Consider the following 72,089-nt stretch of genomic DNA (forward strand, 5'->3'; position numbering starts at 1 on the left):
TTTTTAATATAGTCCCAATGAGTTAATCTCTTAAGGTTCTCATATTCTATCCATTTTTTAAAAACAGACAATTTATGAGCTGGTGAGGCAATCATTCAAAAACATACATCTCTGAAGCTAAATCATTTTATAATGTGCTGTGTAGCAAACAACTACAGCCAGTCTTCCATGAGGACAGTCCTTCAAATGCAGTATCTACCATTAAAGCCGCTTATGGCTATTTCGAATAACGGGAACTGTCCAGTCTGCGGTGTGTTCTGACCTTTCCACTTCTGTGGATTAGTTGTGCTAACAGTTGACTTGAAAATGAGCTGTGCACTACAAATTCAGCAGTGAGCGATGGGAAAGAGTGAGCATATAATATTTATATGTCATTTCCCCCAAAATAGAATGTATTAAGCACAATAGTAAATTTGATTTCTTTTCAAAGCAGCATATTACATCCTCACAAGATTCTGTGGTAAAGCTTATGTGCTGCCCATTGAAAAGAACTGACCAGGGCTGGGGAGGTGGTCGGTGTGGCAGCATACCTCCTGAGCTCGAACAAATACTGGATCCCAAGGCAACACAAAAAATAAAAACATAAAAAAACTCACTAAAAAGGTTTAAATCCCAAACTATTCTGTAAATTTGTCTATGTTTTTCAAATAAAAAATAATATGAAATTGGAAAAAAAGTCTTCACAAAGCTACAATCCCCTACATCATGTCCTCTAGAGATATTGTTCTAGAGACCCACTGTGTCACAGGGGTTATCTCATTATAAGTCATTGAGCTTTTCTGATTTCTATTTTCCTTCTAAAACTGGAAATACCAATATCTATTGTGCAAGTTTTGTCGATATAATCTGAATGTTTATGTTCCCCTAAACTTGTATGATGAACCCAATCCCCAATTCCAGCAAGAATGATGAGGTCATGAGTCTGAAACTCCTACATGGGACTAGTGTCCTTTGAGAGACTAAGAGATTTGGGGATTTTCTCCTTCAGTCAAGTGGGGGCACAGCGAGAAAGCACCACTCCACAACCAGAAAGGGAACACTTACAAAAGACCTCGTCTGCCAGAGACTTAGTCTCGGATGTCCCAGCCTCTAGCACTGTAAGTCTCTGTTGGATAGACCACCCAGACTTGGTACATTGCTACAAGAGCCTGGTCATAAGTGGTGTAGAAGAAAAGGAGCAGTGGTTTTGCCACTTAGAAGGCCCACCATTGATTCTGTTCCATCCTGAGGCAGACAATTAATGTCTATGCATACTGGCAAAACTTCAAAGTTTCTCTGACTTCCAATTCATTTAAAATATGTAATGTCTTCTGCTCTTTTGAGGGACAGTGCTGAAACCTAGTCTGTGCAGTACCCTGAGGAAACCAGTTGAAATTACACACCAGTCATGCATAGAAATATCTGGTTCAATAATGCATCCTTAATTTGCTTCCTGGAATCATCTCACATAAAAGACTTCATTCAGATGTTTATCCATGAGTGAAAAACAATCAAAGATGTTACATAAAGTGTTTTTCACTGTGCCCATAACAAAAATTCTTGGTAGTTCCCTGTTCTACATCTCTTTAGATAAGGCTGTCTTCCTTACTGATGAATCAGTGTTGAATCCTTAACAATGACTCATATTGGGCAAAAGGATGTGCTATACAGAGTTGCCACATGTGGCTACTGAGGACTTGAAACACATTATTCCAAACTGAAAAGGGATGATAGTTTAAGCTGCCAAATATATTTTTAAAATGTAGAATAAAAAAATTAAGGTAACTCTGAATAATTATTGTGCTGATTAGATGAGATAATATATTGGTACAGAAAATGAACAAACAGCCACAGCCTACAGACTGGCAACTACATCCATGTAAAACCTGAGAGAGTTTAGAAAGGAACTCTAGACACAAAAGAACAGAGTTTAGTGCAGATTCTTGGTAGTCACTTTTTTTTTAAAAAATGAACTCCGTTTGCTGACAGGAAGCAGAGACACAATTCATTTAATAGAGGACTTCCTGACTCAGTTGTAGAAGAAAAAACTGCATGGCTACTAGAAAAAGGCTTCCTGGTTCAGGCTAGTTGCACAAACAGCTCTGGCTCTTTCATTTGAATGAGTAGAGTGCTACAACTGGCTTAATGACAATGTAACTCCTATGTGTGCCTGGAAATAGGGTTGTGAGTATGGCTCGCAGAGCTGGCACTGAACAGACCTCCACCATGTTGGACTGGGCAGAGCCAAAAAGCAAAGCAGCCTTACTCCTAGCCATGCCACTTAGCATTTTAAGAAGTGTACCTGGTCAGAAAAGGATTACAGATATGCAATAGGACAGATTCAGACACAAAGGACCCCTAAACAAGACACAGTGTGTTCAAAAAGTATATGTAGGCTTGGGAGACAGAGAAAAAGAATTTAGACAAAATGTAAATGGTTTTTAAAAGTAAAACAAAGCCTTGAGAGACAGAATACAGACAGCCATAGATTAAAGGAGTAAAGAAAAATAAGCCATGTAAAGACAGAAACTACACAGAGAGTCTGTATTATGTTTATTATTGTGTTTTCTTTTAATTTTTTTTGACTATGTATAAGCTAAGTACAGAGACATTTTGAAGATAGTCATTTAAAAGAAATCCCACACTAGCTCAGAATTGAGAAATAGATTGGCTATTTATTTGGGGGTAAACTCACAAATCAGAATTCTCTGGAGGAATGGAGATCAGAAACAAAATCCACAACCAGAACAGAGGGAGAGGCTGGGAAAGAGGCTGGACGCAGATTCTGCATCAGCATGTATTGTATAAGAGGCCATGCCCCAGTGGGCAGGTTACCACAGGTACGACTTCCTACAGCAACATTTCATTGTATGGGCTGCTAAGCTAAACCAACATATATATATTTTAAAGGCATCTTGACTTCAAAATTTGAATCTAAGGATATGTCGCTTTGGAAATGAGGTCCTGCTTTTATTTCCACAAAGGATAGAAAGCTGTGGAATCTTAACCAATTAATATGGTGTGATGGGCTAAGATCACCTGAAAGGTCTCCATGAACACCCAAAAATACTTCATCCAACAAGAATCAGGAAGCAGTTTGGAGAGAACTATGCCCAAATTCCCAAATGATATTTATAAATGTTTGTTTACATATAAAGGGAGATATGATATAGAGATGAATACTTTACATTGGTATAGATCTTGGTCTACTGACACAAATTTAAGGTCAATTTTGTTTTATGCATATTTCTGCTACTGAATTGTTTTTGTGCAGCTCATTTAAAAATGTAATATATAATTAAGAAATACAGATTAATAGATGGTCATTGAAGAGGCTCTTTATGAAGTTTGTTAGTCATTTGGACAAGAAACTGCTCTTGCCTGGACTGCTTGATGTTATACTGTATGAACTGGAAATGCAGGACCCACAGAGAAATGACTGCTGAAGTTGCCTAAAGAAGGTGAGACAGTCCTTCAGGGTTCCTGCTTCACGAAAGTGTCTGCCAGACATTCTGCAGGACACAGAAGAAAGTGACTGACAAACTGCCAATATAGGTGTAACTATCTTTGAAATTTCCTGCTTTATGGAAAAGTCTGCCAAATACTATGGGCCTGTAGGCTGAAAATGGATGCCCCAATGTTACAGAAGAACTTTGGGTGACTGTACAGGTAATGAGATGTCTCTGTCAATTCTAGAGTTTTGGAAGTTGCTTACTTCCTGTTTACTTAGGTAATATTATATCCTTCTAGAGTCTTTAATGGAGTTGAAAAAAGATAGTTATAATTATAAAAGATAGATATAAAATTTTAGATTCACAAAGATAGGATAGATGGTAAAGTGTTCTCCTTAATTATATCAAATTATATCAAATATAAATGAACTAAATATTGTAAGTATAATTCTTGCTTGATAACTGTTTTGTTGTATGTAATGTTGCTATGCTAAAGTTAAAACCTTCCTTTTTCTTTTGACAGAAAAGGGGAGGTGATGTGAAATTCCCCTCTGTATGCTGTGAATATGTTTAATTGCCATTGGTTACTAAAGAATCTGCTTTGGGTCTGTAGACAAGGCAGAATAGAACAAGAAGGGAATACCAAACAGAGATGTAGAGAGAAATTAGGTGGAGTCAAAGAGACAGTCGCTGGGACCTTACTGGTAAACCACAAGCCTCATGGTAAAGTATAAAATAATAAAAATGGGTCAATTTAAGATGTAAGAGCTAACAAGAAACACACTTAAGCTATTAGCCAAACAGTACTGCAATTAATATAGTTTCTGTGTGATTAATTCAGGTCTGGGTGGCTGGGAAACAAGCAGTCTCCACCTATAGTTGTCTTTGATTTTTGTTTTATTGTTTCTTGGATTTTTATGTTTTGTGCTATAAGGCAATGACTCATGACCACTTACAATATATGGTATAATAGTAAAATAAAACATATTAACAATAGACCTGCTGACTTCTTCATTTTTATAATATGTCTCTCCCCCAAAATATTAAATTACTTTAATTGTTTGATTTATTCTTGTGGTGGACTTCACTACACTAGATACTGTGAGAAGGACTCAGTTTAGAAACAAAAGATGTTTAATTAAGGGAGCCATTTTAGGGTTGGCAAGAAACTTGGTTCTAGAGGGGTTCCCAGGTCTCCAAGGAGATGTCCCCAGCTAGGTTCCTGAGCAGGAGAGAAGGTGTCTGAACTGGCTGTCTCCCATAGCCACACTGATGAATATCTTGCATATCTCCATAGAACCTTCATCTGGCGATGCATGGAGATAGAGACAGAGACCCACACTGGAGCACTGGACTAAGCTCCTAAGGTCCAGATGAAGAGCAGGAAGGAAAATATGAGCAAGGAAGTCAGGATCGCAAGGAATGAGTCCACCCACAGAGAGGATGGGACTGATCTAATGGGAGCTCACCAAGGCCAGCTGGACTGGGACTGAATGAGCATGTGATCAGACTGGACTCTCTGAATGTGGCTGACAATGAGGGCTGACTGAAAAGCTAATGACAATGGCATTGGGTTTTGATTCTACCGCATGTACTGGCTTTTTGGGAGCCTAGTCTGTTTAGATGCACACCTTCCTAGACCTGGATGGAGGAGAGAGGGCCTTGAACTTCCCACATGGCAGGGCACCCTGACTTCTCTTAGAACTGGAGAGGGAGGGGGGAGTGGGAGGGAAATGGGAGGAGGGGAGGAGGTGGAAAATTTTAATAAATTAACAAAATGGAGAGAAAGAAAAAGAAAATCCACAATATACATGTGTGTGTGTACACACAGAGAGTATTCAATGAAGTGTTTAATATTGAATTATGTCACATAAAATTTAGAATGAAGGGCAGAAAAAAGACTTTACATGTGTTTGTATGTCTGTACATAGGTTTGTGTGTGTACATGTGGAGGGTATGCACGCATGTATTGTGTATGCATGTGTTGTGCATGCATGTGTAGGCCACAGATTGATACTGGATGTCTGTTTCAGTTGCTATCCACTTTGTTTGTGAGAAATGGTTTCTCACAGGCCCTGAAAGAGAAACTCATTGATTCCAGCTAGACCAGGTAACCAACAAGCCCCAGGAATCCTTCTGTTTCTGCTTTTCCAGTGATAGAATTGTAGCTGTACCAGATTTTTATGTGGGTTGGGGGAATCCAAATTCAGATCCTCATGCTTGCTCAGGAAGCAATTTTCAACTGAGCCATCTTTCCAACCCCAAAATAAAAATTTATTAACAATTAAATGATGCTCCAAAACCTAGTCTAAAAGGTTAAGCTTAAAGGCTATACAGGTAGGTATGTAGTCTTTGTTAGCTTAAACATAATTCCCATCATTCCATTGTTATCTCTACATCCTTTGGAAATCTGGCCTTGAAGCCTCCCATCAAGTATAAGGGCAAAGAAACAAGTGTGTCCATTCTGAACAGAAGCTTCAGAAGGCCAGACCTTAGAAACTTCCTGAGCTACCTGTGAAGAAGCCTGGGCTAGCATTCTGGTTAACATTGGTCCTACAGGTCCCATGAACTTCTTCCTTTTGATAATGTGGCTCCCCATCTTCCAACTATTATGGTACTTTAATTATCTGTGTTATGCTTGTGATAAACTGCACTGCCCTAGAAATATGAGAAATAATCAGTGAGACAGTTATTTGAACCACAGAAACACAGCTCTTACTGACCAGTGGCTAGAGTTAAATCCAAATCCAAAGCTGCTTCCACATAGTTATAACCTAATCAAGCTACAAACTTCTGCAGTTGTGTGGGTCCAAAATAAAACTAAAGGATAGATAAAGGATGAAGCTAAGGGCTTGGAAGACTATTAAGGGGGTAAAATGTTCACAGTCATGAGGACTTGAGTTTGAACCCCCAGAATCCACATAAACTCTGTAATTCCAGTTCCCTTGCAGTGAGGTGGAAAATAAGACAGGAGGATTCTGGAAGCTCATGGTCAGCTATGGTGAAATGGCAAACAACAAAAAGCTCCTGTGTCAAACAAGGTGAAAGCACCAGTACCACAGTGTATTCTCTGACCTCCATGTGCATGTTTTCACACACACACACAACACCATCATACACACTCACATATCATACACACATATAATACACAACATACACATTTACATATCACACACACAGATACACACAAAATGACTTTCAAAACAATGTTTGAGCAGCAAGAGGATTTGCAAATTTTATACCATACTGGACTTCATAGTGGGATCTTTCTGTTAAAATAAATAACTAACGGTAGGCTTTATTCAGTAGTAACCATTTTAAGAGCGGAAAGGTTGCAGGATGAATGGAACTTAACAACTTGTGAGAGCTGAGCAGGTGTTTTAAAAGGATCCTCATGGGGGAAAGGAACAGAAACCTCAGTCCCGCTGAGCTTGCTAATTAACTGGAGGGAAGCAGTGAGCCAAGAAGGAGAGCCAGAATGAGTTCTTTAAGGTTTGTGATGGTTCTGGGGTCATTGAGAAGATATTTCCAGGTTAGGAGATCTGTGTTGCAAATGAGAAAGAAAACAAGAGCAAGTGTCTTAATGTAACAGCACCAAGAGGTACCTGCCTATTACCAGCTTGTAAGAGATCATTCTGACACTTGGATCATTCGCAGGCAGGCACTTGAAGGTATCTAGGTGTCAATTCCACCAGGAGAGAAAAAGACCAATACCACAGTTTTAGAGCCAAATTTGAAGCAAACGTTATTAAATATTAATATTATTAATGTCCATGATGATGGACATTAGCCAGGTCCATAGCCAGGATTCCCTGAGAATGACAGCAAATTAGGACAGTCCAGTGCTTATAAAGGTGAAACCCACAAGGCTACACACTTCCCACCTTCCTCCAGCCTGGGACAAGCATACTTCCTGACGTACTTCCTATCTACATACCTTCGCCTCCATGTGATCAAACATATCCCATTGCAGTTGGGGCAGTCAACCTTGTTTACAGAAGTTAAAATATGTGGCTTGTTATCTTTCATAAAGAGACCCCAGGATTACAAGAAGTTATCTGTCCTTGAGCAAGTGGGGCTTACAGGTTAGAGGCATTTTTGTTTTATCAATCTCTTAAGGACAGTAATTTAAAGTTAAAACATAACTTTAACCTTCAGATACAGACCTTCTACTCTAAAGGACAGCTTGACCTGCTAGAACCCATGCTATGTTTCTTCGAGTGGTCAGTGTCGGCGTGGGATTGGGGGGTAGACGCAATCATTTGCCTTGACAACCTATAGTTTTTAGATCCCTGCTTTTAGGTAGGGGCAAAGGAGGGATTAACTGTGAGAAACCTATCTAAAGTTTCATCAACCAGAAAGCCATTGTCACTTGGCACTTTATTTTGGGAGGAATAATATACAGCAGAGCTTAACTAATGTTTCAGTCAGACCACCAAACTGTCCCTGTGGAAACTGCACCACTCTTCCTTCTAGACCCAAGACCGTTTTCTCCACAGCTACCCCAGTGATGGTGGACCTGCCATTGTCAACTGTCATTCTTGTGGACTGTGGAATTGCATCCCCGCTGACAACCCCTCCAGAAAAGATCTCTGCCTTTGAACATTGTTGCCCTCAATGCAACATGTGACTGAGACAACATGAGTGGCATTCCCATGACCCAGCCTTTTGTCACCATCTCTAGATTCTATAGTACCATACTTCCTGCTTAACATAAGAGGCTCTGCAACTGTGGCAAGGGTATTCTGACACCGAGGATGCCACCAACCCTTAAAAGAAAAGGCTATCTAGGCTCCAAAGGCAGAGGCAAACTATGCACATAAGGGGCTGGCTTAACCCTACATAGGCCAGGCTGGCAGGCAGAGAGAATAAATAAGAGGAGAACTCTGGGGAAAAGGAAAAGGAACAAGCAAGGAGAGGAGAATGTCAGGGGCCAGCCACCCAGTCAGCCATGAAATAAGAGGGAAAGTAAGATTATACAGAAGTAAGAAAAGGAAAATGTCCAACGGCAAAAGTCAGTCGGGTTAATTTAAGAAAAACTGGCTAGAAATAAGCCAAGCTAAGGTGGGGCATTCATAAGTAATAATAAGCCTTCGGGTGTGTGATCTATTTTAGGAGCTGGGTGATGGGCCCCCAAAAGAGTATAAAAAGAGTAAAACCAACAACAACATTTTGCTGTTCCAACATCGGTGGGGCTAGAATAAAAAAGAATCAACAACAAAGAAATACTTTAACTCCTAAATAAAAGAAAAGCACAAATTAAGCAACTGCATCATTTAGATGTGGAATTCAATTAGTCAATCAAGAATCATCAGCCTTCTGTGTGTGCACATACCTGTGGTGTGTTGTGTATGTGTGTGTATGCATGCGCATGTGTGTGTGTGCACATGTGTACACATGCTGGCATTGGAGATTGAACCTAGGGTTTTGTCCATGCCAGGCAACCATCCTACCAAAAAGTTATATCCCCAACCCTTTTTGAACTTCCTATTCTGAGAGTCCTCATTAAATTCATAAAGCTGGCCTTGAATCCATTCTGTAACTGGGCAGACCCAAGATTTATAATCTTCCTGCCCAGCCTGTGCTCTGCAAGCCTGGTCAGCCATCAACCCTTCTTAATCTTAGTGTTCTGTTCTTCAGCAGTACTATACAAAAACACTAACAAGACACCTAATTGCTATAATTTATAATGCAGGACATGTCACCCCCACCAAACCCAGAGACAGTTTGCTAAGATACGTCTGAAACTCAGCAAAACACCTATAAACAATGAAGTATTATGTTGGGATGTGAAACGTGGAAACCAATGCCTCCTAATGTCCAACAAATTACTAGACTTGACAATCAGCAGTTTGGTGTAGCAAAATACGGCACACTCTTTCCGCAGCCAATGACTCCCCGTACACCAATATGCGACCAATGTAGAAATGGAGATAACTTTAACTTTGTCATACATGCTTCACTGAAATACTTTCGGTTTTCATTCGACTGATAACTGATGATTCTGAACAATTTTATATGTACTTTTTAAACACCTGTGTATAATCCCTTGTTAAATGACTATTGAAGTATTTGATCAATTTTTTTTTTAGTACTGAGGGGAAAAAAGTAGTTTACAGATTTTGACTACAAATGCTTCATCACTTTTTGGTATTATAAAGTACTGGCACTCCACATTGGTTTGTTTTCATTTGTTTTGCTGCTCTTTTGTGGGGCTAGGAATGGAATCAAGCGCATTGTCCGTGCTAGACAAATGCTCTGTCACCAAGAGACATCTTCAGACTGTGTTTATCTTACTGACTGTGCCTTGAAGTGAGTAGACACTTTTAACTGGTTGATTCAGCTTTATTCCATAAAAAAGAAATTTTAATATTTTATTTAAGAAATTTTTCCTACTTTAATGTGTCAGAGATATTTTAATATTTCTGTCTTCTCAAAGCTTTACATATAGTAAAAAGTTATGGCCGACAGTACAGCACTGAAAAGTATATAGAGGAAACATATATCTCCTAGATTAATACTTAGGTATAAAACATACTAACAGCGCTCCAGTAGGCTGTTATTATGTGTTGTCAAACATACATCCAGTCTATGACCCAGCAATTCCACAATTGGTATTTACAAAAGAGAGCTGAGTAAATCCCCCCCCCAATTATACAAAAATGTTTATAGGGGTTGGGGAGATGGTTCTGTAGGTTAAAGTACTGATCTTGTGAGTACAGGATCCTGCTGATCTTGATCCCCAGAACCCTCACTGAGAAACAAAACAAAAGCTCAGGAAGGGGCTTGGCTGGGAAGGCAAAGTGGGGAGATGCCTGGGCTCACCCAGGAAACTGCAGGCTGTGAAAAACTTCACCTCAACAATTAGACTTGGGGTGAGTAAGACAGTTTAGAGCATAGAGGCACTTGGACATCATGGGCCTGATCACCCGAGTTCTTTGTCCAGATCCCACAAGGTAACAGAAGAGTGAATCTCAAGAGTTGTCTTCCAAACTCCATACATGGCATAGCACATAAATGCCTGTACTCAAACACATGTATGTGTGTGTATGCACACACAGACATGTTAACTAATTAAAAAAAAAAATAAGGTGGATGTCACTTGTGGAACAATAGCCAAGGTTGTCCTCTGGCTACACACACACATATACAATGTTCATATTAGTTATAGTCACAACAGCTTAAACTAGAAACTACACCACTGCCCTAAACAGGTAGCAGGCAACCAAATGCTAGTTTACGCACACAACTATATAGTTGTGTCTACAGTGGTATTCGTGGACCACAAAATGTTAAGCTGAGCCAAAGATAGGAGATAGATAAGAGTTTGGCTACTGTAACAGAAAGCTGAATCAATCACCATGAAAGAATTGTTTGTCTCACCGGCACGGCTGTTGTTTCCTACAGTTAGGTGACCCTATGGCTTTGGGTCAGGGATGAGGCAAATACATGAGTGGGTTTCACACAGCAAGGGAAACCGCTCACTTTATTTCAGTGAAGAAGTGAAAGCGAGGAAGGAGTCAAGGTCCCAATGTCTCCTTTGAGAGCAAATGGACGGTGTTCTTTCTCCTAACATATTCCATTTCTACTCCTTTCCAAAAGAGCCGCGGACTGGAAACCCTCCTCGGCAGACACCAACGATAGCAAGTATGTAATGCGCAATTTCAATTAAATAGCATTCAAAACAGTTAAAACAAATTGATATTGGTAGAACTTTTAAAAGTCATTGTCACAGGGTGAGGACATACAGAAACAAAGGAGAGTTTACCAAGGTGATGGAAATGCTTTGCATCTTGACAACAGTATGGCTCACCTTGTTGGCAATGGTATCAGTTACGCTTATTAATGCTAATGGTGTATTAATTAAATTATGCATTATTTTATTAGATTCTAATATATTAGAATCCATATATTCTATAATCACTTGTAAATATAACTCAAAGAGTAGGTAATATACCCAGTTTCAGGAGTACATATTTGTCCTAAATGTCACGTCAGCTGAGACACATGTCCACTTTCTAAAGTTCAATTATTAAGCCACCTTGTAGCTCAATGGTTCTCAAGCTTCCTAATTCTGTGACCCTCTAATACAGTTCCACATGTTGTGATGACCCCCAAGCAGAAAATTATTTTTGTTGCTACTTCATAGCTGTGAGTTTGCTACCATTCTGAGCTGTGTCACATGAGACACAGGTTAAAAACACTGCTGCAGCCAGACGTGGTGGCTCGTGCCTGTAATCCCAGCACTGTGGAAGCTAAGGAAGAAGGTTTGTCCCAAGTCCAAGGCCAGTCGGGGCTGCATAGTGGACTCCAAACAAGTCTGCTATACAGTGTGAGATCTAGCCTCAAACATAAGATAAAACAAAACCAAAAAGTCACATCTCTTTCTAAGACTTATGAATGCTAGGGGAGGGAGAGACATTCTCTTCAGTGGTGGAGTCAGAAATGAGGGGAACATGCACCTACAATACACTTCTACCCACAGTCCTATACAGAACCCTAATGAAACTCACTGGGGGACAACACCCACATACACACACATACACACAATGTAGATAGAAGTGGGGCTCCTTTAATAGAGCAGGGGACTAAGTGGGAGTGAGAAGAGTACAAAAGGAAGTAATGGGGCCGAGGAGAAAACGATGGAAATACATTATGTAAATGTATGTAAATTTCATAGGATACTCATATACAGCATATGCTAACAAAAAAAGGAGAATGCAAGCTATGCACAAGCAGTCACCCCTTTCTGCTTCCTAGCTGTGTATGCATCATGACCACACACGTTTGCCACCATACCTGCCACCATACCTTTGGAACGAGAAATCAAACAAATCTTCCCTCCTTTAAAGAAGTAAACTAAGGGAGATCTGTGAGCCTAAAGAAACCCAGCCTCATCTCTACCCTTTCAGATGGAGGTGAAGTCAGGATGGGGTGGTGCAGGGAGCTGTATCACTGCAGACAACGCTTTAACTCAGTCGGAACTGTTACAGTGACATTGTATTCTCTGCCATGTTTGATCTATGCCAGTGTGCAAGTGCTAAGAAGTCATTCTTTCTCTACCCATAATGGTAAACACAAAATACAATGTAAGAGGATTTTGTTTACAAGATAAAACGATTGGAAAATGTTCTTGCTAACTGTAAAATTAAATGTCACCCACTACATTTTTAACAAGGCCCAGCGTTCTGCTGAGCCTTAGGAGCAGCCTTAAAAGTATAAAAGAAGCAGAAGACCTGCAGGTAAAGCACGGACAAACCAAGCCATTTGGTTTTACAAACAAACTCGGCCTTACTTTTCTATCATTGTTTCCTAGAAACCTTCGAATGTTAGGATGGGAGAGGTGGCAATGGCAGTACTTCTTATGATTAAAAAAAAAACAACAACAAATTACATTTGGCAGGAGAAAAACTATAAGCTAATAGAAGCTGGTAGAAAACCATAGTTTGGAGACTTCTGAGTAAGATTCCAGAGTACAGTCAGGCTCAGTACAGAGACTCTGAAAACGAAGCCTCAAACATTGTTACAAGAGATGGATGCTCCCATTGGAGGCAGGAGCCTTTAAGCCACAGAGGACCACATATATATGTCTCATTTCCCCTTGTCCCTTAAATATACATCTTGCCACCATAGGTTGCCCCCTGGTTGGTGTAAAGATAGCTGCAAAAAATTTAAGTGGAGAGGCACACACAATGCAGCCCTCTAGGCATTTCCTGCCCTACATTCTTCTGTTTTGTTCTTTTGTAGTGTGTATGTGTGTGTGTTGCACGTTTTTTTTGTGCATATGGATATCAGAAACCAATCTTAGAAATCATCCAACTTAATATTTTTTAAATATTTATCTTATTTTTGTGAGAGTGTTCTGAACATGGAACTTGGTGCTCATACTTGAGAGCAAGGAATTTACCCACTTCATCTCCCTTTTGGACTACATCCTTCTAATGATCCCAGTGGAAGTCTAGTGAGCCTGGATTTTTAGAAGCTGTCCTAGTGGGCACTGCAGTGACTCAGTACAGAACAGAGAGCACTTAACAGGAAGGTAGCAAATAAATATGCCTTTCATGATTGATGGCACAGCCACTGCACTTGAGGTCATGTTCATTTCTGTCACCATGGAGCTGTCACTAGAAGTCACTCTTCAGTGTCACAGATATGAGCTGTAGATGACATATGACCCTGGGTAACAGTGGGACTGCCATGTGCATAAGCATTGTGACCACTTTAGAAGAAAGGTCCTAAAAAATCTAAAATACCATTTGGTCCAGGCAGAGCAGTTGGCTTTATTAATATTTCCTCGTGTATAAAAGTAATCTTCTATTTTGTTTTCCTCATAAATACATACAAGAACAGTCACTAAAATAATTAGTTTGTATGTGTTTAAATGAAAACTCTGCTGTCTCTTCTATGCCTAGTTAACTCCACCCAGTGATCACACACAGCAAGCCCAAAGCAGCTGCCACACGCTGGGAGAGAACTTGGTGATCAGAAGTAGATTTCATCATTCTTAAGCAACAATGGGAGGAAAAGAGGGACAGTTGGGCCTAAGTGTGCTTGAGATGAAGTTTAAATTACGTTTACCCATCTGCTACTCTGGCAGAAGTCAGTATCTGCTCAGTATTACTGGTTTTGTAAGTGCAGGCTTGCCTAGAACTACCTGTAAGGATGATCCTAAACTCTGGATCCTATCCCAACTTCCCAAGTGCTAGGCTATAGACAAGTGCCACCATGCCCAGTTCACGTTGCTCCTGGGGACTGAGCCCAAAGACTCTCAGCAACAACTGGACTAACAGAGCTAACCTGCTGAAACTTGTCACTGCTTTCCCTTGAGTTTTCTAGATAAACTATTTTTAGACAAGCTTTTAATTAAGTCTAACACCATAAATACAATAGAAAACCTTATAGTAAATGACATGCTCTCCACAGTGTCAGCCTCATCCTGAGTATGTATTATTCACTATTTAATCTCAAGCTATCATGAGACTTGACCTATTCTACTTCCCTTCCAATCCCACATGCTCATTGAACGTGCAAGTGTTATGGTCTGGGTGAAATCCCCAGATCCCATGGTGGAAGGAGAGAACCAACTCACGAGTGTTTGTGCTCCTCTGACCTCCACACGCACACCAGAATAAAACTGTACTTACACAAAGAAGGTGGGAGGAACAGGGGGGTTGGGAAAAGGATTTATAATAAGATAAAACAATATAGTCTCCTTTCTCACTTTCCCTCAAATGTATTGTCTCTCAGCCACAAATTTCCTGAATCACAATGAAACCTTGAATTTTATATCTATCTCAAGGCACATGCCAGCACCAGAGTCTATTTTATGTCTGAATTTGAATTTCTGGCTTACATACCCCACAGCCAGATGTTTGATATTTCTATCACGGGCAAGCAAAGCCAACCTCTGGTACAGTGCTACAAAGCAGGACTTCCCTGAGTTCAGACATTGAACGCAAACTTTCCTTTTATCGCCTTGATTTTAATGGTGAGAACTGTGTGCATTACTAATGGCTGCATTTGGTCTACTGTGGGAAAAAAAATCAATATCTTGGTAGTTAACTCCCAGTCTTCTTCTAGAAATGCCACACAGAATTTACCCGCAGGCTAGAAAAGTGCTTGATGTGCTCTTAAGGGGACAGAGAATCTGCACACAGATTACCCATAATGTCAGCATTCCACACCAAACCCCTTGAATGCAAATATTTGTAACCCAATCTTTCGAAGGGGTGCTTGCCGAAGATTATGAAAATTCATAATTTTAAGAGTGATATTTTCTTTAGCATTAAGGATTCCAGCTGAGCAGCACTTGAAAAGGATTAGGCACTTAGAAAACAGATGAACAAAACTAAATGAGCCCACCACAATTCAATCTGAGTGGAAATCAAAAAGAATCTTAAAACAGTTATCGATTTCCTGTTTATTAAAAAAGGAAAGAAGTTTAAATACATATTTTAACCTCAAACACATTCTTTAAGCTGATACTGGGTCTAAGACTGGAGATCAGGTCTTCAGCTAATTTTAATGTGTAACGCGCAATGCATTCACCCCCACATTCAGCCAAGACCTTTATGGAGCCCTGAAGCAGCCTACATGATTGTCCCCTGCAAGAAGCCATGATTTTCAGCTGGAAGGAAGACATGGTTCTCCAGTCCCGCCTTCACTGCAGAAAATCGGCAGGGGAGCTTCCAGGTTATAGTCTAAAAAGACAACTGCTATCTATTCCTCATGTTCTCTCCCCTGTCTCCTACTCATTGTTATCTGCAATGCGCACAAAATGAGCCCCACGTCTGAGAGAGAAAATTAGAGACACCATTCATGTCTGAGAACTTTATGGACCAGACCCACTACATCTAGACAATGAAGGAAAGAAATTAAAACCCCATCTTTCTGGGCCAAATGTTATTTGGCATCTTGTATTAAACGTGGTAAAGCCTAATCCCAATGGTACAAGAGCAAACTCTAAGGTATTAAACAAGTACAAAAGTAAATGCAAATTAGAAACATAATTCTTAGAGACAATCTGTTTGAAACTGAGCAATGTAGAGAATGCCAATGCTTTATGATTTCTTTACCGCTTAGTTTTTTTTTTGGTTTTGTTTTGTTTTTTTGTTTGGTGTGTGTGTGTGTGCATTGTGTGCATGCGTGTGCATGCGTGTGCATGTGTGTTGCCACACACTGTTACCAACTGAGTCATCTCCACAGCCCACAACTTATGTTTAAACCAACTCCTGTCTTCTGGTAACCAACTTCCACTTTCTTCTGGGCAAATTCTTTTCCTATAGTAAGAGAGCAAATTTTACCCCATTTCTGAGACCAGACAATTAAGTAGTAGCCCTTGTAAGTGATTCAGGGGTGAGCTCATGAATTCAAAGTCTGACTGTTGTAGTTAGTGTCATGATAAATGTAATGTTGCATGATAAAGCACAAGTCAGTGTTCCTGCAGCAAACGTCTGTTATGTTTCTGCCATTCGGCTGTCCGCAGCTAGCTTTGCAATAAGACTGGACATTGACCATTGACTATTCTAGATCTCTCATCTCCTTCGCCCCAGCCAATAATCAAGTATTTCTCAAGATGTTACAGCACAGAAGAACTCAAGCTAACCCAGAGAATCCATTTACAATGTGTCCATTAATATCTCAAGGGGATAAAATAATATATCAAACCACTATAGTGAATTATAAAGTTGAAGGCACTAGAGAAAGGATGAAGAGACAGAAATAAGATGCAACTTACTTTGCAGACATTGTGGGTTTCCTTGGTTTTAAGAGGCATGTTATGAGAAGGTTCTAAGTTTGGGGCTGCAGGTGTCAGCTTCCTATAGGAGAAAATGGGATAGTATATAAAGACAAGCAACGTTGTTGTCTTAGTAAGGGTTACTATTGCTGTGATGAAACACCATGACTAAAAGCAAGTTGGTTTATTTGGTTTATACACTGCCACGTCACTGCTTGCCATCAAAGGAAGTCCGGGCAAGAACTCAAATGGGACAAGAACTTGGACGCAGGAGCTGATGCAGAGTGTTGCGTGCTGGCTTGCTAGGCCTGCTTTGTTATAGAACCCAAGACCACCATCCTAGAGGTGGTACCACCCATCAATCCCTAATTAGGAAAATGTCTACAGGTTTGGTAACAGCCTGATCTTCTGGAAGAACTTTTTTAGTCAAGGTTCCCTCCTCTCAGACTACAGTTTGTATCAAGTTGACTCAAAACTAGCTAGCAGAGCCCGGCGGTGGTGGCGCACGCCTTTAATCCCAGCACTCTGGAGGCAGAGGCAGGCAGATCTCTGTGAGTTCGAGGCCAGCCTGGTCTGCAAGAGCTAGTTCCAGGACAGAAACCAAAAGCTACGGAGAAACCCTGTCTCGAAAAATCAAAAAAACAAAACAAAACAAAACTAGCTAGCATAGATGGACATCTATGAATGAAAATGTTGAGTATATTGTTCTGTACTTTAGAAGTAGAACCTGTTAGAAGAAAATATCACAGTTATATATTAGTGAAGCTGTGGGGATTATGAAAGCAAGAACAAGAAAGAAATATCAGCTTGTTAGTAGCAGGAATTCATGTGGGCTGAACTTTACTAATGAGTGAGGATGGTTTTTTTACTATCGCACAGACACAAGAAATGCTCAGGAAAGAAAGTAATGTCCTCTCCAGTGGCACTGTTGGCTTATTTGCACATCTACTTCTCTCGCTTTTTTGTCTTGGAAGCCAGAAAAAAAAAAAAGACCTATTTTTCTCAAACCTGTTACCAGTAGATTCTACATAAACAAGTAAACACGTATCTACTATGGTCTCGTAGATAATGTCTTGCTTCCTGACCGAAGGGAGAGACGTGGCTTACCCTCAGACCTTTCCCACATCGTTCATCCCCATCTCCTCTCCTGGAGGGAAACGCAGAGCCTAACTAGAGAGGAAAGCAAAGTACACAGGTTGACAATGACAACCGTGAGAACACTGGCTCTGTTGGCCTTGTTCAGACACACAAATAAGCACTTACTTGATTCAGATGCTGTTGATTTGGGGGTTTGTTCCTTGTATATCAAATGACTCATAGCTATTCTAAACCCAAATTCAGGGTAATGTCTATTTTAGATCAAGCCTAATTACAGAAATAATCTTTGTTGATAGTATAGATTTGCACACTTTTCTGTCAGTACTTTGGGAGTCTTACCTTTGTGTGTGTGTGTGTGTGTGTGTGTGTGTGTGTGTGTGTGTGTGGCGCCCACATGTGCCATAGTATACTGTGGAGGTCAAAGGACAATGCTGGTCCTTGCTGTCCACCCTGTTTAAGGCAGTGTGTCTCTCACACTCACTGCATACAACTCGGAGAATCTGAGAGATGTAAGTCGCCATTACCAGGAAGCGACTAGGCAGAATCTTAGTCAAATCTGTGAGGAACTATATCCAGCCAACAACCTGAGAAACTTGGAAAACTCATTCCAGCATCCTACTGACCTCCTAATTTTAACCACAGGAGACTCTAAACAGAGCATTCATCTGATCCACGCTGTGCTGGGTTTCTTACCTACTGTTTTTGTCAATGTTCTGTTCCTGTGAAGAGACACTGCGGCCGCAGCCACTCTTAGAAAAGAAAGCATCTTGCTGGGGCCGGGTTACAGTTAGTTTCTGAGGGTTGGTTCATTATCAGCAAGGGAGGGAATGGTGTCTTGCAGCTGAGAGTTCTACATCTCCATCCTCAGGAAGGAAGAGAGATCCTGGCTTGGGTTTTTGAAAACCTCAAAGCCTACCTGCAGTGACAGTTCTCCAACAAGGCCACACATCTTAATCCTTTTAAATATGCCACTCCCTGGTAACCAAGCATTCAGATCTCAGCATATGGGAGCCACTCTTATTCAAACCACCACGCCTATCCATCCATGAAGCCATAGGTGGACAGGGTCTTAGGCCACAAGCATGCCTTAATGTGCTGCAGCAGTGTTCTGAAATTGACACACTGAATATGTGAAGTTTTACAGGAGTTTGGACTTCGTTATAAGTGGCTATTTTAGTGCCATTCAGCTCCATCCACGCCAAACTTGTTGTTAAATCGGTTTCTAAATGCTTATAGTTGTCCCACCCTTGGAAAATGGCTTTCGGCATCTCTGTTATATGTCGCAGATGTTCAAGAAAGATTCTCTATCTGAGTTGAGTAACACTAAGACGACTCCCATTCCCGCGAGTTCCAGTGAACGTTCAACCAACCACTAGTCCTCAGGGTGTTCTTTCTCTCTTGGTTACTTTTCCCCAGCACTCTGGAGTCTTGCCCTACACATGCCCAGCTTCATCTTCAGCCAAAGACTTATGGAAAATTTTGAAACACTTCTATGTCTAGGTCTCTCTTTCTAACACTATCCATTACAAATTCCAGTCACATCATCGTCTCCAAGTGCGATCTCTTTCTCCTCGCCGCAGCTTGGCCTTTGTGCACACAATCTGAAAATACCTCTAGGCACAGAACCCAGGGACACCGTGGGCCTCATCCCATTTGCCTTCCTTTCTATTAAAAACTACATGCTGTATAATCCACGGTCTGGCCTTCAAAAATAGGCATTTTGTATACTGTGGCTAGCTTTCTTTTACGAGCTATTCTGGTGCCCCTCGTTTCATCCTGGCTGGAATCCTTGGTGTTATGTCTGCAGATCTTTCATCTGGTTTCTCAGTGTATTCTTCAAAGAGTTTTCCGAGACAAATGCAGATGGCATCCTCCGCTAGAAACTCCTGATGGCTTTGGGCCTTTCTCCCAACGGGAATGAATATTTTCATCTATTTAGCTTTTAGAGAGTTACACGTCGGTTTCCACTTTGTGTTTTTGATAAGATCTCGTTTATTTATTGAATAGTGATCTTCTGTTTTAAGTAATAAAACTTGATTGAGAATAGCCAGGATGGTGGTTCAGTCCTTCCATTCCAAGGGTGGGAGCCACACTGTAGGAAATACCTGAGAAACCACATTGCCCCCAACCCCCGCCAATATATATAAGAGCCTTCCCTCCAAAACATTGCTCTTCAGTTCTCCTTAATCCAAGAGGCAGCCACAGAGGGACCTGAGTGGTCATCTTTACATATAGTCCTTTCAAAACTAGGAATTCAGGCTGAGAAGATAGCTCCATGGGTAAAGAGCTTGCTACTCAAACGGATTTGAATTTCTTGGAAGCCACATAAGAGTCCCGCTAGGTAACACATATCTGTAATCGTTCTATGGCAAGATGGGAGGCAGACACGGGAATTCCTGGAAGTTCATGATTGGTAAGAAACCCAGCACAGCGTGGGTCAGATGAATGCTCTGTTTAGAGTCTCCTGTGGTTAAAATTAGGAGGTCAGTAGGATGCTGGAATGAGTTTTCCAAGTTTCTCAGGTTGTTGGCTGGATATAGTTCCTCACAGATTTGACTAAGATTCTGCCCAGTCGCTTCCTGGTAATGGCGACTTACATCTCTCAGATTCTCCCAGTTGTTTTGGCTTAATCTTCTGATGTGTCTCTGGCATTAAAGATTTCTGCTTTTCATGGGATAAAACCGGACTCTCTGATCATGGCTAACAATGAAGACTGATGAGAAGCCAAGGTCAATGGCAAGGGGTTCTGATCCTACTTCATGTTCCGGCTTGGTGGGAGCCTAGCCAGTTTGGATGTTCACCTTCCTAGACATGGACTGAGGGGGGAGGACCTTGGACTTTCCACAGGGCAGGGAACCCTGACTGCTCTTTGGACTGGAGAGGGAGGGGGAGAGGAGGAAGGGAGGGGGAGAGGAGTGGGAGGAGGGGGAGAAGGGTGGGAGGAGGGGGAGGGAAATGGGAGGCTGGGAGGAGGCGGAAACTTTTTTTTCCTTTTCTTAAAAAAAATAAAAGTATTCAAAGCATTAAAAAAAAAGATTTCTGCTTTTAAGGGTTCATACGACTAGAGTATCTTATTCTCATGCTTTACTGCGCCCAAGACTCCTCCTAATACAGCATTTTTCGTTACTATGTCTCAAACAAACTTAAAAGCCAAATGAAATGTCTGTATATTTCCTTAGACGTTACAAATTCCTGCTTGGTTGTTTGTTTTTAAGGAAATAAACATGGTTTATTCTGAGACCAAATATGAATAATCACGGTCTGGAATCACTAACTTAAATTTCCCCAAATTCGATGGAAGCTGGTTCATGAAATTTTTACAGTAACAAAGCAAAGCAAGTAGGATATCAAGCCATTTTTTTTAAAAAACACATTGGTGGAAATATTAGAGAAGCAGATTATAGCTAGGTGGAGAAATCTCAGGCACAGGCTTCAAAGGCTGTCTGGTAGCATTCTAAGTTGCACTTTGATTGGTCCAGGAGAGAGTTTTGTTAGATTAAGAGATTCTAAAAATTTATATCCAGATATCAGAATGCTACCAGAGGCAAGCAAGAATTAACTCTTTAAGGGCTAAAGATAACCCAAAATATATAGTAACTGGGTTCCAGACCTGTAACAATCCAACCTCTCCATAGTCGTGGAATTTTAATCGGCCAATCAGCCTTTGTAGACACAGCTTCTTTCAGGAATTCTTGTTCACAATACAATCCAATGTACATAAATGCTATAGGCTATATCATCGTCAATATCATCATCATTATTTTATTAACTTTCTCTTTTCTGGGCTATAATTGCAGAATTTGACTTGGTTTTGAAACTTTACATCAAAGCATTACTAATTCTTATGTTCTTCACTCCTTTGAATATATTCAGATCAATCTAACATCATTCCCCTTTCTCCACAGAACTTCCTATGGCGGTCCTTGAAGTGTTGGGAGCAATTTCTTTGGGCTTCTCTTTGTCGGAAGATGTCTTTATTTTCAAAGCTACACTGTGTAAGTAAAGAATTTTAGGAGTCTGCCACTGAATCCACCTCTGAAAACCTTTGTTACATGTTTTCTTCTGGTTTGTGTGTGTGGGGGGGGGTGTTTTATGGTTCCTAATGAGAAGCCAATAGCAGTTCTCACCCCCTTCTTAAATATGACTCTTCTCAGTCTACTTGATTTTTGTCTTTCCTTGTGCATTTGAATATCCACTGATTGGTGTTCTTTTGTCTAGTTTCAGGTTTGCTGACTTTCTTGGATATGACTGATACTTTTCTTTTTTTTATCAGATTTAGAAGTTTCTTTGCCCCCAGGACTGCAGAGCCACGTTAGTTAGTGTGGACGCTGTGGTGCCTGCAATCACGACGCCTCTGTGTTTTGCTCTCCTGGGTTTTCTCTCCGCACTCCTTTTCTTTCTGAGCACAGATCTTTTCTTCCGCAGTGTCTAATGGGCTTTTAAACCTGCCCAGCAGATATTTCATTTCAAAAAGAAAAAGAGGTATTCTTTGCAACAACAGGAAACTTGGAAACACCACCCCCAGCAACTTTCATTTTCAAACAGAAGGGTTGTACTTGTGATTCCTGCGTCCCTGTAACAAAAGCCCCTCACAGAAACAACTTAGGGCAACAAAGGTTTATTTGGTCTCATGACTTCAGAAATATCTCAGTGCCTCCCAGAGCAAGGAGGGCATGGGCAGTGGTGCAGTGTTTGCCAGTATGAAATACATACCAGAATGAGGATTCGGTTTGCTGGTAGGGCATTTATGTAACCCAACCGGATGTAACCCACATCCATATACACCCTGACACGAAATAAGCATATGTTCACCATATCATCTATCAATTCTACCATAGTTATATACCCAAGAGAATAAATAGATAAGATAGGTCTACTGTCCTTGAGAACTTACGAGTCAAGGTGACACTTGATGTAACTCACCAATGCCTCCAAAAAGTGATGGGTGCCCATGTTACTTAAGTGAAGTAGATGAATCAATAACACTGACCTTATTATTACCAGTGCACACATCACACACACTACACACACACAATTCTGGTCCTACCCCAAATTCCCTGAATCAGTACCTACATCTGAACAAGCCCCCCAGATAGGTGAGCCTGCTATGGCCCAAGGGTTTGGGTAAATGTCTTTCCATGTAAGTGCGAGTTCGAGTTCAGATGCCCAGAGCCCAAATAAAGCCAGTCATGTAGTCTGTAATCCCAACACTTCTATGGTAAGTTGGGACAGGGTGATCACCAGAAACCCATCCTCTGACCTCCACACACATGCGAGGGTATGGACAGGCACCACACTCTCACATATCAGACCCACTACACCCACACCAACACGCACATACATGCTTTTTAAAAATCACTTTCATTGAATAGATGAGTAGAATCCAGATGCAAGATATCTTGGCAGTTAGCACACCTCCGATTTTAACAAGCATAGAGATATGGGACTTTTAAAATTATTTTATTACTATTATTATGGGGGGACATGTGTCCCCGTGAGTGAATGTGTGCTCATAAGACAGCTTTGTAAAGACAGCTCTTTCCTTCCACTAGGAATGGAAGTCAAGGTTGCCAGGCTTGCAATAACAAACAATTTAATAGCTGAGGCACCTCAGGTCCATGAACCGGGGGGTCTCATACAGCCGAAGGTACCTACTTAGGAAACTCAGGGTAGGACCAGAGATTCTGCATTATAAGTGTCACATGTAGTCAGTGTCCCTGAGTCGTGTATTACACTTCAGTAGGCGGGGCACAGACAACTTTTCAGAGATGTGGATTAGTGGTTTTACCTCAGCAGCCTTGAGTTCAAGCTCCAGTTTTTGTTTCTAAGGAACTGCGATAAGGGGTTAGTCACCACTAAGCTGCAAGATGAGAGCCGTTTCCTGTTTCTCTTCTGTGGGCTGTTGAGAAAGACTACTATAGAAAACGTAACTGAAAGTGTGACGTAGACTTTTGGCCTAGGGCCGGCTTAGATGATGAAAGTAAATTTACACCCTAAAGAGAGGAAAAAAGTTTAAGAAGGCGGGCAGAAAAACAAGAGGCGGGGCCTCGGGAAAGTCCTCGCGGATGTGCCTGGGATGTACCACATCGTGGGGAGGGGCGCCTACCCAAACAACCTGAAGGAAAAGAAGCTCTGTTTCTAGGATTATACCGAAATCGAGATATCTGAATTTTCAACTTTTATCTCATTCTGTAAGTCAACCAGCGTAACGCTGGAGTTCAAGGACAGTACGTGGTTCAGTTTTCTGCTCCTGAAGCAATCCATTCCCCACGCGTGTGTGTGTGTGCGCCTTTCTCCCCCCCCCAACCCCAACCCCGCGCTCCCCGTGGGCCTGCTCCTGCATCCACGAGTGGATGAGTTTGCAAGGGCTGGAGGGAGGCGGGCCGGACGGGTCCATGTGTGCCACGAGGAGGGGCGCGAGATGCGCGCGGCGTGGCCGGGGGTGCGCGTGGGGGTGAGGTGCAGGCGCGGGTGGCCGAGGGCGGCTGCAGTCCTCGCGCCGGCGCGGGCACGTGGGGCCTCGGAACTGTGAGGTGGCCCCACCGCTCTCCCCGTGGGCGGCTCGGGGTGGCGCAGGCGGCCGGGGCGGGGCGGAGCGCGGTGCCGTCTGCGCTGCGGCGGCGGCGGAAACAATAGTGCGGATCGCGGCGCGCGGAGGGCGGCCCGCGGAGCCAGACGGTAAAGCTCCTCTCTGAGCCGCTTCGGCGCGCAGGGCCGGTGCCGGGACGGACGGACGGACAGACGAGAGGATTGTGTGCCGCGAGACCCGGGTCCCACCCCGCGCTGGCCACCCACGACCCTCGAGTGGCACCCCCGGGACCCTCCGATCAGTGGCTGCCGGGTCTCCGACGTGACCCATCGCTTCCCGGGTGTCCGCGTCCCCACGTGCGTCTTCCCGCGGCGGAGCCAGGGAGCGGGGTAACCGAGTTAGCGGAACGCCTCCAGGCGCCCGCCGAGAAGTTGGCAAAGCTACGTCCCAGCGGCTCCTTGTAGTCGCCCGGACCGACCCGAAGTTGGTTGACAGACCTAGTGTCTGTGAGGCAGCTACCCAGGCGGGCGGCCAGTGTCTCCTATGGGCAGCCTTTTCCCGTGCCTCTGCTTTGCACAGTAAAACTGTGATACTGAACTCCAAGCATGGCGATGCTAGCCTGGTGGGGGCTGTTGCAAACGACCCGGTTTTAGTGTTTCTGTGGGTATTGCAGGCCTTGAGCAAGTTCTTGGCATTGTGTAACTTGCCTTTCTGTTTCTTCATAGGAGCATTATGAACGAAGAGGAGCAGTTTGTAAACATTGACTTGAACGATGACAACATTTGCAGTGTTTGTAAACTGGGAACAGACAAAGAAACACTCTCTTTCTGCCACATTTGCTTTGAGCTAAATCTCGAGGGTAAGTAAGAACGCCGTGGTTTTGACTGCCCGCCATGAACTTTGTACAACTTAGGCTGAAGAGTTTGAAGGTTGAAACAGTTGGAAGGCCGAGAGATTGCGCTAAGTGATGACCTGCTAGATGTTCCTGGAAATGAAGCCAGAGTTAGCACAGTAATGAACGGAGGGAAATGTTTGTCTTTAAAACAACGTTTTTCACCTCATTTTCACTAAGATGAAATGAAGTGCGGGTATTGCCTGGTAAACATTCGACTTTTTAGCCCACAGGTCTCTCTTGTATTCAGAATCAGCATGACTGTTTACACAGGCAGATGTTGATTTTATTCCTTTCCGGCCCAACTCCTAGTCACTTTATTTCCATCGTGTGAAAATAACAGCCTTAGCTTTCACTTCATCTTTAAAAAACAAAATGACTTTTTAAATCTACTTGTTAGAAGTCTTACGGTGAGAATATGGAAAAGAAACTTCAGAAATGAAAGCAAACCTTTTGCTGAAAGCTAGGTTGGTGCACAGTTATCTGGGGCCTGGATACCAGTGGCCTAATTCCAGGAAACATAGGATGTCACCTTTCTCCTTTATAGTCATAATGAAAGCCTGAAGCTTTTTAGGTCTGTATGAATCACACCGAAAGTAAATCTGAAAATTCCCAAAAAAATAAAACTTGTGTTTTGAATTTTGAGGGTGTAATGTGTGATGGGGAAAACCTTACTAGATACTAGATATTCTCAAATAACTAGACATGTGAAGTTTCAGTTTGAAAACATTTCATTTTTGTCTTGGCCTTTGTATTTAAAGGTTTTCATAATCATTTATTTCCACAAAGAGGTGCAAAATGTCCTTATTCTCTCTCTCGTGATGTGATCATAGACTTTACTGTTCCTGTTAGGACTTGTTACTCAGAAATGTAGCTTCCAAATAGTGTGTCATGGAGCCTCATAGAATTTCTGTGAATTAAGTAGAATGCTTGATTACTTTGGCTTTAGTAAATGTGGTGCTTACAGCTAGTTTTAACAGCATGACTTAAAAGTATGATCCTTGAGTAGAGTTTATATTACCACGCTCTTCTTGCGCACACTCATGCTCTTGGGAAACAGGGTTTTCCCTGTGTATTCTGACACCTTGCAGGAGTTTACATTTTAGAAGGGCAAAGACATCAAAAATGATCAACTGTGGGCTCCTGTGTTTTCTGTGGAAGACGCTGAGGTCTGGCTGGCGGGTCGTTCCAGCTTGCTGTAGTGGTGACAGCAAGCTGTTGCTATGTGCCAGGCAAATGTTGGCTGGGAACACATCTGTGCCAAGCATTGTACTAAGCGTCTTACTGGATTATCTTCATTCAAAATAGCTCTGGGACGCCTGCTATTATTATTCATTGTGACGGTGATGGGATGGAACCGGAGACTTCAGCAACGCACCTTGAAGTCACGTAGCTAGTAATTGATAGTCCTGGCCTTTGGAGCTTGGCCATCTACTTCTTGGGGATGTGACCTTAATTCCATTGATCTGAGTCAATAGGGAGTTAATTGTAGGATGGATGCTAGAAATCTCTCCTCCTGAATCCTAATTGGTTTTGGATCAGCCAGCTTTCCCTGCCCGGTGCTTCCTGATAAGTAAATCACCATTCCATAATAAAATTTTATTGCAGAGACTCAATTTTCATAATTGCTTTTCTAGCCCTAATGAATATGCCTTTTAACTAATAATTTAGTTCTTGATATGTAAGCATGGCACTATCCAGTTTCATTTCTGAAATAATCATTGTGCATCAGTCCAAAGGACAAACCCGTTCTCAGTCTGGATGAGAACTATTTCATTCTCTCTGTGCACTGAAGTTAGAGTTAAATTCTTCTCAGTTTATCTATAGTGTTAGTGTCTTGGTCCCTAATATATTTGCATTTTTACTGCACTGATGAGCTGTTTGTTATATGTGTTTAGTATTGTTATTGTCGTTAAAAAAAATGGGGGAAATTTTCCACAAATTTCAGTTTTTATATCAGTAACCAGATTTTTAAAAAAAAAAAAAGTTAATGGAGGGTAAAAGTTAAAGATGGCTTAATGCCGTAAAAGCACTGTGGCCAAGCCTGAGGACCTGAGTTCAATTCCTGGATCCTACATGGTGGAAGGACAGAATCCGTTCCCTCCAGTTGTCCTCTGAGCTCCGTGTTTGAGTTGTCGTATGCATACACACACTGCACACCACACTCACACCCTCACACACACACCTCCACACATACACACCACACACACACACCACACCACACACAAGCATACACCCCCCACATACATACCCCACAACACCCCATATACCTACCACACACACATACACATACCACACGTGCACACACATACCCCACACATACACACCCCACACATACACACCCCACACCAATACACCCACCCCCACACACGCACACACACATACACACCACGTACACAGCCCCTCCACACACAGTGTTTTTAGTAACCAGTGGAAAAAGTGATATAACTGCATATCGGGAAAATTATCGGGTATAGTCCTCTCTTTGTTAGTGTCTTGAACTATTATTATAGTTTTTTTCATAACTAGAATATAAAAGGGACATGTTAATAAGACATTTACTGCTACTAATTTGGTGTCGTTTTCTCTGCAGTGGGTTAATGTCTCTGTTGCTTAGTTTCTTAACTAAAAAAAAAAAAGAAATCTTTAAATTTCCTCTCAAGCATTTTATTTGGAAGTGTCTTGAGGATCATGGCAGCTGGGCTAGTTTTTAGTTCACACACTCGTAGATAAAAATGGCACTTATATACTTTGGATTGTTTACATCAGATGAACACTGGTCTAATAATGGGCCTCTTGTTTAAAAGCTGTGCACATGAATGTATTTCCACAACAAAGACAAAGGATGACAGGGAATTGACAACAGACAGTCTGATCTTACTGGAGGGACTTTGTATTCTAGGCATGGCTCTGAGTTGTCTTTTTCAGTGGTTTCACGGTAGTTAGAAGGGGAGGGTACTAAGTGACTTTTATGTTTCTAAGGCATAGTCCCATTCTTCAAAAGCCGAAAAATGTATTTCAGGAACTTCAGTCACTAACTGTTCACACCCAGAACTCACCAGGATGGATTGTGCACTTCTAAGGTAAGGAGACAGACCCACAAACAGTGATGGCCCAGTTTTGGCCTGAGGCGCTCTGAGAGTTTTGCATAGGGTGTTAATTATCCGGTACACGCCTAGACATCTAGTTTGTTGTGGTAAATTCTCTAAACCTCCTTAATAACCAGATCACCACCATTCCCTAAACTGAGGCCAGAGTGTTAGGAGCCTGGAATGGGAACAACTGTAATGTATCAAAGGCAGGAACAGTCCTAGGAGGGGATCCAGGGAGGCAATAGCAACTCCGAACTCTCTGGCTTTTCAGTTAAGTACTTAAGGGAACAACTTTAAGATAAAACTAAACCAGTTCCTGTTACCCCAACAGTTTGAGTGCTGTTAAAGTCCTGGGTCCTCCAGAGCGGGAGTTTGCTAGCTGATGAGTAAGCGTGTGTCTGGCTTCTCTGTGTAGTCTATCATCTGTCTTCCCTAATGAACTATGGTAAATTCAGCTCCTGAATCTTTCCAGCAAGAAAAATCTCTATTTTTGCCATAGTAATGCACAGGTGAGCACAGTACCTACCTTTACTACCCTCCAGCCGGTGTTTTTGAACATAACTTTGTTCATCACTAGTTGCTGGTAAAATCCTGACTTCTGGTTGAGAGCCTGGAGTGGTTCTTTACTGTTTAAGGTCCTGTTCTTCCTCCACACCATACTCTTAAATGCCAGCATCTTTCCACTCGAGCAGACCCGAGCCCCTGCTTGAGGCCAGGAAGCAGCAAACTCAGTCTAACACCAGCTCGTTCCTCTTGTTTCTCATCCCATGGTGCAACACCACATATTAAGGTTAACCAGACTTGGCTGGGAGAGATGGCTCAGCCATTCAGAGTACTTGCTGCTTTTACAGAGGGCTCATTTTGATTCCCAGCACCCACAAGGTGGCTCACAACCGTCTGTAAGTCCACTTCCGGAGATGCTGATGTCATCTTCTCTGGACATCAGGCTCACACACAATGCACATACATTCTTACAGGCAAAAATCTATACACATAAAAATAAATAAACAAATCTCTAAACGGTAAAGAAATAAACAGGCCATTTTTAGTTAACCTAAGTGGAAAGCCTCATGCGGTTTCTGTGCTTGTGGTGATCTTTCCCCTCAACTGGTCTTGCTATCCTGAAGATGACTGAGGGCTTTGTAAAGGGTTTTGTTAGTGGACCCTTAGACATGACAGATGAGAGCGGAAAGTAGATTTCACTAATGATGAGCTGAAATTATAGAGTGTTTCCAAAGAGAAGTAGCTGATACTAGACTGGCCCCTGGTGAAGGCTTGTCTTAGCCAAACTCCATGTGGGAAGAACTAGGTTCAGTTTCTTACCCCTGACCTAGTGCCTTGAGTACCAGCCTCAGTACCCCCTCCGGGCTCAGAATTGGATGTCTATGGCAGGCGAGGATCTGAGGGTAAAATAGATTAACTCAAGTACGTTACCTCTGCATCTTTATTTTTCATGCAAGGGGGGAAATGAAGTGAAGGGGGTGCAGAGGAGGGGAAGAAGTAGAATTAGTGAGGAGAAGAGGAAGAGTAAGGGCTGATCTCTACGAGGTCTCTAGTTTTTACAGGCATAGTTGGAAAATTCTATAGGCAAGGACAATGATACTACGTATATCAAAATCACAGAGAGGGACAGATAGAATCTGACAAAGCTGTACTCCGGAACAGGTGACCTGACCCGGGAAAGAGCGAGCATTCAAGGGGAAGTACCCGACGTTCCAAACCATTAGATAAAGTTACTAAACATCCTTGATTCCTGGATTCACCCGTTCTCCTCATCTAATCTCTTTGGTGATAACCAGCTTTGGGGACGCCCAGATTTGTTTGTCAGCAAAGGTGGGGCATGCTGCCTTTTTGCTCAGCGCTTGTCTTCTATAGAAATTTCTAAGTGGTCTGTTAGCAGGTAATTCTGTGGGATTGAGTCTATGTAAATTTGACTGTTATAACAAAGAGTGAATGCCCTTGCTCTGCCCACGCAGAGGTTACACTGCTAAAGTGTTCTGGGAATGAAGCCTATTTCAAAGGGAAGAGTCGCGGCTTCACAAGGTTTTCACCGACATGACAGTGACTTTTCCAAAAGACAAGTGTTCCTGCAGCTCTGCGAAATGGGTTGCTCCATGTGGGCGTGGACATGTACACTTCCCGTAGCTCTGTTGGTCTGTCAGCTGTGCATTCCCGGTAGAGTCTTGTGGGCTCCAACATACAGTAACCTATTTTCATTACTTAAACTTTTCTCCCTTACTTAATAGTCTCAGTAACTTAAAAAGTCTGAGTTAAGTTTGAAGTTTGGGCCACCCACAAATGTTGGTCATGACAGCTTGTTTGTTGGGATTTGGTTTGGTTTTATATGACAGGAAAATGAAAGATCATAGTGAACTAAAGTGGAGTGGGCAGTTGCATTTGCCATATCAAAAGAAGTTGGGAGCCAGGGAGATGGCTCAGTCAGTAAAATGCTTGCTGGGTAAGCATGAGAAATGGTCACACCCTATCACTGAAGTGAAAGCTAGGCTTGGCGGCATGTTCCTTATAGTCCTAGGGCTGGAGAGGCAGAGCCGTGAGAATCCCGGGTTTCACTGACTGGTCAGGCCCGCTAGTTGATGAGGTCCACATTCAGTGGAAGACCCTGTCTCTAAAAAATAAGGTAGAGAGGGACTGAGCAGAGCCCCTGGCTTTGACCCCTGTCTGGCACCTGCAGACATGTGTACTCTAACATGTGCATACGTGTGCCCTAAAAGAAGTTGAGTTAGGAACTCTGGGGTTGGTATGTCCACTCTGTGAGCAGAAAGACTGGAGCCTTGGTTTATGTCTGTTTCACTTTCCTTAACACATAGTTTCCGTCTTCAGGCTTCCGTCACAAGCCAGGGGAGGCTGAGGTTACTCTAGCCGTTATTTACTGATTCCAGAGAGAAGAGAAAGGACTGTGTCAACATTGCCTCCTGTGTGGAAAGGGAACTTTGCCTTCGTTCCACCAACCGTTTCCTGCCCTTAGGTTCATTATGTTCAAGAGTTACCGCTCTGGATAAATTAGATGTTTTACAAAGAAAAATATAGGGTGTACTGAGTAGGCAGCTAATAAAATGGGCCACAGATATTTTTTTTTTTACTCCAATACTAGCGTTTCACTATATTGAAGGCAAACTGTGTTTCCATTGTGGATGAGACCAGTTAGTGCTCAGATGAATCTTCTAACCTTGGGGCTGAATTGAATGAGAGTTCATTGGATAGTGGGTTGCAGTGTGAAGACCAACATGGAGCCATACTTAAAGTCGCATACTGTAGTGGCATTTCACTTGTATTTTAATAAATAAATCTTGCCTGAAGATCAGAGAGTAAATCAGCACCACTGGTCAGCCTTAGACCAGGCAGTGATAACATACACCTTTTATCCCAGCTGCCACACTGGTTGTCATAGAAACTGGGCAGTGCATGCCTGTAGTCCCAGTGGTGCACACCTTTAATCCCAGCCCTAGAGAGGACTATAAAACGGGAGGAAACAACTCTCAGACACAGTCTCATTCTGAGATTCCTGGAGGCAGAATTGCCATTTCAGACGAGGTCAAAGTAAGAGCCATTAGCTGGCAGTTTTGCTTTTTGGATCTTCAGGTAGAACCCCAGTTTTTCTTTATTAATCGTGCTTCAGTGGTCTTGTCAGACAGCTGTAAGAAGTTCTGATTATTTTTTGACCTATCTCAGTCCATAAAATGTCAATATAAATCCAACTCCCCAGGAAGAATGCCCCAGATATGATTAGATTAGAACAAATAAAATTAAACCTGAGTAATTTAGTATATTTTAAGCTTGGGCCTCTTCTGTGGCTTCTCTCTGCCTCTGTTGAGAAGAGACTAATGGAGTAGCCCCTTTCCCCGGGTATCTTTGCAGAAGCTGTTGGCAGCTGAGACCGAAAGCCTTCACTCCATCACTCCTCTCCTGCTCCGGGTCTTCCATCTTGACCTGGACCCTTTCTAGTTGGGTTTCCTTCTCAAGATGCCAAAGCCAACACAGCTGTCTTGACTGCCATTGTCACCTGCAAGACAGCCTCGCAGTTTTCCTCTTTAGTGTCGATATTATCCCAGGGTACATGTCAAGAAGATCAACTGTCCTTGTTGTCATGTGTCAGAGACGCCTGGCCATGACATACAGATCTGTCTCACACAGATCTGTCTCTTGGTCCTGACGATTAGAATGGAGCCAGCCACACAGTGGCTGTTGCTGTGACCAGGAGCATGGCTTCCTACTTTGTACCTTTGACGTCCGAAAACCCCATGCAGTGATACATACTCCAGAACCAGACCAACAGGTGGGAAGTCCCACTACGGGGAGTCAGAGCAGGTTCCTCATCTGTACTATTCAGTTTGTCTAGAAGTTCACACTCATCTACATATGCAACAGGAAGTGACTAATCCTTCCTCTCATTACTGAGGACCTGTAGCAGAATCATCATAGACTTGCTGAGCAAGTTAGAGACCCTAAACCTTATGACCTGATGTTTAAGTGTAATCTAGCCTTATATTGTAGCTGTAGCACAGACATGTAGATTTCTCCCATCTTGGTCATACAGAAAGAACTTTATCCTTGTTTGTAGGTGACATATTGAAGTAAGTGAAGTTGGCCTTCAGTTCCACAGATAGTAAAAGACAGAAAGGGGCTCATATGCAAGTCTCTGGTGCCAGAGAAGTTACACCTGGGTAAAGGGTGTTTCTCTGACTTTCTTACAAATGCATTGCTTCAACTGGAGATCCAGCCCTCTGGTAGTGACACTCTCTATGGTAGTGACACACTCTCTATGGTAGTGACACTCTCTATGGTAGTGACACTCTCTATGGTAGTGACACTCTCTCTATGGTAGTGACACTCTCTCTGGAACAGCAGCATCTTCCCTATGATGGAGATAGTCTCTCTGATGGTGGGACCCTCCTATGATAGTGTCACTCACTGTTTTCCCATTTTCTCTGGTCCTCCAGGCTACTTTGTAGTGTGGTGTGTGTGTGTGTGTGTGTGTGTGTGTGTGTGTGTGTGTGTGTGATATATTAATGGTGTGTTTTACTCAAGCCGTTCTAGCCTCACCCCTGGTCTTTGTGACCTCGTACATGAAGCTGTCTAGCAGATTGCCTTCCATTTCTCTCCCTCCCCTCAAATTGTCTATATTTGAGCTAATTTTAGACACCTTCTCTTACATAACGTGTGAACACCTGAGACTGCGTGTCTAAAGGTAAATTATTCTACCCCATATGTCATTTTGGAATGAATAGATAAAATAACTGAAATCCTCGCTGTGTCTGCAGCCAAAAGCATTGCGGTTGGAGATAAGTATGGAGGTGGTAAAGACTTCCACACCTTGCTGGGGTATACAGGAGGGCGTCTCCACAAAGTGACTGTGCCTGTTAAAATCCCTTAAGAAGTGAAATTCCCCAGATGGGCAGAGCGGCTCATGCGAGTAATTTCAGAACGCGAGAGTCTGAGGCAGGAGGATTTGGTGCATTTGAGACCAGCTTAAGGTACAGATTCAGAGCCTGTCTCACTGGGATAAAAACATTGCTTCAAATGAGCAGCCTGCTCAGCCTCCCCTCCCCCCACTACCTCCCTTCAGTTTATTCTTTTCTCTTGTTTCGGGACAGGACTTGGCTGTGCTGCTTTGGCAGACTGGAACTCACTAGGCAGAGCAGTCTGGCCTTGAACACAGCGATCCCCACTGCCTCTGTTTCCCACCAGTGGGGAATAAAGGCATCTCCTCCCCTGCCCAGCCAGCATTGTTCTTTCTATTGCATCCTTCTCTTGGTGGTCATGTGTCCACGTCACTACTGTAGGAACTTGCTGTGTGTCTATCTTCTGCACCCTCTCCCTTCCCCTGTATAATTCCCCTCTCTATGCTATGAGCCCAGACTGGAGTCTGACCAGCAAGTGTTGAGCCATCACAGAAGGCCTAGCAGAGCAGTGGATGCATATCTCATATGTGACTTGACCCGGAAGAACTCTAGAGAATTGCCTTCAAGGGTTTTCTTCCGAACTGACCCAGGAGGAAACCAGTCTATTTACCGAATGTGTGAGATCTTCTAGAATCTCCTCACAAGCTGCAAGTCCTACTAATAGAACAGAAGAGCTTTATCTTCCCTGCAGAGTAACAGTGCTGTACAGCTAGTACTAACCGCCGTGTCTAGTTATCTTAGTTAACTGGAAGTAGAAAAACAGTGCTTTGCCGCAAACAGGTTTGAGCAGGCTGTCTTGGGATGCTTTGCTGGGTTCCTTTGACATGGGCAAACACGACCTCTGGATGCAGCGGCAGCAGAGTGGACACTCACTGTGTCGATACCTTGTGTGCTTTTAGATCAGTGACGGAAACAAACCTGTGGACTGTGCAACTCAGAGTACTCTGTTAATAATAATATTGTCAATAATACAAATGCATAAAAATGACTTTCCAGCTCAAAGTCATGGTTGAGTCATCCCACTAGCCAGGAGTGAGATGAGACACTAAATCTAAATTGAAAGTCTTCAATGCTTAGGACAGAACTGTTTCCAGCAGCAGATACGGGTGTCATGGTTGAAATTATGAACAACAGTTTTTCCCAGAGTTGATAAAAGTCAACCACCCAGGCTTAAAAGGTGATTCCTATATTTCAAGCACATGTAGTGGCCTGTGAAGAAAACACAGACAGGCCTTGTCTCTACAGGACATGATGAGCTAGGGCAAAATGGAGCCGAAGCACGGCTGTCTGTTGGAGGTTCCCCCCTCTGCGTCCATCCCCTCCAGCAGCAGCAAGTGCCTGCTCCAGCCGTGCTGGCTGTTTGAAGCCAAAAGCAGACAGTGCGCACTCTGTTCACTTAGCAACTTCCCAGGCGCCCCTTTCATTCTTTGGTTGTCCACCAGGGTTGACAGGTAAATAAATAATCCTCTACTGCAGTTATGATTTTACTTCCTGAGGGCAGGGGAGGACCTCCTTCCACCTGAGGGTTAAATATTCGGCTAGATGCATTGTTAGCAGAGAAAGAACATTTTGTGAGAACAAAAATTTTAATTAGTAAGTTTTAGGAATGTGCCTGTTACTTTCAGTGTCTCAATCTTTCTGTTGGCGTGGTTGATTAGAGCATGGCACAGCCCCTCAGCCTAGTTTGTCTTGGTCTAAGGGACACTGGTGTCCATTTTCATTATCGCCTCTGCTTCTTCTCCAGAATGCCTGTGACGTCTTAACTTCTCCTGCTTAAAACGGAAACCACTTGTCCCTCCTAAACAAAACAGTCCTAATACAGGAAGCAAAGGAAGTAGAGGGGTTCATAATCCCACAGATTTAGTGCTCTCAGTGTTTCTCCTGACAAATTTTCTGGGGTGAGGGCACATGAGGATGGGGGATCGTACTTAGAAAAGGAAAGGCCATGCATGCACCATTACCGTCCATCACATTCATTTGCCACATCAGGAGCATCCTCTCTGTCAGTGGGTAATTCGCGCATCAGCTTGCTAAGGTAGCAGCATCCCATTGATGTCTGAAGAGTCCCCAGCTTACCAGTGCGGAAACACCGTAGCACAACTCTTTTCCTTGCCTACTTAAATTCTTGCAGTGATGTAGCTTAAATCCCCATCAGAAATTCATTCATTGAAGGTAGGGCTACATTAATTTTAATACCTATCCACGCTACTAAATTCATAACAGACACTCTGTCATTTAATAATCATTTTGTTTCATTGTGCAAAAAGTTGGTTAGCTCAAACTTATTTTCGCCCTAGAAGGAGAATGTAGTTATGACAGATAGCCACACTATTTAAAGATGTTTATCTCCCCTAAGATAAAACGTAAGTCAGTATTTGCTGCTCCAACATTACTAATAGGTTCCTACCTTCATCTCCACTGAAAAATGTTATAAAAGGAAGTATATATAACACTATGGTCAAAGTAAAGAGAACCTAAATTGTCTGCTGTTACAGTATCAAATTTGTGTGGCTCATATTGTTCTGAAATACAAGTTAAAATTTTAGCTCTTGACAACATAATTAAAGGATATTAAAAAAAAAAACACTTTAAAAAAAATACTTACCTGGAGCTTGAAGGTCAGTGGTTCAGATTTAAGTTGCCCTATGTAGTCTGGGGTCTCTTCATCTCTCTAACCTGTAAGAAAATGAGTTTCTCAGTCTGAACCCTAACTGGGGAGATGGCGATGCAGGAGATGAAAGACAAAGACGCATTGGACAGTTACTGCGGCTCTTACTACTGGGTCTGGCTGGCTTGTTCCCATTCATGTGGTTGCTGCCATGAAAGCATTTTTTGGGCTGTCTTTAAATAATATTCATCTTTTTAACTTTACCATTGAGACACTGTCACTCTTCCTGAAACGTTAGTGTCCCTGTATGCCACACGTAAGTGGATATTTAAACCTGGTATGTCTGTTGTATCATAGTTATGCTAGATTGTATCATAACTTAATTTAGCTTTCTATTGATATGGGATTCCCCTCTGTATGTTGTAAATATCATTGCTTAATAAAGGAACTGCTTTGGGCCTGTAGCAAGCTATAGGGGAATAGAGCTAAGCAGGGAAAACTAAACTGAATGCTGGGAGAAAGGAGGGCGGAGTCAGAGAAAAGCCATGTAGCCCCAACGGAGCAAGGCAGACCTTTACCTGGTAAGCCACTGCCACATTGCAATACACAGATTAATGGAGATGGGTTAAATTAATATGTAAGAGTTAGCCAATAAGAAGATAGATAGAGCTAATGGGCCAAACAGTGACTTAATTAATACAGTATCTGTGTGGTTATTTTGGGGCTGAGCAGCCGGGAATAAACAAACGGCCTCCTCCAACATTATATGATAGCCTCACATACAAAAAATAGAATAAATGTTAGAACAATGAATTAAAATTATTTAGTGGAACATGTGAACATGTATGATTATTTGAGAAAACTGGATTGTAGGCTTCAAACTTTGTATGGTTTAATTTTATTTGAATATATTTTATTCGAATGTTTATTTGAGTGTGCATTAATGTACTTGGAGAACAGACCTAGTCTTTTTTTATTATGTGTGTTTGCAAACTTAGTGTCCTCCATTATGGTGAGGCTCAGAAAAGATGGCGGAGGCTTCCAGCCATGTCCTCATTCTGATTCTCATAGTCATGTGTCTGTAGACCAGTCGTCCTGTCCTAGTCAGTAGTCTCCCCAGGGTGGTTAAATTTCAGTGTGGACTTCCTGGGTCCCACTAACCTCATTTCCGATATGAAATAGCTATGTGGCTGGCGTTTGCAGTATGTAATGGCTTAGATAGAGCATCCACATCACCACAGACAGATCACTGATTAAAAAGGAGGTATACAAGGTAGAGAGTGGAATCGAGTGTGGGTCTGTTCTCTTTTAGTAATAAACAGTTGTTTTGTAGGTGTTTTCTCAATGTTCCAACTGTTTGAATGAAAAAGTAGAACACACCTTTGCTTTGTTTTTGAAATCATTTGTAATTTATACACACTATCAATCCATAAATCCGCTTCTACTTTGGCTTTTCTGTTATTTGATGCTGAGGTTTATATTTTGAACTCTTGGCTTGCTGACATTTTCCCTTGTAATTCGTTCATTGAAATAAGCTGATTTGATTACCTGCTTTATCCTCTTAACACAAAGTCTTCAGCCTGGCATAACCAGCCCTGAACTGAAATCTGCTGCCTTGTAAGACCACCTATCGAATGTCTTTCTTAAGTTGTCAATTCTCAAAATGGGAAAGTCACCAAGCCCATCTGTGCATGGCTTAATGTGATCGCCAGTAATTCCATCTGCCACCCAATGCAGAAATATCCAGTTACCTTGCTTTCCAGTGCTGTGTCAGGACCTTGAATATGGCAGACTTGCAGTCGTCTAAGTGGTGCTTGAGTTAGCTACACCTGTGAGAGGTAGAAGAGTAGGGTTCTCCTTTACCACAGTGTCCCTCCACAGGGAGCAGCTACTGAACTTTCTAAGGGGGAGCCTACCCTGTGGGATGTAGGAAGGACCTGTTCGGATCCATGCCTGCCTTCCCACCTTTAGCTCCATGTCTTACTATGACAGCATAGACAATCTGAACATCTTTCCGCTCACAGCAGTGCTTGGCAACAAGAAAACGGTAGTATCTTTTTAAACCATAGCCTGCCTGCTGCCTGCTGAACAAATGCATAATAATATAGTTCGAGTGGGTGTGTCAAAGTATTGTTCTAACCAGTGCATCCAGACAAATACTACTGCAGTCGAAACACATATTGAGGTGACCGGACCTGGCTCCGGAGCCTTTGAAGTCACAGATAGGCGTGAATCCATTCAGGCATTAGTATGGACTATTTCGATTGGAAGAAGACATTCTCTGTTCTCATGATAGTTGCTCCCCCTCATTATAAACCAGTGGCTGCGAGACTTGATTTAAAAGCAACCAAGAAATCAGGAATTGTATATGAATGTAATGTTTTGTTTTCTCTCTCTCTCTAAGATATTTGGAGACCGAATAAAAGTTGTGTGGTATGGACCCACTTAGTGTGCCACCCCTACTACTTACTGACAGGGCTTCTCTTATGTTCTGTTTATTAAAAATGATAATTTGCCCCTCAAGTAGACTTCCATTCATTTTAATTTTCTCTGATAGAACTGTATGCATATCTAATCATTTTTATAATTAACAATTGATTAAACAAACATTGCATTATTTAACATATGTGAGTATTTCTACTCTCCTAGCAACCAAGGTAAATTCATCAAAAGAAAACACTTTAAATCCTGGGAAATTATCTAAGCTGGGCACTGTCTGAGTCTCCATTTAAAAAGAAAATGAAAGCAATACTACTTTTTACATGAACAACTACACAAATAATTGCCTCTTTTAAAGATGATATTCTTAAATTATTTCACTGAATGTTATTAACCTGGAACCTAAGTCATAACTAAAACTCTCTTGCTTGATTAAGAAAAAAAAGTCCACAGTCCTGCCAGTAGGAAAAACTCAGGAAATCAGAACAGGGTATAGTTGGTATCTAGATTACAGCAGGTTGTCTGGTAATATGGTAATGACTAAGAACCTGTGAAGTAAAGCTGTGTGGCATCAGTGGGGACAGTGTGCGAGACCAGGTTTCTAGACCAGGCCAGCCAGTAAACCTCCAAGAAAGACTGCTTGGTTGACGGCACTGCTGGTTAATCATAAATATGACCTGCAAGAGGTTAGGATAGATGGGTTGAGAAGTACAACTTTTTAAGAGTTGTACTTGTTTTGGCATTTATAGCTTTATAAAAATGGGTTTTGGGGAGTTTCATCTCTTTTAGAAAGAAGTATTTTAGTCCCACAGTAAGCAGATTAAATAAAAACCGAGGAATATTTAAAGAGTAACAGTGATAGTTACATGTAAATATTGATATTTGATTAGCTTTTGCCCCTCTAAGGGCTTTGATAGGTGATTTTATTTTGAAGAGAGGCTGACAGCTGAGGCTGTGACCTCCGTCCTCTGTCAGGCTGATAGCTGAAGCTGAAGCTCCATCTCTTGTCAACTTTGACACACCACTTTAAATATTAACCTTTCCTCTCATATTTGTCCCTAAGATCATATTTTTAATATTCAATATAAATAAAGTACAGCCCTAAAAGTCCCACAGTCTTTAAAAAATTCTATCACTCAAAAGTTCAGTTTCTCTTTAAAATTACAAAGTCTCTCAAGCTTGGGCTCTTGGGATATCCATAATCAATTAAATACTTTATTACTCTAAGAGGGAAGAACCAGGGAATAAAAATAATCACACTTAAGTAAAACCAAAGTCTAGCACTGTAATTCCAAAATCTGGTACCTCAGTGCCTGACATCTGGGGTTCACTTATGAGCTTGGCTCCAAAGGGCTGCAGCAGCTCCGCTTCTCTGGCTCTGCCGTCCACAGCACACATGCTTACCTTATGGGCTCAGGACAGCTCCATTCCACACCTGCTGCTGTCCCTAGAAGAAGTCCATCAGTCCTGGCACCTCCAGTATACTGGGTCTCCAGTGCAGCCAAGGCTGTGCCGTCACCAATGGATCCTCTGGTCTCTCAGAGTCATGCCTCAGCTTCTCGATACCTTCAATCCTGAGAGCTCTGATAAGAGAACTGGTTATTCTCCAATGTTAATACAAAATCGTAAATTATAAAAAACATAATTACTTAAAAGTTTATAAAATATGACAGGCATATTGCTATTATAAATTGAGACTTTTCTGTATTAAAAATTATATGAAATCATCATGGTGTTATAGTTTTACTTTTTGTTTGCTGTTGTGTGGGGTAGTTAAAGTATGTTTTCAGATTGAATTTTAAAATTTAGCTAGGTTAAAATTTTGTTATAATTTGAGAAACCCTGTATCGAAAAAAAAAATTTATTATAATTTAACAAAATGTTAAAAAGTTACCCACTGGATAAGCAGTTTATATGAATCAGCCCTTGTTTTATTCTTGTGTAAATTGCTATTTAAAATACATAATTAAGTAAACTGTGTGGTTTTCTTGGCAGACTGATGGCACAGGAATCTCTCTGTATTAGTGCCACTCACCGCTCCTTAGATTGTCAGCCTTCTAGACTTAAGTAGATGACGTCACTTGCAGATGCCCTGAATTATCCTCTAAGTAAGCCGCCCAAACTGCCTGCTACCCTTTAAGGAAGATGAGTAAAAGTGCAGTGAAGTAGTCTGTACATGACAGTTGGTAAAGTAAGGCCTTTCTTGTCATTGTTGGTGCTGCTGCGATTTAAATATCCTTTTAACTCTCCCTGATGTATTTAACTACTTCTTACTGCATGGCAGACACTAAGAGTGGGAATGCCTATGAGTAAGCCAGATAATGACCTGTTTCTACACACAACTTACCTGGCAAGAAATAAAAGCCAGGGAAGAGGCAGCTGTAGAATCTTGTGTAATAATCAAGCCTAGGTGTGTGTGGGTTAGAGAAGACTTCTTAGAGGTAGTGAGGACCAGATAGGAGATGTGGGTATTGGCTCAGGTTTTCAGGGTGAAGCAGGGTTTAAGATTTGTATGGATGGAAGAGGAAGAAGAGAAGAAGGAGAGAAGGAGGTGATGAAGGAGGGAGGAGAGAGAGAGAGAGAGAGAGAGAGAGAGAGAGAGAGAGAGAGAGGGAGGGAGGGAGGAGAGAGACCTTTAAGATGAGTAGCAGACATCTGAGCATAGAGCAGGAGGGGCTCTCAGGAGCAGTGCTCCACTTTCTTCCTGGACTTGTCAGTGGTTTCCACGATCACAGAGAGAGTGGGGTTTGAATGTTGAGAGTGGAAACAGGAGTTTCCTTTCGATGTAATGAATTGGGGAGCCTATAGGACCATCTTGGAGCAAAGGCTGTCGATTAGACAGAGCATGTATGCAGGTGCAGCGCTGATTGCCGCACCCTGCATGAGATTTTGACCAGGTCCCGGTGTTGGCTAACATAGCCCTTACTTTTATGCCACTGACATATAAATTTTAGGTTTTCTTACTAGTCATCAGACTTTCCATTTCAATTAATAAAATTACAGCTCGAGCTTTTAAAGTTAAGAGGAAATAAGGAACGTAGCTTTTCATGTCCCTTGAAATGTGGTTTTGCTTTTCTTTCTTTCTCTCTTTCTTTTTTTAACTTAGCACCCCAGTGGCTCTCCTTTCTCCATTTTCACACATATTTAGACTGAATCATTCTGGCAGGCATTCATTTAAAACTGCACACGCCTGATTTACCTTCAGTATGGAAAGAGAACTGTTTGACTTTAATAGTATGTCTTGAATTATTAAAATGTATGGCTATTTTGAAAAACGTTTTGAATTTGAAAATGTATCCTATATTTTAAAAAGCTTCACTAAGAAAACTGGGAGCTATAAAAGAGTAGTCAAAATATTTCCATTATTTTTAGTGTGTCATGAATACTTGTAAGTTGAATTTATATCAGCTAATATGCTTCTGCTGTATGAGTAGTGATTGTGTGTATTTCATTTCTTCTAGAAGATAAAATTACCTTGGTAAGTGTTAATAAGTGTAAAATTAAACTAAAAAATATAGGCATTTTGATTTTCTTACAAAATAAATTGAAACAGTTCATTACATTTGTAAGGCTTTTCTGTTTATATATTTATATATTATATATTTATATATTCTGGTTCTATTTTATATTGTTCCTCCAAGTCAAAACATAACTAGTTAGCGAAGTCCCATAGACCCTCAGACCTTACAAAATATTGCCATTGTTCTTGGTCACCCTCCAAACTTGATGGTGAGACCCTGTTGCTCAAGATGACACATGCTTGTGTCATAGACTATGGCAACATCAGTCCGGCCTACTGTATGTTCCGTCCCTACTGGCTGTCATCGCAGTGCTAGAAGGCACAGTCCATGCTACCGGAGGAGAAAAATAGTCTTGTCCAGCTGAGAATAACTGCTGGCCTGGCAAACTATGCTCACTGGTCAATAATGGCAACACCGGCATGGGGTAACCAATCATTTTCCAATTTGATTTAAGGCTAGTTCTGTAAGACAAAACTCATGCCTGGTACCAAACTCATATACTGGACCGAGAACTGGTGGCTGGGTAAACCATAGGCTTGTGGCTGGGTAGGAATAATGGTGGAAGACGGGGAGGAACCGGAGAAGAGGAAATGGTCATGGCTGTGGATTTGGTAATACACCTTTCTAAAACACTTTCCTTAAAGAATATAATTAATGTATGTTTTTGTTGGTGGAAAAAAAGCTTTCTGGGGTGCATGTGTTTGTAGTGTATGTAGCTGTGTGCTCTGGGAATCTGAACGCTGGCCCTCACACTCACAAGGCGAGTCTGTCCACTGAGACATTTACCTAACCCTTGAGCATTTTTTAATTGAACACTATAAAAGAATGTTGTATAAGGATGTACTTCATGAAGACTAGCGATTGCCGGAAACAACAGTATGTGTTTTTATACTGCATGCACTAAAAGGCCACTGGACTGAGACTCAAACTGAATTATTAAATTTTTTGAAACTCTCTGCTAGTCATAAAAATATTCCTGTTGAGCTGGAGCTGTGGCTCAGTCAAGTAGAGCCTCTGCTGTGTTAGCATGGGACCTGATTCTGAGTCCTAGAATGCGGGCCAGGATAGGCAGAGCGATGGAAAAAGGGGCTCATTGGCCAGACCACCTCAACAGATGTCTGAGTTTCCAGTTTAGAAAGGACTGTCTCAGGAAGTGAAAGTAGAGAGCAGTTCAGGAGAGACACACTTTGTTGACCTCAGGCCTGCACATAAATACATATACAGCAGCAAACACATGCTGTAAATAAGTGAGTGCACACATACAGTAAATAAATGAAGAAAATATTTTGAAAATAAAGCTAAATGGAAACAGATTAGGCTACATTTTTGTATAATCCATGTCAATACACTTTAACATTTTTCTCTAATTTACAAATGCATTCTACCAAGAATTCACTAAGATTTGTTTGTACTTAGTAATGTTTAATTAAGAAAACGTAAATTTTTTGAGTTTTCATTCTGTCTCCTTTTCACTTTAGGAGTACCAAAATCTAACCTTTTACATACCAAATCACTGAGAGGCCATAAAGACTGCTTTGAAAAATATCATCTAATCGCAAACCAGGATTGTTCTCGAGCCAAGCTTTCCAAAAGTACTTATGAAGGAGTCAAAACCATTCTGAGTAAGAAGATAAACTGGATTATACAGTATGCACAAAACAAGGATATGGATTTGGATTCCGAATGTTCCAAAACTACCCAGCATCACCTGTTTAATTTCCGGCATAAGCCAGATAAGAAATTACTCCCGCAGTTTGACTCCCAAGTGCCAAAGTACTCTGCCAGAGGGATGGCTGGGAACGCGGGTGGCATCTCAAGCTATACACAAAGAATCTTGGAGCACAGAGAAAGTACAGACTTCGGGCTTGCAATATTGCAAGACTCAGATGTACGGTGGCATCCCAAACACAACCAGGCACAGGAGAAAGAAGAGACAAGCTCTGGCCCAGAAGCGAATGTCCAGAGCCAGAATCCCCATTATAGCAGAGAGGAACGTAAGTAGTGTGGGGAAGAAATACGGAGATGGGGTTTGTTCATTTGCAGGTTGGGTGGTAATTGGTTTTTGGTTGGCTTGGTTTTCTTTTTCTGTTTGTATAGAATTTTAATGTTAGACTTATAGATTTGGTGGACATAATATGTAAGTGACAGAGTCATCTCAACAAACGTGAGATGTCTTAAAAACGTCTCTGGAACGTTCCTGAGTATGTATTACATACTGAATTTCATTGGCACCATCATTTATTTTGCCATTGTTAGTGACCAAATGGAATGGAATTACCAAAGTTAATTGAAAAGTTCAGGGCTCCTACTGTTTCTGCACCTGCAACTATTGGCCACTGTGCATTATCTTGTTGCTAACCCCTTGTCAGACAAATTGACCCAACTTAAAAACACACATCTGACAATTAACTAAGGGGCAGAAGGTAATGTGGGCATTTATTTTAAAAGTTTAAATGACTTTTGCCTGCACCTTTTCTACAAAATCCCTCTGGGGTGATTTTAATTGACTTACATTGTTTTAGCTCCAGAGGGACCTTGACTATGCCTTCAGATGAGTTCTTGACTCTTCATGTAAAGGCTCTTTTACTAGGTAGATGTTTCACAGTTCTTGAGTGTTTTAAAACCCCAGGTCATAACTTATCCAAAATGTAATCAGAGTATCAGAGTGCGTGTGGATGGGCAGTGACTACTTCTGAAAACTGACTCCAGCACTCTGATTATGTTCCTCTAAAAAACAACAACAAAAGACTTGTTTCCTGTAGATGATGGAGCGGTTACTGGTAGTGGTATATAAAATGTGTTTCTTAGGAGGGTTTTGTGGTTAGAATTTGCTACACTTTAAGAACCGACAAAGGAGATCTGGGGTTCTGTTGAATGTTGCGTTGGGAATTAGCTGCACACTCTTTGCCTAAGAAACTAGCAGACCCTTGCTTTCCATTTGTCTGTGATAACCATGGATGTGTTTTCATTTTTAGTTAATTCAATGACTCTTGGTGAAGTAGAACAACTGAATACAAAGCTCCAACAGCAAATCCAGGGTAAGGAATCAGTCTCGATGCTTTTGGTTGTTTGTAGAAACTGTTGCTACAGAATATCCCCCGTGATTGGACATTGATAGCGTCCCCATTATTTAAATTTGGAGATTGAGATATTTAGACCTTTTGAGGCTTTTGAGACAAACAGTAAGGCAAAGTTTCATTAGGCCTTTAGGAAGAATAATTTAAGTAGAGAAGAGCCTACAACTAACCTCTGCTTCTTGCCATCATTGACTTCCTTGTGGGCCACCCTCTGTACCAGGCACTCTTGGGGTATGCATCCCAATAGTTCCTTAAGACCGTAGTATTAGCCCTGGTTATCTATATAAACTGTGAGCCATTTGAAACATGAAAAGTGTGAGATAAGTGTAGTGACCACTGCCTGTTGTCATCAGCTTCAACTATTACTGAAACATAGCTATGTTTTCCTGGCCACTTGTTTCCATTCCTTTTGTCCCACCTCAACCAACTGGTGGGTTATTTTGAGATCCCTGACAATGCATTGTTTTGTCCATAAATATGTCAGAGTTTTGTTTTTTTAAAAAAAAAAAAGTCATATCCTCATTAATAGGTCTTTAAAAAAAGCACTAATAGTTCTGTAGCATCATAATAGACATCAGCGCCTACAGTACCCTCATCCCCATTGTCTTTTCTTTCAGCCCGCTGTTCCCATTTAGGTGAGGCAGCACTTCGGAGACCTTTAAGTTGCTTAGAGAGATGATGCATTCTGTCAGTAGCAGACTTAACTGCAAAACCTGAAACACACAAGCCTCTGCAAACCATAAGACAACACGAGTAATCGCAGTTCACATGGGTTTAGTACCTACTCCGTGCTCTTTACAAGTCCTCCTCGTTTAGCTCTTACAGTGTGCCCCTGGTATTGAATTTATCCCTAAGAGGATATCAAGTAGAAGGTATAGATGACTTATCTGAAGCACATACATACATGATCATAGGAGCCAGGATTTTGAAACTCCAAGTAATCTGTTCCAAGCCTCTTGGAGGAGTTTCTGGACCTGGATATTAATGAGCATGTATCTGATAAGTTATATATTGTTTGAGCCTATTTGTGGGTTATGGTGGAGAAGTGGCTACAGGGGTGGCCACTATTTCTGCTGTGTGTACTAATAATCTTGCTTAAGTCTCAGTTATCTGTACAAAATGTAATGGGATGATCAACGCTGATACATTTAGGAGACCAGCTGTTTTCCTTAGTGTCAAATTAGTTTCTTGTTAAAATTTACCCAGGCATTGCACCTATATTTAATTAAAAGAGATGTCTTAGGGCAAGCTTTCTGTGCACTAAAACTGCAATTGCCGTTGAAATCCTCACAGAAGTTTTTGAAGAGTTATCTCAGCAAGTGCAAGAAAAAGACTCCTTGGCATCAGAGCTCCATGTCCGTCATGTTGCAATCGAGCAGCTTCTCAAGAACTACTCCAAGCTACCATGCCTGCAGGTGGGACGGGCAGGGACGAGGTCACACCTGTCCATGAACAACTGAGCTGAACGCAGATTCTGTGCTTTTCGAAAACCTCTGTTGGTCTGCCAAGTATGTGAACCTAGAAAACGCTGGAAGAAAGCTACGGTCCATTTTTGTGGTTGTACTTGAAAAACCTAAGATAATATTTATTAATCTAATAAAGCAGATCACCCTAGGGTTAATCATTTGGCTTCATTTGGGGACTTTTTCTTATAATTACTAAAGGCCCCTTCCTAACTTTTACCATGTGTGAATACTTATATATCCTGTTACAGTGTGTTCTTATTGGACATTTTCTATTGTAACCCAACTGTCAAAACAACAGACGCCTAATTAGGTCTTGTGTTAGTCTAAAACTACTAGAGATAGTTTTTAAGAGGGACGTAGAATTCATAATACCATCTTATTTATGAGCAATATTTTAATATAAAATTTTATATAAAATTGCTATTTTGGGTATTTTCCATTGTCTTTGTAAATGTGTATTTGAATGGCCATGTGTATTTGCACTTCCATGTGTGAATATGTCTGCCCATATAAAAGGTCACTGCATTTTGGAGATACAGTGGTTTTATAACTGTTATCTTTCTTTCCAAAGATAAATGTGTTTTGGATAGTATTTGGAGAAGCAATCTACCTAGTTAAGCTGTGTTAAATGCTAACAGCATATGGAAGTGAAGTTAATCACTCTTAAAGCAAATATTCAAGGAAATAAAGCACATTGTTGTTTTCTAATGAAAGCAATTCTGAATTAATTAGCTTAGGAAGAAAATACTATCGTGATCCTTGTGTGTCAGTCTCCGTTGAAGAAGCCCTGCTCTGCTTCTTAACTCGTGACTTTCTTTGATGTGTTCATTTTTGGATAAAGTAAATCACCTCTCAGCCCTGAGTCCAGTGTAACTCCTATTCTCAGAAAGCAGCTGTCCTGTTTGGGTGGGGGAAGTAAAATTATTTCTTGTGCCACTGCACATGAAATCCCAATGATCTGTCACTGCCCAAATTCTGCTGTCAGCATCACTGAAGTCAGTCCTCAAAAAAACGTAAGAAAGAAAAGAAAAGGCATTTAAGGTACTTTTCTAAGTTTTAAAATCTAAAGGGATAGAAGATTGCAAGGCACAAAAAAAAAAAAAAAATCAACACTCAATTCAATAAAATAACCTCACTTTAAAAAGATATTATAAGCTACTTAGGTACTAGATTCTTAACTAATAAAGTATCTCAAGAAGTTAAGGAGATTTGATAACATAATAAAAGGTATGACCAATCCAAAATGCAGATGGGCTCTAGAGAGTTTTTAATGGTGCTAAGAATGTGTGTGTGTGGTAAGCTACGGGAAGACAGCTGCAAGCATAAAGGTGATTTCTCCCTTTACGTTGGCAATCTGTCTGGGCACGGGTCAGACTTCAATGTTGAACACAAATAGTATTTGACTAAGCAAAGAACTGCTTCCCTGTTGGAAAAGCACTTTTCCGGAATGCTCAGATGGATGAAATTGGCCTGGGTTTGTACATTAGTTGATAGCGCAGTACTTTTGCTTTTTCCTGAATCAAACTTAACTTTTAAGCTTTTCGGAGGGAACTTTTGAAAACGACACTTTTTAGTGTCCTCCAAAATGAATTTAAAATCTGGAGAGTGGAGATGAATGCATTGCCTTAGTGTTGATAAGCTTTAAATTGAATGTGTGCAATATTGAAGCATCCACATTTCCAGGCTGGATAAAGACATGTTATCTTTTCAAGTTTGACTATACCCCTGCTTAGCATAGCTCATCAAGAGTGTTAGCAGCCAGTGTATTGCACACAGTTGGGGGCTGTCATAGGAGTCTAGGATCCTTAGTATTTGGCATGTGCAGTACTTAGTGTATTTCTATCATAAGAGACATCCGGTGCAGTCCTAAATACCAGTGTTATCCAAAGAAAACGTTTGCGGATCTCTTTCAAGAGTTTTCTGGCAAACATTTAGTTTACTAATGAGTTTGGACTGATTAGGATTTTCCTGCGTCCTGAGGTCTTAACTGGGACCTCCGGTTCATTTCATTTAGGTATTTCACCTGAAACATCAAAGGAATGGTGCTCCTAAGTACGTCTGGTGCCAGCACTCCCGCAACTACTCACTCCGTGAAGTTTGTTGGAGTATAATATTTCATGTCGTTTACCCACCAGTGATTTGATATAGTTGGTCTTGGTGGTGGTGATGGTGGTGGTTTTTGGTTTGTTTGTTTGGAGACACAGTCTTGCTACATAACTTTGGCTGGTCTAGAATTCTCTTAAGTCATCCAGGCTGGCCTGGAATTTGTGGTGGTTCTGCCTCAGGAGGAGATAATGCTCTCTTGATTGAATATGCAATTATTTTATGCACAAATAAGGATGGGGACAGAGTTGAGTTACAGTGTAGGGAAAGATGAACTATCACAGATACTAGTTTCTATATTTGGTTCTTTCCTAAATAGTTGTATGTTTGAGGAAGTTCAGAAGAAACACACATGATTTCATTTTTTAAAGCCAACAGAAGATAGACTGCCAGTGAGCCCTTACATTTGGGAGCTTCTGGGGGTGAGGAGCGAAGGGCAATCTTGCCATACTAGACTTCTTAGTTAAAGAGGATGGAGAGTTTTCAAGTCAGAAGTCAATTGTGATTTTAGCATGATTTTTGTCTTTTAAAGATTGGTGTTTTTAATGTGTCTGGCATACATCAGGCCAAGCTAAATCCCTGTTACCGTAGTAAATACAGAGAGGATTTGGTTTGGGTTTCACTGTGTTGTCCAGGCTGGTCTCAAACAGCACCAATCTTACTGCTTCAGCCTCTGGATGCTGGATTTCAGCGTACACTGCCACGCCTGGTTTAACGTTTTTGTACTGTCCCACCTTATCACCGTTCTCCTAAGATTATTGGCTTACCCTGAGTCTAGTATTAGTTTCTGTATTTGTTTTGGGAAAGGCATGCACTTGAGACACCATGCTGGTGGGCCAAGCAGTCAATGGATTTCATTGTGTGATTCGTGTATGCAGGATTGAGGAAAGAGAAGCCCGTGGGTTTCTTAGCTACATTTCACCAAAAAGTGCCCATTTTTATAAACATTTAAGGATTATTTTTCAGAAAGTGTTCGTGTTGAGAAGTGCTTTCAGAAATATAGTTGAAGTGTATTCTAATACCATTTCATAGGCCGTTTATGAATTCTTGGTTTCTGTTGTATCCTATCAGCTGTTGAAATGGCTTTTTTCCTTTTTAGTTTGTTTATATAATGCTTACCTTGGTGTTTATACTGCAAAGGTCCATTCATTTTTTTTATTGTTGTTAATTTTTAAAGTAATTATTTTGGTCCATTTGTATTAATGTTTACCAGTTTGGGTTTCATTCTGTTTCTTTTTAGGAGAAATCTGCTTTCCTTGTTAACATTGTATGTAGCACAAAACATGTGTGTTCCAAACTTAAAGTAGGAATTTTAAAGATCTATGTAGCTTTTCAAAGGGCTCAGATTTGGGACCATGAAAAGTAATTACATCCACACAAAATATTTTAATGCTGGAGTATAATATTACTTTGACTTTTTCGCCAGCTCATTTACTATCAAATGTTACCATTGTTCATGCTACAGCAAGATGTGTGAATATTTTAAATCTTCATAAGTATAAAAATTTTATATACCCTCTATTAATATGACTTTAAAGCAGAGACTTGATTTGATTTTGTTCTGATTCCATTTTTACCTTGAACAGAATTTTTTTTTCTTTTGAGGAAATTTGGTTTAAAAAAAAAATCACTAAAGAACAGAACCCTAAATAAATACCCTTGCCCAGTTAAGCTTTGTGGTGACGGGGCTCACAAGGGTTTATCAGCTGGGGTAATAGGACTCTTTGGGGAAGGGAGGTCACAGTGGGCAGAGGAGGATATGACCTGGCCTTGCAGTTCATCTCTTTCACCTACATCAGCACAACATCAGGTTACATCCACCTTTACGTGAGCCAGATCATGTGAGTCTGGAACACTAAGGTTTTTAACACTTAGTTTATGAATCATATTTTCACTATTATTTTTAGTTTGAAGGAGTCTCTGTTATAATTATTCAGTAACTTTTCTCCAATTTCCTCTACCAACGTGAAGTAAAAATGTCATGGAGACACATGTACATGTTTAAAACTGCACTTGCTTCAGGGGGGTTGTGGGTTTAGTTTTGCTGTTTTGTTGTTTTTCACTTCCCCATCCTACTGCCTCCAGAAAAGGTGGTTTAAAAAGTGTTCGGTAGTGGTATTTGTGCATGTGTGTGTGTGTGTGTGTGTGTGTGTGTGTGTGAGAGAGAGAGAGAGAGAGAGAGAGAGAGAGAGAGAGAGAGAAAGGCGAGACAGAGAAATAGAGACGCTTTAAACCTGACTAGCATATGCTGTAGTCATTGAACTTTAATCTCTGTTGTTCTTTTAAACAGTTGTGCTGACATTTAGAAAACAAAAATGAAACTGCTGTGGTCAAAGCTGTGTTTCAGAAGGGTTTATTTAGTCATTATCTGGTTGTTACATGCAATAATTTATATATTTGTATTCTGCTTTGAAACTGTAACTAGATAAGCTTGTCTACTATTTTTAACTTTACAATAATAAAACATATTTTGTTATCTATTTGCTAGCTTCAGTTGATTAATTTATTTAATGTGTGTGTGTTGGGGCGTGGGGTGTACCAGGCCATGAGAACCTTCAAGACTTAGTTCTGTCTTTCTATGGTGGGCTCTAGGGATCAAGCTCAGTAGAAGTCATAGTGGTGGTGATCACCGTAGTAGTAATAGTAGTAGTTGTTCTTGTTCTTCCCTTTCTCCTTCCTCTTCCTCCTTGTCTTTGCTCACCCTTCGTCATCCTCCTCCTTCTTTTAATCAAATAGTTGGCCTACATTGAAAGCTTTGCATAATCCAACTCTGTTTATCCAGTCAGCTGTTCGTGAACAGTCTGAAGATTTTTGGTTGCTTGTCTGTTTTGTTTTTCGAGCCAGGGTTTCTCTGTAGCTTTGGAGCCTGTCCTGGAACTCTCTTTATAGGCCAGGCTGGCCTTGAACTCACAGAGATCCGCCCACCTCTGCCTCCTGCGTGCTGGGATTAAAGGTGCATCACCACCGCCTGGCAACAATTTTAGTTTTTTATCCAAGTTGAGCTAGTAAGAATTAGACTGTTCTTCTCGAGCACATGGCTTCAATTCCCAGTATCCCCATGGCTGCTAATCACTAACTCCAGTTCCAGTAATGTTCCAGTGCCCTGTTTTGGCCTCCACGAGCACCAGACACATAGGTGGTACATAGACATTACACAAGCAAAGCATCCATATATAACAAATATATAAATCCATATATTACAAATATAACATTTGTAAAAAGGAATAAAACATTAATATATTTCAGTTTGCTTTTTAAAGAATATTTAAAATAAGAAAATGCTGTGGTTAGCATAATGAATCAATATTAATTGATTCACAATTTAATTTTTATTCGGACTGATGAAATGGCTCATGGCTAAGAGCACTTGCCACTCTTCTAGAGGGCCCATCTCACAGACCACGGTGCACACATGGAGGTCAGAGGACAGCTTTGTGAAGCCAGTTCTCCTACCCTTCAGCCACTGAGCGAACCATCTCACCTGCCCCTCGCGAGTGATTTATGAAATTCTTACGGTGTTTTTATGGTAATAATGTGCAACCAGGAAACAAAGACATTTGTTTAAAAGATCGGAAGTAGATTACATGGTAATGTCTGAGAATTGAAACACTGAATGTGTGTAGTGAGAGCTGAGGGCCACTTCCCGCCGCCTGGCTCCCTGCCACCGGCTAGCTTTACACCCGAAATAACAACACACAAATTGTATTCTTTTGAACACTGCTTGGCCCATTAGCTCTAGCCTCTTACTGGCTAACTCTCACATATTGATTAACCCATTTCTATTAATGTGTGTAGCACCACGACATGGTGGCTTACTGGGAAGGATCTTAACCTGCGTCCATCTTGGAGAGGAGCTTCATCATGTCTAACTCACTTCCCTTCTTCCCAGCATTCTGTTCTGTCTACTTCACCCACCTATGTTCTGACCTATCAGGCCAAGCAGTTTCTTTATTAATTAACCTATGAAAGCTACACATTGACAGATGACCCACCTACATCAAATGTGTAGGAAGATTAATTGCCCTTGGAAGTCTCAAAAATTCAACAGTCCTATACTCAGTGTGACTAGCACTTTCTGCAAGGCACAAGGAGCAGGAATCTAGGTCCTCCTTGGGCTAGCTAGCAAGTTGGGAGCCAGACTGCTATGTAAGACTGTCTAAAAATAAACAGTACGTCATCAGGAGAGGAAATGTACACGAGGGCTGGGGTCTGTGAAAGGGACTGGGAAGAGTACCAGACCACAAGTGAACTTTTCCCGTTTAGCTTCTGTGTTGTGACTCCAGCAAAAACTCATCTGGACTACTTTGCATCTGAGTTCACTAACTTTTATTCCTACTCAGTTGCCCCAACTGGAGAGTTTCAGATTAGCTATAAGATTATATGTCCTCCCTTATTTTTTTTTTCAGTGATCTGTTGTTAGAGCTCAGCATTCTTTACAGGGGCCTTAGAGCCTGGAAAGTACCTCACAGCACAGTGGATAAAACAGGCGGGAGACCAGAAGGCAGAACAACGCCCTTTTAGATAAATGATACTCTAAATAAGAAGCCTTTTCTAGGCTCTACGTTTACAGTCTGATCTAAGTGATGTCTTAGGTCCTTTCCGTCTTGAAAGTCCAGTTTTATATCAGCAAATTCTTCTATTTATTGATGCTCTATTTTAGGGGGTGTGGAGGAGGGAGGCTACCAAGTTTATCTATAGATACAAAACTTGCTATCTTGACCATTTTGCATCTGGGCTCCTCACCCCAAATTTTGAAGCAAAGATACTGTCTAAGGGGAGGCCATTGCTGGGAGCATCGGTGTTATCAGTAGGGACAGCATCATTATCCATATACAGTAGTTTAAGATGTCAGCCACTGGCACCCAGCGTTGAGCAGTCCTTACTTGCTATAAAGCTGACTAGATGTATAGTACTTGGTTAATCCCCCTTCCCAGAATTCTATATGATCTTACAATAAATTCTTACCAGCTTAAAGCAATTGGTCCGCTTTCTTTCGCCTGCAACAGAGCTGGTTTGGTCTGCCAGGTACTCACCTACTTAGGAATTGTATGAATTTGTTTTTTAAGAGGAAGCTGCTAAGAACCACTAGATTTTTGTAAACTGCAGCTCAGGACGACATTGTTACTTGTTGAGTCAAGTAAAAGTGATGGGAAAATTCTAAAGAAATTAAATCTTTTGGCAATGCCAGTTTGACCATTACAGGCATTTTGGTTAACAGGAAGAGGGTTTTAGAGAACTTGTCACTCTCTGCCACTTTCTTAGTTAGACTTTCTATTGCTGTGCTTAGGTACTGTGACCAAAAGCAACTTGGGGAGGACATGGTTTATTTTATCTTATACTTCAGGCAACAGTTCATCACCTCTATCCAGCATCCACATATTTTCCATTTCAAATTATATCTAAATGCTGGAGATATGTGTAATTCAGTAGCAGAGTACTTGCTTAGCATGCACAGGTCTTTGGGTTCCATCACCAGTGCCACGGGGGGGGGGGGGGGGGAGGGGGGGAAAAAAAGGAGCGGGTAATTTGGCAGGTTTGGTGCAGAGAGTGGGTGAGCTGGAGATACAGAAAGCTACAAACTCAGAGCCGGCCTCCAGTGCTGTACTTCCCCCTCCTAAGGCTCCACAACTGCCCAAACATTGCTTGTGGAGGCCCCTAACAGACCTGAGCATTGCAAACATGGTACAGACAAGTTTTGCCTTTTACCCTCTCCCCGTTGCTAAAATCTATTAGATTACATTCCTAAGGCTAGTCCCCAAAGTCCATTCCCTAATTTGTCCACTGACTCATTCCTGAGACAACACCAAGGTCCAACAATCAAAATTCATTATTTGATTAACATGTCCAATTAGGATTTACCAACTCACCCTAGCACAGACTCCCTCATTTTCCCTTAAAAACCCACTCCTGAAAGAAACAACAAACCAAAACAAAACACCTGTTTGTCGCTTGCTTACTGCTGCTGCTTGCTGTCTGCCTTTGTATCCCACTCTTTCCCCTCCAGGATAATAAATCTCACTAGTCCTGAGAATTTGGTATCTGGGTGTGTCCTGGACCAACTTGGGAAAGGGGCTCCCTTATATCTCAGAGATCAAGTGTTCAGATATCTGAGCCTGTAGGGGAAATTTCTCATTCAAATCATCACACAAAGGTATTTTTATAATTTAAGTAAATTAAACTGATCAAATTGAAGTCTACTGGGAATAAATCTGAAATTTTGTTACATCTGTCTCTCATGAAGAAAATTCACAAAACCCTTATGCAACAGATGAAATTTCAAGTGGGGATAAAAACAACTTTTAAAGCTACTGCAAATGCCATATGGGGAAATGAGAATTCTGGATTTTAATTTATTCTTTTTTCAGATTGATTTATTTTTATGTGTATGAGTGTTTGCTTGTGTGTACCACATTGTACCTAGTGCCCACAAAGACCAGAAGAGAGCAGCGGGTCCTGGGGAACATGAACACTTGTGAACATGGGGGTGTGGGGAATGAACTCGGGTCCTCTGCAACAGCAGCAAGCGCTCTTAACCTCTGAGCCATCTGTCTAGCCAGTATTCTTGTCTCATGGATATTGTGTTTGTGTGTCTTTGTTCATGCGTATGTACATATGTGTGTGGGTGTATGTGGAGGCCCGAGGTTGGTCTTGGGTATCTCTTTCAGTTTGTTTTGTCCCACCTTGTTTTTTCAGACAGTGGCTCTCACTGAGCCTGAAACTTGCTGCTTGGCTACACTGGCCACCTAACCCCTGGGATCTACTGGTCTCAACCTCCTGCAGTACTGAGATTACATCAGACCCTAGTCTTTGTCTGGGGGGCTGGGTATACAAAAATCAATACATTCAGCACTTCATCAACTGAGTCATGTTCCCAACCCAGTTTTCATTTACTGTCGGTGGTTTGTTTTGGGTTTGTTTGTTTGTTTGTTTATTTTACAGGCAGGTTTTATTTGTTTTCTCAGTAATTGCTACTACAGGGACAGAGGTCCAAGACTGTCCTGAAGGCCCAGTCATTACATGTTAGTAGGTATCAGTCTTCTCTGGGAGGAATTTGGGAAATCTCTGGCCTAGAATGAAGAAGCTTTATAAGAAAAGTCAGCATAGAGAACATGAAAGAAAACCAAGACCCAGCTAGGCACAGAGTCTCCTATCTGTAACTTCAAAGCACAGACAGTATGGAAGAGGCTCTTACAGGGGGAGGAGGCCACAAATTGAACAACGATGAGGTTGTAAGAGGAAGTTCCCATGGGCAAGAGGACAGGATATTGCTACCTGATATTCAGAGGTTCATTTTGGCCTCCTTTGCCACCACTGGGCAACCATCTGCCTCTCTTAGACTTTGTCCTCTAACCTGTACAAAGTGGAGTGAATTTAATCCTGGAGGATCCAGTGTCCTATCGCTACGATGAATGTTAAGAAGAGCGTGGGTGACAAACCCTTCCAGCTCCTGCACGTACAGCAGAGCAGAGCTGAGAGGCCGCAAAGGGAAGTGTGGTTTAGTTCAAAGAAACTGGAGCCTTTATGAGGAAGCAAGCAGAAGGTGGCCAGATTAACCTGGCTCAAAGGCAGAGAGACAATTCTCTATATGCGGTTTGAGAGCATTTAAGTTGGAGACAGGAAAATGTCTGTAAGTGTAACTAACACCTTGTTAGTCGCCCACACTCCTCTGTCAGACAGAACTACTGAAGAAGAATATTTTCGGAGATTAGCAGGGGGGTCACCCACCGAGAGCACAGTCTCCAAAAAGTGCTCCACTTTCGTCCCTGCAATGCAAAGGCACACGATAAACTTCAGTGGAATACCATTTGCTCAGGTCACAGAAGTGTCTCTTCTTCTGAGATACCCCTTCTCTCCTATCAGGACAGCCAATGGCTCTCTCTTGAAAGAATAATCGCAGTGGGGTGTTTGGATTTCACTTTTGTTTATTGGCTATCTTTATTTGTTTTGAATCTTTATGATGATTAATTTTACCAGCTTTGTTGGATGAAGAAATAACAGGGAAATCTATAAAGCACAATGCTGGGGATATCTATGAAGGTGTTCCTAGAATTGACTGGCATATGGCAGAGCAGGGGAAGGAAAGCCCTAAGTCTGGGCAGCACCACTGGTAGGCTGGAGTCTGGAAGAAACAGGATGGAAAGTTGTGCGCATGCTCAGTTGGTGTGGATCAGGCCATGGGAACTAATTCGCATAGCCCTGGATGTTAACGGAGCACTGGTGTTCCCCAAGGCTGAGGGGGTGAATATCTAAATTTCCGGCTCTCTCACTGTGGATGCATGTTTGTTGCTTCAAGCCCTGACTAGATGTCTCTGAAACTGGGAAAGGCAGCATCTGGGCCTCCTGCTAAGTTTCTGTTGGCTGCTGCTGCCATGCCACTTCAGACAGAAACAGACAAACTGGTGGAGGAGGTGTGTGTGCCTACCAGGGCTACACAGAGAAACTGTGCTAAAAAAAAAAAAAAAAAAAAAAAAAAAAAAAAAAAAAAAAAAAAAAAAAAAAAAAAAAAAAAAAAAAAAAAACCAGGGGAGGAGCTGAGCCAGTGACAAGCAAATGCTGGGTTTCTTTTCTTTCTCATTTCTACACATGTGTGAACGAAATCGGAGACAGCAGACCCACAACCTTCAGAACAACATTGCATCTCAGCAGGGAAGGAATCCTTGTCCCACACTGATCTCTTCTACATATTGGTTTCTCCTCAGAAGACAAAATGGGCTAACATGAGCTATAACTATCATGGCCAATACCTAGATATGTAGACAGGCTTTGTGGAGTCTCAGGAGCTCACAGCTGATTTGATCGTGTTTTATTTTCTTCCAGAAGAGAGCCTTATTTAAAGTAATCATGAAACCCTTCCAGAATAACATATGTGCCCGCAGAATGGTTGCTGCTTCATCTAGAGTACACACTAGGTGGGGAGGTGTCCTTCAAATCTACATCCGTGGCTCTCTGTGCGGGCCAGAACTGCCACCAAGATCCCTGAGGGCAGCTCTGGGAGGCCTGAAGGGGAGATGTTACCAAAGCACCATTTAGAACCATCCAGATGCGTAGGACACTCATGCATTCTACATTTTGTTAGTCACAGACACGGACCAAACTGCTAATCTGATTTTCTTTCCATAGCCTCCATAGCATACACCACCTTCACCTGGAATCCTGAACATCTAGATAGCTGCTGCTGCTCCTGTTCCTCTTCTTCTTTTTCTTTTGTCCCGGGAAAGGAATTTCTGATAGACTTTCTCTACACTCTAGGGGATCACAAAACCAGTTAGCAGAGAACAGCATACTGCAAAAAGAATAAGCAAGGCAAGCTTTTCTATGACTCAAGAGGTCTTTAATTTAGAAGCCAGCCAGGATGGAATGCGAAGAGTTCACATGACTATAACATGAATGTGTGCCCTCCTCACATCAAAAATCCAGTGCCAGAACAATTCGTTACTGTGAAAATTCAGTGTTTATAGCCATCTGTGTCTGGGGATGGGATGGGTAGCCTGCTGCACCTGACTGGTTCTTCAAAGTAGAAGGAATATAGTTACTCTAGTCAGATGTTTGAAGACTTGGTTATGATGTGTTTGAGAGTTCCTAGAATAGACAAAATTGAAATGATGTTTATAAAACAAAATTGTATCGTGATGTCCCTCACTATACAGTTTTTTTTTGAGACAGTGTTTCTCTGTGGTTTTGTAGCCTACCTGAAACTAGCTCTTGTAGACCAGGCTAGTCTCAAACTCACAGAGATCCATCTGCTTCTGCTTCCCAAGTGCTGGAATTAAAGGCGTGTACCACCACCATCCGGCTTATACAAGAATTTTTCATGCAAGTGGTCATTCTCAATTGCATACTGTAACCAATGAGTAGGCTAAACCAGCTGAGCGAGAAAGAAGTCCATAGAGAAGCTAAATTCCAACTTCATATAGAAATGAATTTGAAATGGGAGCACAGATATGCTCCCATTTAATGGGATTAAACAGAATCCGAAACTCTCAGGGTGAGAAGCCCTCTGTACTCGTTACTACTAACTTGTTGGCGGTTAGAAGCAAATGGAGGCCCTATCCAATCACCCTCTGCTATGTTTCCGGTCATGCTGAAGAACAGAAAGAGATAAACTATCTGCTAAGTAAGGCCTCTCATCAGTAGGGGCCTGTGGTTTGGTGGCATGGCTGGCAGTTCTGAACAGTCAACCTAATACTGAAAGTGTGAGAAACAGAATAAGAAAAATGCCCCGAGAAAACCCCAGATCTTGTTTGTCGCTCTTATTCTCTCTCTCTCTCTCTCTCTCTCTCTCTCTCTCTCTCTCTCTCTCTCTCTCTCTCTGGAACTATTCAGGTCTAGAGCTATTATTTATAGTACGGGAGGTAGGTGTCAACAGACGCTTAGAGAGGTGGGAGGCTGGCAGGGCAAAGACAAACAGGAGGTCTCACCTGGGGAAGCCTTTCCATAGACTGCCAGCTCTAGAGTGAGCTAGGAGGGTACCCGTGAGGACAGCAGAGAGAGCAGGGAGCCTGTTTGTAAGGAGTTAGAGCCTCAGGGCATATACCGAAGAAGGAGGCAGAGGAGCCAAAAGAAGATAGATTACACAGAAGAAGGCTAACCAATACGGAAGTATATTAACGATAACAGAAGTCTGGCATCTCAACCTGTAGGACAGCTGGAATGAGCCTGTGAGTCTAAAATGGAAATAATGAGGCGAACTCTTAACTCTAAATAGACGAAACATAATGCAAATGGCCGCGCTCATGAATCAGCTGTGTGTGCCTGTCCACTGAGAGAACCAGGGACGCTGACATGAACAAAAGCAGCGAGTAACACCTGCGGCCCAAACCCTCCCTCCTTCTTTCTCGACTTTTTATTTGATTTTGGTTTTTGTTGTGATTATTTGTGCTTGGGCTTATTTTGTATGTGTTCGTGTGTAGAGAGTGAATGTGGGCAGATCATTCATGGGCATATGTGAACATATACATGTGTGGGCCAGTGGTCAACACTGGGTATTTTTGCCAATAACTACCCCACCTTATATGTTTGAGATGGTCTCTCACTTAATCTGAAACCCACCAGCTTGCTAGACTGTACAGCATGGCCCCAGGGATCTTCCTGTCTCTGCCTCCCCAGTGCTGGGATGACGTACGGAAGCACTGCCATGGCACCCACTTATCATGGATGCTGGGGACATACAAACTCTAGTCTTCATGGTTGCATAGCAAGCATCTCCCCAGCCTGTTTGTTTGTTTGTTTGTTTTAGAGAGAGATGTAGACCTCAAACATGCTCTGTAGCTGAGGATTACCTTAAATTCCTGAACCTCCTGCTACCATCTCCTCAGTGCTGGGGTTACCAGCTCTTGTTTGCTTAAAATGCTACACCTAGGGGCTGGTACACACAGGTGAGTCTGGAGCATCTTCTTTCTGGTTGTATTTGTGATATTTGTGATGTTGGTCACCATTACCACTACTGAGGAGTTGTCGGATATAACATCTACCAGCGATCTGTAAAGTCTGTGATAAACTACCCTCTTTACATGGCTGGAGGTTTCAGATTCCAGCTCTACCACTAACGACCTGAAAAACTTCACAACAAAGGGCTACCAACACCTGTATGAAAGGCCTCTCTGGGGCAGGACTGACAGAAATAGCTAAGAGCTGTGACTACCCAGGAAGAATTTGTCAATAAAATATGCAGGGGTTCTGGGCTGAGTTGTCAGCCCCATAATGATGAGACAAAGAGGGTAGGGAATGAACATTTAGTTGACAGGGTCATTCCGTATCAGAAAAGTATTCAAAGCACTGTATCATAGGGTCTAGTTGTGACATTTTCCTTTAGAAAATTCTTTCCATGAAAGAATCTTTTATATTCTTATTATAGTTCCATAGCAAAATATGAATACAGGATAACTTGTGAAGAAGCTTAGTAAATTACAATTATGGAGGCCAAGAAGTGTAAGAGCCTGGTGCTGGCCTCTGCCCAGGCCCTCTTCCCATGCCTGCTATGACCTGTCAAAGGGCATCACTTGGTCTCTTGGTTACATTCTTGTGGCTGTGATAAAAATATACTGACAAATAAAACAAAGGAGAAGGGTTTATTTTGACTCACAGTTTAGGACATAATTTATCATTTCAAAGAAAACATGGCAGAAGTCAGAGAAGGGGGGTGGCAGTGGACAGGGAAGGCCTGGTGGTGCTCAGGGAAGGCATGGTGGTGGTGGTCAGGGAAGGCATGGTGGTGGTCAGGGAAGCCATGGTGGCGGTGGTCAGGGAAGGCATGGTGGTGGTGGTCAGGGAAGGCATGGTGGTGGTGCTCAGGGAAGGCATGGTGGTGGTGCTCAGGGAAGGCATGGTGGTGGTGCTCAGGGAAGGCATGGTGGTGGTGCTCAGGGAAGGCATGGTGGTGGTGGTCAGGGAAGGCATGGTGGTGGTCAGGGAAGGCATGGTGGTGGTGGTCAGGGAAGGCATGGTGGTGGTGGTCAGGGAAGGCATCGTGGCGGTGGTCAGGGAAGGCATGGTGGTGGTCAGGGAAGGCATGGTGGTGGTCAGGGAAGGCATGGTGGTGGTCAGGGAAGGCATGGTGGCGGTGCTCAGGGAAGCCATGGTGGTGGTCAGGGAAGGCATGGTGGTGGTACTCAGGGAAGGCATGGTGGCGGTGGTCAGGGAAGGCATGGTGGTGGTGGTCAGGGAAGGCATGGTGGCAGTGGACAGGGAAGGCCTGGTGGTGCTCAGAGAAGGCATGGTGGCGGTGGTCAGGGAAGGCATGGTGGTGGTCAGGGAAGCCATGGTGGCGGTGGTCAGGGAAGGCATGGTGGTGGTCAGGGAAGGCATGGTGGCGGTGGTCAGGGAAGGCATGGTGGCAGAAGCAGCAGGGAAGGGAGACATTGCATCTACTCAGGAAGCAAAGCAAGAATGGGAAGTGGAGCCAGGCTTTAAATCCTCAAGAACATCCCCCAGTCATGTATTTCCTCCAACCAGGCTCCACCTCCTAAAAGTTCCATAATTTTTTCAAATAGATCTGCTAACTAGGGATTAAATATCCAAACTCAGGAGCCTATGGGAGACATTACACACTCAAACCACAACATTTGGTAAGACAGAGCAGGGCAAGCTTGTGACTCTCTTCTTATAAAGACACTAACTTCATCATAAGGACTCCCCCTCATGACCTCATCTAATCCTAATGATCTCACAAAGACCCCCATCTTCAAAAACCATCAAGATGTAAATTCAGGATATTGTCTCTAATGCATGAACTTTTAGGAGGCACATTCAAACCACAGCAGTATCCCATGCAACAGTTTCTCTATATCCCTAAACAAATTCTATGCATGTTTTTTGAAATATTCTTTTTCCTTATAATGCCCATATTAAATGTCTAATTTTCTGGAAAAAAAAAATCCTGAAATTTCTGTGGTCCTATAATATTTTACAATATTTCTGAAAGCATTTGTTCGGTGTTAACCTCACTGAAAGCACAAGATCACCTTCTGCCTTTACATCCCTGCTCCTTGCACAGGGATGGCAACAGGTGCCATTAAATTAACATGCAAAAGACTTCAATTTTTAAATGCACTCTTTCCAATTTTTTTTATAACTCTTCATTTTGGGTATAGTGGCAACTCATTTAAAAATAGTTTTGTTTTAGAAATAATCTTGCATGTCCTACTTCCTAACATTACAAAATTACTGCAGTTCTCCTTCCAGGTCACTGACCAAACATCAAACAGAAAATAGCTTCTCTCTGCACCTCCAGTGAGTCACTTGCCCGAGGGAAAATCGCTTGTCACTATTTACACTTTGGCCTTTAGGTAAAGGCCTTTTTTTAGTTTTCGGAACAGGGTAAAATTCTTGAAATTAGCAAACCCCATGCTAAGTGTAACCAGTGATTTAAGCTTGGTTAATGACTTACAGAAAGAAGCACCCGCATATGAATGTGTCATTCTAATTTTACGACTGATATTCATGACCATTATTGCTACTCTGGAGCTGTCAGATCCTAATTCTCTCAGTGATTTCTACACTCCAATAAGTTATCGTCCTTATACACATTTGTGAGAAGTCTTCAACTTCCGGGCTGTGTCATTTCTGACCTGAAAAAAGTCCCTAAGAAGGGGCTATGTGTTTGTTAGTATTTAGTCAACTTGACATAAACTAAAAATCACCTAGGAAGATGGAACCTCAACTAAGAAAATGCCTTCATCAGAGGGGCCCACAGGCAAGTCTGTGGGGCATCTTCTTGACTGATTCATGTAGGAGGGCCCAGCCCACTATGGGCAGTGCCACCTCTAGGCAGGTGGTCCTAGGAAGTATAAAGAAGGCAGCTGAAAGAGATCCCGGGAGCACACCAGTGATGGGTTCTGCTTCAGCCCCTGCTACTGGGATGCTGCCTTGAGTTCTTGCTTCGACTTTCATCAATGATGACTATGTTCTGGAAGTGTAAGTCAAGTAAACCTTCTTTACCCAAAATGATATGACTTTACGGTCATGGTATTTACCATGACAATAGTAAAAAATCAGACTAGGACAGGCTCCAACACTTGTATGAAAGGCCATCCAGGATCAGGAGGGTGAGAGACATAGCCACTTAAGAAGTATCCCAATAGTCTAGATGTCATGACAAAATAGATGGGGACAGATTTCTCTGAGTGTTCTTCTGTACCTTTATTTGAAGTATACACTGCTATGTTGAAAAACACTGAAATGCACACATGGTTGTAACTGCAATAACATATTTGAATGTATAAGATGGATTATTTTACTTTTTCTGAGTTGCAGTATTATTAAAGAAAGATCATTGAACTAAACTGCTAGAAGACTTTGGAATTAATATTAATAAAAATTGTGGCATAATCCCAAAGTGTCAGGGACTGTTCCCTTTTCGTTGTTCTTATTGGTGTTGTAAGGATTGAATGAGTTAGTCTTGCTAGAAAGCATAAGAGGTAGATGCTCTTACAGATGGGAAAGTAGAACACAATTTTGAATTGACCTCATTATATAATGACAACAACCAGGACTTGGAGAGAAGACCAGGCATTCTAGATAACAGGGCTTCTATTGGTGGTAGTTTGGTTATCTGAAGCTGCTTTCTGCATACTACAAGTGTTCTATCACTGAGGTATACATCCCTAGACCCACTTAGATTCTTAATCACTTGCTCCAATAGTCAGGGATAGTATTGGTTTATATAACATACTATATTATGACCTCTTATGCGTTCCAATTTTTTAGGATTTTAAACACCAAATTTGCCTCATAAATAACATTCCTGCTAAACGATCACTTATGGAAAGAGTTATACATCATAGTCAAGGGAAATTAAATGGACCAGGTCATGAATGATTTTTTTATTTTAAAAAGCATGAGTAGTCGAAAGTGTTATATTCTCAGCTATCAGTCGATAACTATTCACAAATCTGTTCCTGGATCATTAAAACTCCCATTTGTTAACAAGCACCTGAACCACAAGTCAATGATTCTGCAGTGGCCCTTTTACTGCCAATAAAATGAAAAGAGTTTGTTTTGAAAACAGAAACAAAAGCTGTTGAACTTACTGTGGATTTAACACTTCTGTTATTGAAAAGTGTTCTCTTTGGGAACGTTCCAGGAACACTATTCAGTTTGATCATAAGTCTTGTAATATTGTGTGACTTGACGCAAACAATTGACACAAATGGATGTTCCTATAGGAAACTGAGAGCAGCTGAAGGAGCCAGTGACTCGGGCTCTCTGGAGGTCTGCAGGCGCAGCCTCTGTCTAGGACCCTGACCTCGGCAAAAATGCCCAGCAAACACAATTTGCTTTGTAATTTCACAGCTCCACTTCCACGACCCAGCCGCAAGATTTCATTTCTCCACCCAGAATGAGAATGTATGTGAGTATGGCCATTTCCCTGCCTGCAGTTTTTATGAGGACAGTGAGATAGAGCAGAGTGTGCTATTAAACCATAACAGGCAGTAAATTACAGGGTGAAAACTGAAGCAAATCCTGCTGAGTGGGTGATTTTTTTTAAGCGAATGGCTATGTCTTATTCTGAATTAGCGAAGAGTGGAAGATCTCCTAGGGATCTATCATAAAAATTCATCTTTATTTTGCCTTTCATTTGGCAGTTGAGACAATTTGAGAGAAAGGGTTTCCACTTGTGGAAGGACCCTGGAAAGAAGAATGCTGTAGCAGCTGTAGCCGCTAACCTCCAACACAATTGTTCTAACTCTTAGGATATTGCTTTTTAACTGATGGACAAACGTAGGGAAAAGAATGAAGCTCGAAGACTGCCACCCTCTCTGTATTCCTGGAACTACTACGAATCAGGAACATCACACAGTTCAGATGTTTCTAGGGGAGGAGGTGGAGAGGAGAGACTCACGGAATGCCATACAACAGACACAGTCAGACCGTGAGGAGACCACTTGAAGACCAGGGGGGCGTCCTTAGTTTATTACTGTGTCTGTAATAGTTTCACCAGCACCCGTTTACCCCAAAAGCTGGGAATGAATTTGCCAGACAAGAGTTCAAGCATCTTTGTCCAAGAGAAAGACTCAGTGGATGCTCTGCTTTCCTTCGATAGTGACAGAGAAGTGGTCACTGACAGATCCCGGCGTTCGTCAGAGGGTGAGGGAGGCTTACGAGACACTCAAGAAAGGAGGGACTGGTAATGTAAATGGAGGGTTCTCTTCTCACCCACCAGTTCCCCAATAACCGCTCAGGGGCTTTATATTAATTATAATTGTTTGACTGATGGCTCAGGCTTATTTCTGGCTAGTTCTTACATTTAAATTAACCCATTTCTGTTCATCTGTGTACTGCCACATGGCCCGTGGCTTTCCAGTGCTCTGGCATCTTGCTCCTTGGGTGGCTGCTGGCATCTCTCGACTGTATTCTCTTCCTCCCTGTATCTCCATTTGCCTTTCCCACCCAGCCTTATTCTGTATGGCTATAGGCCAAAACAGCTTTATTCATCAACCAATGAGAACAACATATATTCACAGCATACAGAAAGACCATCCCACAGCAGGGTAAAAGTGATGGTTTTTCATTTATCTTTTATTTGTGAATTTCCTAATGCAAGACTTTAGTAAGACAAAGTAACTCCTCATGTATTAAGGCTAGATAAGGCAACCCAGTATGAGCAGTAGGGTCCCAAAAGCCAGCAAAAGAATCAGAGACAGCTGCTGTTCCCACTATTAGGAGTCCCACAAGAGGACCAAGCTACACAACTCTAACACATATGCAGAGTGCTTACATAGGTCAGTCCCAATACATGGGAAGGTGCTCAATCTTACTCCTACTTGATATGTGCCGTGTTTTGTTGATACTCATGGGAGACCTGCCCTTTCCTAAATAGAAATGGAGGAGTGACTTGGGGTGGTTGTGGGCACATATTCTGATATGCCACAAAAGCCATTGCCCCGGTTTGAGCTGATACATAGCTCTGCAGACAAGCTGTCTGCCCTTAACAAAAGCCAGGATGCCTTGCTCCTAGCTTCCTTTGTTAAAGTGTGGATTACCTGAGAAGAGGTGTTGACTGAAACTGGTCAGGATGTTTGGGGTTTCTTTCCTTATGCAATTTGAAGGTTATCTTATAGAGATGCTAATTCAGAACCTACCTGGCTGCTAGATGCAGACATGACTAAAGTCCAGGCACCTGGTTGCCTAGGCAACAGCCTTTATGTGTTCCCGCTCATTTGGGATGGATATATAAGATGTTGGGACAATAAACGGAGATTCTGGCCTTTTCCAAGATGACCGTGTAAGTTGTGTCTGATTATTCCTCGCGACTCCGTTCCAGTCTAGTTAGAGAATCTGTGTTGGACCCAAACGGTCTCCGACAGGTGGTGGAGGGGTACTGGAGGAAAGGAGGGAGGAGAAACTGTGACCAGGATACTCACCAAGGCCAGATGGCCTGGGTCTGAAAAAGCATGGGATAAAACCGGACTCGCTGAACACAGCGGACAATGAGGACTACTGAGAACTCAAGAACAATGGCAATGGGTTTTTGATCCTACTGCACGTACTGGCTTTGTGGGAGCCTAGGCAGTTTGGATGCTCACCTTACTAGACCTGGATGGAGGTGGGTGGTCCTTGGACTTTCCAAAGGTCAGGGAACCCTGATTGCTCTTCGGGCTGACGAGGGAGGGGGACTTGATTGGGGGAGGGGGAGGGAAATGGGAGGCGGTGGTGGGGAGGAGGCAGAAATCTTTAATAAATAAATAAATAAATAAAATATTAAACGCCAAGTCAATAAAAAGAAAAAAGATAAAGTTGAGGCAACCTACAGAAGTAGTGAACACAGAAATGCTCACACCCCAGTGTAGCCCATGCTGCGATGTTCCTATCTCCACCTGTCCACCTCCCTCAGAGTTCCTGTGGGATTGACTGAGAACATACCTATTCAAAATAAAGGTTACCGATTGCATACATTTTAGATCTTAAAGAATGTCCAGTTGTAACAAGTTCTCAGACTGATATGCCTGAAGGATAGAAGCCCATAAATTGTCTCCCAAAATGAAAACTGTCAAAGAAGTCTTCCATATTACATATTAATTTTATGTATAAGAATGTGGGTGCTGTATTTAAGCACTTATGTGGATATATGCATTGTGCACAGGTATGTGAAGACCATTGGTCAATGTTAGTATTTTCCTTGATTACTCTCCATCTTATCTTTTTTGAGACAGGGTCTCTCACTGAACCTGGTACTCATTGATTCAACTATACTCCATGAGCAATGAGCTCCAGAGATATGCTTGCCTGCATCTCTCTTGGTTGCGAAAGTAGGTCACCACATCTGGTCAGTCCAGTCCTCATATATGCATAGCAGGGGCCTACCAACTGATCCATTTCCTTGGCTACTTGTACTATATGACATCTTTAGAAACCCTAGAGAGATGGTGAGGAAGGCTGTTCACAGTGAAGGCTGTCAGCAGATGTTGTCATCAGAAGACGAGAGACTCTTACCAGAAATCCAAAGAGGCAGAAGGTGAGTAACAGTGTGGCAATTTAAAAGATGCTTTTTTTTTAATTTTATCAAATAAATAAATTTCCTCCTGGTTGAGAATTCTATGAAGCAGGGATTTTTCAAAACATTTTAAAAGATAAAGTAGTAAAAAAAGAAACCAGTGTATGGGGGTTGTCAGCAAAGAAATCATATTTCCTAATTAAAATATTAAAGGGAGAATATTCCACATACAAACAGGGCGATCCACTGGTTGAAACAGATATGGCTTACAGAGGGAGAGAGCCAGGTGTCTCCGAGAAGAAAGCGGGAAGAAGCAGCATGTGCTGCTTGCTCATTGAGATCACTCCTTCCTTTAGTGCCAACCTTTTCACTGCTAGCTTGTAAGGACATGGAGAGTCTTCCTGTTTCACTGCCATACCCAGAAGACATGTGGAGCCATTTCCAAGGAGCCCTTCTCCACATCAGGACATTCGTCAGATTTTCTAGTGGAGATTTCCTCAACTACCAGACAGGAGACCTCTTATGTTCACAGTCCCCTTCTTCCAGCCACCATGCTGACACATGACACAATCACAGTATCATTTACTTACATAAGCATGTCAATGCTTATATATTGAAACAGACTGAGTGCTTCTTCTCACGTCAATCCATACCCTGAAATCCTAAACACTAGAACTGTAGTATTATAAAGTGGCACCTTTAGGAAGTAGTCAAGGATGGAGAAAGCCTCATGAATGGCATCAGTGATCTTAACACTCATTTCTGAGAACTCCCTTAGCAGCTGTGAAAGGGGCTCTCAGAACTCCACTGTTACCGTTCTGATCTCACTTTCTCCACTCTAGAACTGTGAAAACTAAATTGTGCTATTTCTAACAAAATATGGATGGTAGTATGGTACTGGCACTTTGTTGTAACTGACTCAGTAAATAGGTGTCGATTGCTCAATTAAATGATAAAAATTATTGAGGAAATTAAAACTCAGACTTACTAACAATTAACCAGATCACACTGCCTCTTCATAGAAAGTAAATCTGCCCCCAAAAGTCTTCAAAAATATGTGGATACGAGGGCTAGTGAGATGGCTCAGTGATTAAGAGCACCACCTCCTCTTCCAGAAGACTCAAGTTTGATTCCCAACTACTCCATAACACCTCACAATTGTCAATAACTCCAGTCCCAGGGGAACCACTTCCCTCTTCTGGACTTCACAGAGTGCACTGACATACATGGAGACAAAGCACCCATACACATATTTAAAAGGGGGGAGGATACATCATTCAGCCAAAGAGTTTATTCTAAAGGGGGAAATTTTATAATAAAGTTAGACAAAACTTTTTTATAACCCAAATGTGCACTTGAAATTATTCTCCTTTTTTAACAGTTATACAACAACATTGCTAGATATCACAAAAAGAATTTGAAGCCTTGGTACAAATGCCAACAACATTTGGCATCAGTTTTCAACACACATATTGTGCTTTTTCTATATCCATGGTGCTGTGCTGGAAGACAAAGACAAACGAAGCAGATCCTGGCTCTTAATGAGCTTGTCATCTTGTGAGTCCTTAGTGGAGAAACCATATATTCCTTTGTTTTAAAAATTAATACAGAAATAGGGAGATGGCTCTTTCAGTAAAGGGCTTTCCACAGAAGCATGGGAACCTAAGCCTAATCACCTAGAATTCACATTAAAAAGTGGGGTATGTGGCTGCTGGGGAAGGTAGTCAGGATTTTTCAAGAGTATGTTTCATAGGTTGCCCATGCTCCATTGAATAGCCTTTCACCAATGTGTATTAGGGCAGTACTATTGAAATCCAGAGGTAAATGGAGGGCTGAGGACAATGAAGTTGGGAGGGTATAGGGGCATCTGAGAGAAGTTGGAAGGGGTAAGATGGTGGATTTGATCAAAATACACTGTATATGTATATAAAATTATCAAAGAATAGGTAAATAAAATAAAAAAAAGGTTTTGTCTAGTTTTACAGCTGGGCATTGTATCAAAGTCCTGTAATCCCAGAGTAGGCACAGCTCAGTGGCGAGAAAATTTGGGGGAATTGAAGATCCAGTGTTGATGGTAGTTTCTGTCCTGCCAGACCCAAAGCTGTTCAACCCCAAAGAAACACACTGAGGTCTATATTAATCATAATCTGGTTGGCTTATTATAACTAATTTCTACTACATATTAACCCATAATTCTTGTCTGTGTTAGCCATGTGGCTTGGTACTTTTATCAGTGAGGTATTCTCATCTCGCTTCCTCTGTGTCTGGATGACAACTGCAAATTGCCCTTTCCTCTTCCCAGAATTTTCCTATTCTTGTCACCCTGCCTCTACTTCCTGCCTGCTTGTCCAGCCTATACTTCCTGCCTTGCTACTGGCCAACTGGCATTTTCTAAAAGCAATACAACTGCTAAATCGTTGCAGGGTATAAGACCATTGTCCCACAGCAATCCAGGTTCATGAGAAAGACATTGTCTCAAAGATAAGGTGGAGAGCAGTTGAGAAGACACCAGACCTAGGCACAGTGTGCAGGCAGATGTGGTACTAGAGTAGTAACTGAGAGTCCTACATCTTATAGACAATAAGAAATGGACTGACATACTGGGCAGTATCCTGAGCACAGGGAACCTCAAAGCCCACTCCCACAGTGACACACTTCCTCCAACAAGGCTATCCCCACTCCACCAAACCAACACCTCCTAATAATGCCACTCCATATGAGATTATGTGCTTTAGGAATTCCTACAGCCAGTAGCCTTTAAGTTACAAGTGGCAATATATGCTGATGTAAATCATAAGTCTGTTCTCTCTCTCTTCTGGCTACAGCATTTGGTTGCTGTTCCCTGTTCAAGCAGAGCATTGTGATCTGTGAGTCTACCCATAAATAAATAATAACCCTCTTTTATATTCAACTATGAACTAGTGTGGGGTTTAAGTGTCCTTTTTAAATTATGGGGGCCAATTACATTCAAAGTAACACACCCTGTTGTAGCACATGTTACAGATTTGATAGTCAGCAAAAACATCGACCATGACCTCTAAATGCATGCGCACACACATGAACATGTACAGTCATATTATATATACCCATACCAAAATAAAGCAAAAACTACAAAAAAGGTATGGTGATACATTTTTCTAATAACAGCACTCAGGAGATGGATATAGAAGGATCAGTAGTTCAAAGACAGCCACAGCCAATAATAATTTTGAAGCCATCCTGGGCTACTTGAAACTCTGTCTCAGAAAAATGAAATAAAAATAAAAAGTAGGAGTTAAGAATCTAGCTTATTTAATAGCATTCTTGCCTCAAAAGCACAAGACACTGAGCTTGATCTTCATCACTAAGAATTATGAAATTAATATAAATAGAATTTTTCTAAGAAACGATTTTCCTCTGAGAAAAAGTAATAAATGTAGTTTTAAAAAGCTAAAGAAGCCTCTGAGAAAGGAAATGCCACAAAGGAGGAAGACAGTGGTCCAAAGCTAGAAGACCTTATTCTAGGAGGTCTTGCTGCTCCTAGCTAGCCTGAGGCTACACTATAAAATGGTAGCTATTATATAAAGTTGTTTTGATGTTTGCCCTGTCGTAGCCCACACATTTTGAAGCTCAATACCTAGTCTGAACCAAATTGTCTCGAACTTTCATCAATTTTCTGACTCTGCTCCTAGAAGACCTGGATTACAGACTTACACCTCATACTCAGCTCATGATTAATCTTGATAGCCATCTTGATTGGCTTAAGAATCACCTAGAAGATTAGTGGGCATGCTTCTGGGCGTGTCTGCGATGACATCTCCAGAAATTATGGGTCACAAGGGCTCTGACCTGAAGAATTGATTCATCCCTTGATGGGGTCATAATATGGCGCCCCTGATGGAAAGTTGTCTGTGGTGGTTAGGGTGAGAAATATCCCCAGAGATGGATGTACCTGAGTACTTGTTCCCAAGCTTGTGCTTTCTGAGAAGGCTGGATACCTTTTAGGAAGTGGAGCCTTGCTGGGTGAAGTACATCACTGCAGGGAGGAGGCTTTGGGTATTTATAGCCTCACCATACTTCTCATTCTCTCTTGGCTTCCTGAGGGATGAAATATTCCCAGCCAGCTCAAGCCACCTGCTACAATGGCTTCCTTGCCGTAAGAGACTTCCCCTCTGGAACTGTAAGCCAAATAAATGCTTTCTTTGATAACTTGTTTTGGGCCATGTTATTTTATCAGAGCATATGAAAAATAACTAATACATGGCT

General features: G+C 41.8%; 1 protein-coding gene across 4 annotated transcripts; it reads left to right on the plus strand.

Moving 5' to 3' along the window:
• The first annotated feature begins 23,830 nt into the window (after window positions 1–23,830).
• Window positions 23,831–51,387, plus strand: CUNH21orf91 (chromosome unknown C21orf91 homolog). 4 transcript variants are annotated; one of them, XM_050148864.1, is made up of 5 exons: window positions 23,831–23,957; window positions 25,021–25,154; window positions 43,746–44,261; window positions 45,243–45,305; window positions 46,638–51,387. In XM_050148864.1, the coding sequence occupies exons 2-5, from the start codon at window positions 25,028–25,030 to the stop codon at window positions 46,802–46,804; spliced, it is 873 nt and encodes a 290-aa protein (XP_050004821.1). In that variant the 5' UTR covers window positions 23,831–23,957; window positions 25,021–25,027; the 3' UTR covers window positions 46,805–51,387. The 4 variants fall into 4 exon arrangements, with proteins under 4 accessions (XP_050004821.1, XP_050004820.1, XP_050004819.1 ...); XM_050148863.1 differs by lacking the exon at window positions 23,831–23,957 and adding an exon at window positions 24,335–24,444; XM_050148862.1 differs by lacking the exon at window positions 23,831–23,957 and adding an exon at window positions 24,368–24,684.
• Window positions 51,388–72,089: the final 20,702 nt, after the last annotated feature.

The sequence above is a fragment of the Alexandromys fortis genome, unplaced genomic scaffold (genome assembly GCF_014885135.2).
Source record: "Alexandromys fortis isolate MF-2015 unplaced genomic scaffold, M_Fortis_MF-2015_v1.1 scaffold_4, whole genome shotgun sequence".
NCBI lineage: Eukaryota > Metazoa > Chordata > Mammalia > Rodentia > Cricetidae > Alexandromys > Alexandromys fortis.

Bases quoted from the DNA above. Each gene is read 5' to 3' on its own strand.
- CUNH21orf91 (XM_050148864.1), top strand. From the start codon at position 25,028: ATGAACGAAGAGGAGCAGTTTGTAAACATTGACTTGAACGATGACAAC. The intron at 25,155-43,745 runs GTAAGTAAGAAC...TTTTCACTTTAG, and splicing joins CTTTGAGCTAAATCTCGAGG to GAGTACCAAAATCTAACCTT. The intron at 45,306-46,637 runs GTAAGGAATCAG...AAATCCTCACAG, and splicing joins GCTCCAACAGCAAATCCAGG to AAGTTTTTGAAGAGTTATCT.